Source organism: Lissotriton vulgaris, chromosome 3_1 (genome assembly GCF_964263255.1).
Source record: "Lissotriton vulgaris chromosome 3_1, aLisVul1.2, whole genome shotgun sequence".
Classification (NCBI taxonomy): domain Eukaryota; kingdom Metazoa; phylum Chordata; class Amphibia; order Caudata; family Salamandridae; genus Lissotriton; species Lissotriton vulgaris.
This window is the reverse complement of record NC_141689.1, coordinates 141,412,039-141,484,127: the sequence shown is the minus strand read 5'-3', so window position 1 is coordinate 141,484,127 and position 72,089 is coordinate 141,412,039.

The following is a 72,089-nucleotide window of genomic DNA, read 5'->3' as shown; positions in this document are numbered from 1 at the left end:
TTTTTTTACGAGGCCGCTCCTGTGGGTGGCACAACACGTGCTGCAAGCCCACGAGCGGCATTTGTATTTACAAGCCCCGGCACTCCTGGTGCACTAGACTAGGGACTGATAGTAAACCAAATAAGCCAAACATGGATACAATAGATACGTCAATTTAACATAGGGAGCACTTGCGCTGTGGCACTGATCAGCAGTGACACCGCGCCCAAAGCATATACCAGCAAAACATCGTAAAACAGGAGAGGCAAACAGAAAAAATGGAGGAGAGACTCAAGCCAATGATGTCAGGTCTAACAGCCCTTCTGAGGGGTTCCCCAGTTTTGGAGGGAGGGAGGTTACAATTAGTCCTGAGTCTGTGTCTTGCTACTGTACTGATAGATGTTGGTATCTGACATTGTGTAACTGGTCATTTACCTTTCTTTTCTCTCATACCTGCAGCTCAAGGTACACCAGCGTAAGGCCCTGTTAAGGGCCATTGCAGAAAAGGTGCGAGCCCTGGGGGTTTCCTACAGACGATACACTCACTGTCACAAGAGGTGTGATGACATAGCCGGCTGGCAAAGCAAGTGGCAGAGAGTACCTGGGTGATGCTACCACGCACAGGGTGTTTGGCACGGCGCAGCATGACTCCACTGATGGGCTGCATCTTGGCAGTGACTCATCCAGACCTGGATGCACGTCTGAAGAAGCATCGGCAGCAAGGCAGGGGTGGTGAGTTTCTGGGGTGGGTGACTTTTGCTGAAAGTGGATGCATGTGTACAGGGCCTGTGGCACCGGTGACCCATGTGATGTGCGTGTGTTGCTGTGATGTGCTGTGTAATGTGAGTAGCTGCTGTGATGTGTGGTTGTATCAGGCATTGGCCCACCCTGGAATAAAATACTAGGATGAAACTCCCTGCTGTGTTTTCGCATTGCCAGATGGGTTAGGCTCCACATGGTCATTCATCATTAGTGTGGGGAATCTGTAATGGGGTGAACTGCAGTGTCAATTTTCTGAGTATGACTTCATGTATGCCTACTTTGCATGCACCATGATTGTTGAGGCCCACACATCTGAAAACAATGTGCCCCAGATTACCACATGGTGTTTGCTATAGCCTACTTGGCATTGTGGACTGTGATGTCCAAATAGGTGTGTGTGGTGTCCCCTCCTGTTCCCAGGTCTGTCAGTGGTAATAAGTGTTGTACCCACATCATGTCCCTAGGGCAGGGCAAGTTGGGGGGGGGGGCACTCCATCTATGGGCAGGGTGTAGTGCTGTGTGGCAACGACATGGCTCATTCATGGCAGTTATTCTGTTTTACAGGCACTGTTGTGGTCTATGTAGTGTGTTGCTGCACAGTGATTGCAGGGTTTGGTGGTTACCATGTTGGTTTGGGGCTCTCCTGTACTGCATTTATTAGAAATCATGTGACCAGATGATGACACTTACACAACCCTGTATCTCTCCCTAATACAGATTCGCAAGTGACCATGGAGGAACATGAGCCAGAAACCAGTGGTGTTGAGAGGTGTACTACAGCTGCAGCGGAGGCTAGTGACACAGAGCCCACCAGCACATCTGAGGGGGACAGAAGTATGCAGGAGGAATCCGTGGCTGAGACACAGAGTACCACATCATCTGATGCCAGCAGGGATGCATCCATGTTGGCAGGCACAGGGGATAGGGAGTCTGCATCATCATCTACCACCCAGCGGCCAGTGCCCAGCCTCCCATCCACTTCCTCTGGTGCTGCCAGTATCTGTGTCACTAAGAGGGGACGAGTCACATTCACACCTGGCACCGCTGCCCCTATCCCCCCTGCTGCTCTACAGTGCAGAGTGTGTAGAGCTCCTGGGCCAGCTTTGTGTGGGCCAGACCGCTCTGCTCAATGCCTTCAGTGACCTTGACAAGAAATTAGGCCAGGTGATTGCATACATTGAGGGCATACACTCTGACGATGGTGGGCTACACCGTACAGTCCAGGCGTTGTCATCCACAGTCACGTCAGCCCTTCAACAGGCACATGCTCCCGTTGCTGCTTAGGTGCCTTTGTCCACCCCTCAGTCAGTGGCCACATCAGATGACAGTGTGCACGGTTCGCCTGCGTCAACGAAAAGGTACAGCACAAAAGCACACAACAGACACAACCCAAACACTCCCGCCCACAGACACCATCCACACTGAAGAGCATGGCCACCCCAGAATGCACAGACAGGAGCCAGTCAGGGAAGAGCAAGGCCAGAAGAGCAATCAGGCAGACATCAGGCTCACATGCCGCAGAGACATCACCAGAAAAGGACTCTCCTGTCACTAAAACATCACAAAAACCTACCCATGCAGTGTCAGTGCCCACTGAGGAGGTGTTGCATATCAGGGGTACACCTAGGAAGAGCACAGGGACACATCCACCCACTACATCTACCCCAATTCCACAACCATTGATGCAGGTGGAGGAGGGAAATGTAGAGACCACCCCTGGCAAGAAGGCAAAGGAGGGCACTGTAGAGACCACCCCTGGCAAGAAGGCAAAGGTGGGCACTGTAGAGACCACCCCTGGCAAGAAGGCAAAGGAGAGCACTGTAGAGGCCATCCCTGGCAAGAAGGAAAAGGTGGGCACTGTAGAGATCACCCCTGGCAAGAAGGAAAAGGAGGGCACTGTAGAGACAACCCCAGGCAAGAAGTCAAAGGAGGGCACTGTAGGGGGTACACCTGGCAAAGTGGGGAAGGTGGTCCAGAGACATAGCCAGACCAAGCGTTACGCGGGATCCAGCACATCTCCAGAGGTAGTGCCAGTGTCTGCACCTGATGTGGGACAGTTGGGGTGTGTGCCTGTTGTGTCATCACCACTTTTGATCAACCCCAAGACAGGGAAGCCATTTCATATTCCCAAAAAGTCGAAGGGCACTCCTCCAACCTCTCCCACCCACACTGTGTCAGAGGTCTGCATGACTCCACCTCCACGTGCCACTATGCCACCTGGTCCACACAGCCCTCCAGCTTGCCAAGACACTGTTAGCCCCACATCACCTGGGGCTCTGTCACCACAGTCAAGTGGGCCTGCTGTCCCCGACACACAGCCAGGTACAAGTCCGCATGACAGCCAGGAGCGAGTTGACATCACCCTCATACGCCTGTGCCTCATACAGGTGTGCTAGTCCTGAACATTAATTAGAACATGGGTGTGTTGCTGGCCCTGTTGCTCTTCTGTGCTGTACTCTCCCCTGTGCAGCCTCTCATGTACTTGCTGGCTCATCTGCCATGGACACTGACCCTGTTGCTCTGCTGGCCTCTCAGTTGCCTTGGACCCTGGCCCTGTTGCTCTGCTGTGCTGTACTCTCCCCTGTGCAGCCTCTCATGTACTTGTTGCCCCACCTGCCATTGACACTGGCCTTGTTGCTCCGCTGTGCTGCACTCTCCCCTGTGCAGCCTCTCATGTACTTGCTGTCTCACCTGCCATGGACACTGGCCCTGTTGCTCTGCTGTGTTGGCCTCTCACCTGCCATGGACACTGGCCATGTTGCTCTGCTGTGTTGGCCTCTCACCTGCCATGGATACTGGCCCTGTTGCTCTGCTGTGCTGTACTCTCCCATGTGCAGCCTCACATGTACTTGCTGTCTCACCTGTGCTATGTACACTGTCCCTGTTGCTCTGCTGTTTTGGCCTCTCACCTGCCATGGACACTGGCCCTGTTGCTCTGCTGTTCTCTACTCTCCCCTGTGCAGCCTCTCATGTACTTGCTGTCTCACCTGCCATGGACACTGGCCCTGTTGCTCTGCTGTGCTGTACTCTCAACTGCCATGGACTCTGGCCCTGTTGCTCTGCTGTGCTGTACTCTCATCTGCCATGGACACTGACCCTGTTGCTCTGCTGGCCTCTCAGTTGCCTTGGACACTGGCCCTGTTGCTCTGCTGTGCTGTACTCTCCCCTGTGCAGCCTCTCATGTACTTACTGCCTCACCTGCCATGGACACTGGCCCTGTTGCTCTGCTGTGCTGCACTCTCCCCTGTGCAGCCTCTCATGTACTTGTTGCCCCACCTGCCATGGACACTGGCCTTGTTGCTCTGCTGTGCTGCACATTCCCCTGTGCAGCCTCTCATGTACTTGCTGTCTCACCTGCCATGGACACTGGCCCTGTTGCTCTGCTGTGTTGGCCTCACACCTGACATGGACACTGGCTCTGTTTCTCTGCTGTGCTGTATTCTCCCCTGTGCAGCCTCTCATGTACTTGCTGTCTCACCTCCCATGGACACTGGCCCTGTTGCTCTGCTGTGTTGGCCTCTCACCTGCCATGGACACTGGCCCTGTTGCTCTGCTGTGCTGTACTCTCCCCTGTGCAGACTCTCATTTACTTGCTGTCTCACCTGATATGGACACTGGCCCTGTTGCTCTGCTTTGTTGGCCTCACACCTGACATGGACACTGGCCCTGTTGCTCTGCTGTGCTGTACTCTCCCCTGTGCAGCCTCTCATGTACTTGCTGTCTCACTTGCCATGGACACTGGCCCAGTTGTTCTGCTGTGTTGGCCTCTCACCTGTGCTATGGACACTGGCCTTCCTGTTTGTGTTTCACCTGTGCATAGTATCTTGCATTTGTACATAATTTTGTGCCTTGCTGTTGTCTACTATTTTTATACTGCTACATCTGTGCAATATGTGAATACATACAGTTACTTCTGTTGTGTGTTTTGTCAGTGTCCTTGCTGATTAAAGTTCTTTTTCTGTTTGCATTTGATTGCCTGTGCCCCATGCTCTATGTATCACCTCAACATTGCAAGGCTCTTTGCAGGCATCAGATTTTTAGACAGGGGTGACAGGGTCTTCAGTCCATTCTGACCCTGATACTAGTATAATCTGTGATGGCTATTTTACCTGCCATGCAGTTATCTTCTTAGTGATTTGCTATTGTTGGCTACACTGTTCACATGTCAGGTTGGGGGACACTGCCAGCACAAGGTGTGATGCTGTGCAAAGGTTTTGAAGCGGGCTGGGATACATCATGATGTATGTGTGTGGATTCCTTTATGTGTGCCCAGCTGTGTATGTTTATGGTCATTTTGTGTTGGCTCTTAGTCCTGGTACCATGGCCTACATGAGATGTGTGGTCTTGGGTGTAGCAGAGGTGTGCAGTGTGAAGGGTGTAAGTTTGTAGTGGATCTATGAGTTCCCCTGTATTGTGAGAGACACACATGTGTCACCCAGGAGTTGTATGCCTGTTTTTTGTTTTGTCTTGCCCTGTGTAGAAGAGTGTATGCACTTGTGTGAGCTGTTTGTAGTGCACTGTGCTCTGTGTTGGTGTATCCATGCTGTTGTGTGTGACTCCTCCTTGTTGTGTTGGTAAGTTTGAAGTGTGCAAAGTGTGTGAGTTGCACATCAGTGTTGTGTTTGATTGATCCTCAATGTTTCTTGGGTGTGTTTGTGTAGACTGTGTGGCCCTGCTGCTCCACACTGAAATTGTGTTTGTGTTTGTCATGCATTTCAGCAACATGGTGGTTTTCCTCCTCCTGTATGGCATGGTGTGTGTGGTGTTAGGCCATCCCCTATGTGTGCCACTTGTGCCTTGCCATTGTGGGTCTTCCCTCCATCTATTTGTGTGTGGTACACCCATTACATGTCTGCTACTGACATGCAGGCTATTTCACTTTGATGTCAGCTGTCCCCTTGGTTTCCATGTGTGTGTGCATCCCCATCACTTCATTTGTGAGCTTGTGCTTTGTGGTGCAGTTTTTGGGCCATAAGGGTTGTTCCACTCTGGATATTGCCACAATGGTTTATGTGTGCTGTCCCTGTGCTATTAGTCATTCTGTAGTGGTCATGTGCACTTAAGACGTGTGTGCTGCCTAGAGCTCTGGTGTAGATGGCTTGGCTCTTGTATCCCAGAGTAGTACATATGTAGTTCTTGGGTTAGGTTTGTGGGTGTTGGCTGTGGTATTGCTTCAGTTCCAGGGTGTGCTGTTGTATTTGTGCAATGCTGATTTGTGGTGTGTGTGATGAGGTTGTCTCAATCATGTGTGTGTGTGGCTGTTGTGCATGCAGTGCTGTTTGTATGTGGCCTTGGCATTTCCTGATGTCTATCCCTGATGCCTTGTGGTGTTTGTTGATTAGGGTTTCATGTGCATCTGTGGTCGGTTTGATGTGGCAGTGTGTGTTTGTCCAGATGTACTTCTTGTGTGATTTCTGTTATGGTGTGTGTGTTTTGGTCCTGAGTGATGATGCTGTGTACTCCTGTTGTGTCTGTGCTCCCATTGGTTTTCCCCAGTTTGGCTGACAGGGCATGTCTGTTTCTGTTGGAGTTCAGTATGTGTTTCGGTAGGGTTTGTGTGTTGTTCTTGTGCAGGCATTTGTTGAGGCATCCCTGTGTGTGTGATGTGTTTGTGGCTACACCCAGGGTGTGTGTTTGTTTGTGTGTGTATGTGCTGGCAAGGATTGTGAGCCTTCAGAGTGTGTGGCACTGGTGTTGTGTGTTCCTTGTCAGCCACTCCTGCAGTGGCTTTCTCCCTGGTTGTGTGGTGCAGAGAGTGTGTATTGTGCTTGTTGTTGCAGTGCTTGTTGGTGTGCATGGGGGTGCACAGGATGGGCACCTGGTGTTGAGAATATCCTGTGAGACTCTTCTGACGTTTCCTCTTGAGCTGCAAACTCCCCTCAAGGATCAACCAACCCAATCAGGAATTAAACACTGACTGAGCTAACTTCTCCCTAAGGGAAAGGGGAAGTGGACAGAGAGACTATCAACAAATAAACTTAGCAAGATCTTCATTTGTTGGTCACTCAAAAAAAGTGTTCCAGGCTGCTGACCTATATCTTATAAGATGCACAACACTTGACCCATGCTACTCATAAGTTTAGCTGGCCCTTGATCACACTTTAACTAAGGTTTTGCACTGACTCAGTCTCTTGACACCTGAGACTTCTATTATTCTTCTGTTCAGGAATTTCTGCAGTTGGAAGACAAGAAATAGCGGCCTATAACTAGAACAACATTGCTATCAGTTTATATACATTCCTAACTGTCTTACAAGAAGAATAAACCTTCTTAACATAACTTTATACAAGCTCCTTATTTACACAGGTTTAAATGCATTGTGAGGATTACCCCCAAAAAGCCTTTTGCTTTTGTCAAGGCTTGTTTTATCTCTAACAGTTTAGTCTATGAGCACCAAGCCTTAAACTTCGAAGGGGCTTAAATACCCTTAGAGAGTGTCTTCAGCCAAAAGTCATTTGTCTCTACCAAGGCTTGTTTAAACATACACTGTTTTGTCTAAGCGCTTAAGCCTCTTACTATGTTAACATTAAATTCTATTTTAAAGTCTTTGTCCTTGAAGCGCTACGCTAATCGTTCAGTTGCAGCAGTAATTTGAAAATCTTACTGTCCTTTTCAAATCACGTTGCGCCCAACAGGAGTCTCGAACTGCCGACTGAGAGGAGTTTCTCAATCAAACCTACCAGCAGTCATGAAGAGGAAATGTAATCCGATACTGCGTCTTCGGCGAAGCTCATAACACTGCAGATGCTGTCAACTGAGGAGTTAGGGACTCGACTGTGGGTTTGGTAATAGTTGATTTTTAAAAGGGGAAATATTCTGAAAGGGCAAGGAAACGGAATATGCTGAGGACCGAGGAAACCTCCAGCGCAGGATCAGAAGCTCTCGTCAGGCTCTACGAGAGACGAAGCGTCGAGCCGTTGACAGAGGCATCTATTTATAGCTTCTGCCACGAGAGTCAGCGCGAGCCCCTTTCTAGGGATGACATTGGACTCGTGGGCTGGCGCGAGCCTGTCTCTTAAAGAGCTCACACTCTAAACAGTTAATCCTTTCTTTTCAGATAGACAACAAACAAGCATTGCTAAAGGCAAATTCATTAGAACATAACTAAAAAGATTAACCTTGTAAAATTACACATATACACAATTCCTAAAATACCAACTAACCAAAATTGACTTTAAAGAATCACCAGAGGTAAACAGAATCTGTTTTAAAATCTGAATTTCAACAAGACGACCGGTAGCACCCCTAACAGTTCCTCCCCCCAAAGGTCGTCTTACAGGTCGAGGTTTGTCAGGATGCAAAGCATGAAAGGACCTAACAAGTCTAGGGGCATGAACATTTCTATCAGGTTCCCAAGATTGCTCAGAAGAATCATAACCCTTCCAATCAACCAAATAAAACAAGGTACCCCGAACTCTTTGTGAATCTAAAATAGATTTAACCTCATATTCAATATGATCCCCAATAACTGCAGGCGGAGGAAGATTATCAGGCCGAGTGGTAGGTTCAAAAGGTTTCAAAAGGGATACATGAAAAACTGGATGAATGTTATACTCATCAGGCAAAACTAATTTTACAGAAACAGGATTCAGAATTTTCTCAATTTGAAAAGGACCCAAATACCTAGGTTTCCGCTTCCTAGGACCCTCTAATTGAATGTTTGTAGTAGACAGTAAAACTAATTGACCTTCCTTGTACAGAGGGGAAGATTTACGATGAGAATCAGCAGTACGTTTCATAGTTAACTTACTTTTAATCCACTGCTTCCTAGCCCGCTCCTGAATATTCATCAAGGATGACAACCTATCAGACACAGCAGGCATAGACTGTTGTTCCTCAGGTAAAAGAACGGGAAGTGATCTAGGATGTTGACCAGTGAGGAAGTAAAAAGGAGAACAACCTAAGGCTGAATGCGTGGTGTTATTGTAAGAGAACTCCGCCCAGGGTAAAACTTCATCCCAATGACCCAAAGAAGTAGTTAACAAACATCGTAAACCCTGTTCAACATGTTGATTAACCCTTTCAGTTTGCCCATCAGTCTGAGGATGAAAAGAAGAAGACAAGGCTAACTCAATTCCAAGTTGTTTACTAAGCTGTGACCAGAATTTAGATATAAACTGAGGACCTCTATCTGAAATAATCTTTGAGGGAAGCCCATGACGTTTGACAATATTTGATAAAAACACAGTACTAAATTATGCTGCAGTTGGAATTTTGTGTAATGGAATAAAATGTCCCATCTTAGAAAGTAAATCAACCACCACAAGAACCGTAGTGTAGCCATTAGAATTAGGAAGATCAGTAATGAAATCTAAACTAATTGGTGCCAAGGTTGAGGAGGAATTGTCATTGGATGAAGTAAACCCATAGGAACTGCATGTAAAGCCTATTGTCGTGAACAAACTGGACAAGCCTTCACAAATTGCTGAATTGCAGAAATCATTTTTCCCACCAAAAATGACGTTGACATAAGTCCAAAGTTTTATTAATGCCAGGATGAGCAGCAATAGCCAAATCATGATTCCACTGCATTACCTTATCCTGTAAACTTTTTGTGGGAATAAACAACTTACTATTGTGATAAAACAGACCCTCTCTGACTGAATTCCCTTTCTTGGACAAGCACTCAAGAATATTAATTTTTTTTAATTCATCCTTAATAGAATCCAAGAAAATTTCAGAATGAATCTCTGCAGCTATTTTCTCCTTAGGCAAAACACTAGGTGGCTCTTTTACCGAAATTAAATCTTTTTCACAAACTAATCGTGAAAGTGTATCAGATAACAATTGCTTATTTCCAGGCCGATACGTAATTAAGAAATCAAATTCACTAAAAAACTGTAACCATCTCATCTGTCTGGGAGTAAAAGCCTTAACCGTGGAATAAAATTGTAAATTTTTATCATCAGAAAATACTGTGATAGTATGTTTAGCCCCCAAAAGATGATGTCGCCATTCTTGAAAAACATCCTTAATTGCTAAAAGTTCCCGTTCAGCAATAGTATAATTCTGCTCTGCCAACAAAAGCTTCCTAGAAAAAAAAAACAACTGAATGTAAATGACCAGTATTTGAATCCTTTTGAAGCAACACACCACCAATAGCAGTCTGAGAAGCATCCGCCTCAACAAAAAATGGCCTGTCAGGATCTGGATGAACTAAAATTGGAGCAGAAGTAAAGGCTTTCTTTAATAAAGAAAAAGCTTGATCCGCTTCTTCAGTCCAAGAAAAAAACTTTCCCCTTTTTTAGCAATTGAGTAATGGGAGTAACAATTTCAGAAAATTTGGAAATGAAACGCCTATAAAAATTGGCAAATCCTAAAATTCTCTGAGTGTCCTTAATAGAACTAGGAATTGGCCAAGTTAGAATTGCTTCAACCTTTTTAGGATCCATGTGAATTCCCTCAGGTGATAAGCAATAGCCAAGAAATTCTACCTTAGAGGAATTAAATACACATTTTTCCAATTTTGCAAATAAAGAATGATCCCTTAACCTCGACAAAACTGCCTGAACATGTTGTAAATGCTCCTCAGAATTTTTAGAATAAATCAAGATGTCATCAATATAAACTATACTACAGACATCTAACAAATCATGCAAGACCTCGTTGATAAAATATTGAAATGCTGCCGGAGCATTACAAAGACCAAATGGCATAACAGTATATTCAAAAAGACCAAATTTTGTACGAAAAGCGGTCTTCCACTCATCACCTTCCTTGACTCGAATCAAATGATATGCTCCTCTAAGATCCAGTTTGGTATAGATACTGGAGCCCTTAATTTGATTAAGAAGTACAAGAATTAAAGGTAACGGATATCTGTTTTTAATTGTTGCTTTGTTTACAGCTCTATAATCAATACAAGCTCTCAAATCTCCAGACTTCTTCGCAACAAAGAAAAGTGGAGACGAAACTGGGGAAGTGGAGTGATGGATGAATCCAAGTTCCAAAAGTTCATCCAAATATTTCCTCAAATAATCATTTTCAGGTTCTGTTAAGGCATAAATTCTGCTGCACGGAAGAACAGCTCTAGGGACCAAATCAATTCTACAATCATAAATTCTATGAGGTGGTAGTTAAGTTGCTTCAACGGGATCAAATACTTTCGAAAAATTCTGATACTCAACAGGAAGCCTATTTACCTCTGAGTTCAAAGTAGCTAAAAAAAGAGGCATTACTGGATCTCTTGTCTCTTGATAACAATGCAGTTTACAAAAAGAAGATTCCAAGGTAACTGTTCTTTTAATCCAATCAATTCTAGGATTATGTAACTCCAACCAGGGAATACCCAAAATTACTCCAAAAGTTGGAGCATAAATCAGATCAAAAATCACCTTTTCAGTATGCCCATGGTCAGCCACTAAGGTCAAGGGCTCCGTGTTAAAACGAATCTTTCCGTAAGACAATACTCAACCATCCACAGCTCTCACAGGCTCAGGTTCCTTCTTGGCCACAAACTTCAAATTTAATTTATGAGCAAACTCAATATCGAAAAAATTCCCTGTGGTCCCTGAATCCAAAAGTACTGGAATACTATGTCTTTGTAATGAGGTTAAAATAAAAAACATCCGAATTGTGAAATGTTTGGGAATAAGTGTTGCTACGTTAGTGACAAACTGAGAGATCTTAGAAGAAGATTTACTCGAAGACACGATCTCAACTTTCTTCGAGATTTCTAGTTTTCTGACTGAGTTGATGAAGGAGTCTCGACCACCAAGACTTTCTTTTTAGTAGGCTTAACTGTACAATCCTTAGCAAAATGCCCTGGCTTGCCACAATATAAACACAAGTTACCCTTACGTCTTCGTTCCTTTTCCTCAGGAGTCAAGGGTCCCTTAAACCCTCCCAACTGAACTGGCTCAACCAAAGAATTCTTAACATCAGACTCCTTTTTCTCAACTTTAAATTGCGAACTTCTATGGTCACTCCTTGTTTTCTCATTTCTACGTTCACTTAACCTATGTTCAAGTTTAACCACAAGATCCTGAAATTCCTTAAAATCCTCAGGCAGATTAACAATGTGTGCAAGAGAATCTTTTAAGTCATCTTTTAGACCTCTATAAAACAAAGAAATTATTTTCTCTTCGGGCCAATGTGTCTCGGTCAAAAGTCTGTTAAAGATAGTCATGTATGAAATAAGATCTTTAGATCCCTGACGAAGGTTCAATACCTCATTATCCGAAGCCTGAACTAAAGTATGTTTCGCAAATAATTTCGACATGGCCAATTTAAAATTCTGTAGGTTATGAAGCAATGGGTCATTATTATCAACTAAAGGCATTGCCCAGTTAGCAGCCACCCCTCCAAGATAAGAAATTATTAAAGCTACTTTAGCAGAATCAGAAGAAAAAAATTGAGGTTTGCACATGAAATGCAACTGGCATTGACTGAGAAAAGTGGCATATCTACCACTTTCTCCAGTAAATCTTTCAGGATTTGCCAAAGGGACAGGAGCTGGAGTAACTACCGTGACTTGAACTGGTTGAGCTGCTGGCTGTTCTCCAGAAGAATGAACATCAGAACCGAATCTAGTTGGTGTTAAAACTGGTTTCCTTTCTGTAGTAGGATCCCTCCAAACTGTAAACCCGCCCTAGTTTCGTCTAACTGCTGACGAAGGGATTGATTCTCCATACGCAAATTCTCCATCTCCATATTCATTTTCTGTACCAACTGAGAAACATCCATGAGGGTGAGTTTACAAGCTCAAGAGGAAACGATTTTTTAAAAAACTGGCTTTGTCTACTGTTGAGAATATCCTGTGAGACTCTTCTGACGTTTCCTCTTGAGCTGCAAACTCCCAACTCCCTCAAGGATCAACCAACCCAATCAGGAATTAAACACTGACTGAGCTAACTTCTCCCTAAGGGAAAGGGGAAGTGGACAGAGAGACTAACAACAAATAAACTTAGCAAGATCTTAAGTTGTTGGTCACTCAAGAAAGTGTTCCAGGCCGCTGACCTTTATCTTATAAGATGCACAACACTTGACCCATGCTACTCATAAGTTTAGCTGGCCCTTGATCACACTTTAACTAAGGTTTTGCACTGACTCAGTCTCTTGACACCTGAGACTTCTAATATTCTTCTGTTCAGGAATTTCTGCAGTTGGAAGACAAGAAATAGCAGCCTATAACTAGAACAACATTGCTATCAGTTTATATACATTCCTAACTGTCTTACAAGAAGAATAAACCTTCTTAACATAACTCTATACAAGCTCCTTATTTACACAGGTATAAATGCATTGTGAGGATTACCCCCAAAAAGCCTTTTGCTTTTGTCAAGGCTTGTTTTTATCTCTAACAGTTTAGTTTATGAGCACCAAGCCTTAAACTTCGAAGGGGCTTAAATACCCTTAGAGAGTGTCTTCAGCCAAAAGTCATTTGTCCCTACCAAGGCTTGTTTAAACATACACTGTTTTGTCTAAGCGCTTAAGCCTCTTACTATGTTAACATTAAATTCTATTTTAAAGTCTTTGTCCTTGAAGCGCTACGCTAATCGTTCAGTTGCAGCAGTAATTTGAAAATCTTACTGTCCTTTTCTAATCACGTTGCGCCCAACAGGAGTCTCGAACTGCTGACTGAGAGGAGTTTATCAATCAAACCTCCCGGCAATCACGAAGAGGAAATGTAATCCGATACTGCGTCTTCGGCGAAGCTCATAACACTGCAGATGCTGTCAACTGAGGAGTTAGGGACTCGACTGTGGGTTTGGTAATAGTTGATTTTTAAAAGGGGAAATATTCTGAAAGGGCAAGGAAACGGAATATGCTGAGGACCGAGGAAATCTCCAGCACAGGATCAGAAGCTCTCGTCAGGCTCTACGAGAGACGAAGCGTCGAGCCGTTGACAGAGGCATCTATTTATAGCTTCTGCCACGAGAGTCAGCGCGAGCCCCTTTCTAGAGATGACATTGGACTCGTGGGTTGGGGCGAGCCTGTCTCTTAAAGAGCTCACACTCTAAACAGTTAATCCTTTCTTTTCAGATAGACAACAAACAAGCATTGCTAAAGGCAAATTCATTAGAACATAACTAAAAAGATTAACCTTGTAAAATTACACATATACACAATTCCTAAAATACCAACTAACCAAAATTGACTTTAAAGATTCACCAGAGGTAAACAGAATCTGTTTTAAAATCTGAATTTAAACAAGACGACCGGTATCACCCCTAAAACCTGGCCTGTCACTTGATGGGGTGTGTTGATGTGTGGTTGGGGGTGGTGTGTTCCTTTGGTGTTTATGCCCTTCCCATGCCTTGGAGTGGCCCTGCCTTTTACATAGTGCACATGTGTTGACCGCAGTGATGACATGACCAGGACCAGGACGTTGCTGCTGGTTGGCGGACGATGTGTGTCCCGGATGATGAGTGGTGCCTTGTTGTCAGGTGGGTCATGTGTGGGTACCCTTGTGGATGTGTTGTGACCCCCAGTGGTGATTGAACCCTGTGTCGGCCTGTGTGTGTTATGTGTTGTATTTGTGCTGTTGCGAAGGAGCCAATCTACTCTTGAAGGATAGCAATGTCCTTGGGGACGAATGGTAGCGGGATGGTGTTAAAAAGAAAGGTTATTTTTGGGAGGATGGTCATGTTCACGAGATTCACTCTCCCATATAAATTCAGTGGCAGACTTCCCCAACTTATTAACAGTTTGGAGACTTCCTTCACTACTATCTGCCAAATTACTTTGGGGATATCAGTCAATTTAACTAGTTTGTTGAAAAACACTTTTTACAGTCTGGTAGTGTCAAATATATAAATCTTTCAGGGTCTATGTTAGTGCTAGATGTAAACATACAATTTTCAAATTAATTTCCCCATTTATAACGAAGGCCAAAAGATTTTCAATGTCTATTCCTTCATTTTCCAATACTGCAAGCATATACAGTAGACATTCCTGAGTATATTGTTGAATATACTGCGTAAATTGTGTAGAACCAGAACAGATATCCAAACGATTACGAATAATTTTCAGGAACTATATTTTCATTTGGCAATAAGTTTGTAAGTAGTCGACTTTGCAAAGCTTGTTTGCCATGTTCTGTCAAAACCCCAATTCTTATATCTTGAAGAATAGTGCCATAATCAGCATCATTTGCCAGCTTCATATTTTTTATGAGTTATTTTTATTTAAAATATGACCAAATGTTAACATTTAGAACACTTCCCAAAGACTGTTTGGTGTCTTCATGTACAAGTGTTTTAAATACTGGTTGTCCTTTTACAGAAGTAAGTTGCAATAGATCTCCGAAAACTATCACGTTTTCCTCCAAATAAGATCTCATACTCTGCGTTAGTAATTTGCTGCATTCTTAAATGCACAAAAGCAAACATTAATTTGAGACCATGCTTACCTCATGAATAACGATTCAGAAAAGGGGGTGGTGATGAACAGAGTGTCTGAATTAAGCAGACCACTCTTACCCAGTCCAAAGATCAGGGCTTGATCCATCACCATTATTTATCTCACTGCACCATCCCAGTTCAGAACCTGGCTATATGCAAATCAGTCTGTCCCTGGCCCAGTGCATCATGGGAACAGGGCAGACTAAACTACCAAGCCAATTCTTCACCAGAAAGGAGACAAGCTACCGGGGACCGGTTTCTGGCATTTCAGCCGTCTTCGGCCCGGCTTGCTTGAATCCTGATGGTGCAGTGAGAAAGGGACTCATGTCTGAGTATACCCTGCCACACCTATAGTGGCCAAAAACGATTCAGAAAAGGGGGTGGTGATGAATAAGCATGGGCGAATTTTGCGAATCTCGCGTTCGCGAATTTTGCGGATTTGTGAATTCGCAATCCGCAAAATCCGCGAATTCTCGCAAATTTGCGGATTTTTTTTTTGTGTTCGCAAGTGTTTCTGCCAGTTCGCGAGGATTTGGTACTAGTTCACAATTGCGAACTTACTTGTCGGCTCGCAACGGTCGCGACTATGTTGTTTCTACGTCTGGTTCATCATCACAGCCTCCCAGCACCCTCTGTTTCACCACTGGCACCCTCTCTTTGACCCATGCCACCCTCTGTTACATCAATGCCACCCTCTGGTTCATCATCACTGTAGAAGATGGGGGGGAAAAGCAAGCCCACCTGCCCTGCTTGAACTGACATGAATTAATTTGGGGTTAGTTTATTAACAACACCTGCCCTGCCCCAACTGACAATAATGAATTAGGGGCTAATTAATGTGTCACTGAAAGAATTTGAAGTTCCAGCCTGGCACCTGCTTGTCTGCTCCTTTAGCTGTAAATCAGGACCTTTGTGGCATACAGTTAAGGTCAGAGCAGGGTCACACAATAGTTGCAAGCAGGCAACCGAATTCTGGAGGGCCCCCTCAGGAAGCACTACAGGGAATCGTTACAAATCATGAGGTTGACCTTTTGCACCTGCTCATTGCTTTTGCTTTTGCTAAAATCGTTTTTCGGTTTTTTTCGCGCTATTCGCGGGGCGCGGCGTCGTGCGAAACCGACCGCGGAAGCCGCCAATTCGTGCGAATGAGCTTTTTATTTTTTTGCGGCTTGTTGTTTCGTGAGTTTTTTTGCAATATTCGCGAGCCGCTTGCAGCGCAACACACGAATTTACCCCAAGGTCGAGTACGGGCGCAGCCATTTTGTTTGCGTGACGTATTTCCGTTTCCGCCCGCTATGTATAATCTCGCGCAGTAAGCGCATTGCGAGTAGAGGTTCGCACGAGACCGCGCGGGAAATCTAGAGGTTCGCACGAGATCGCGAGGGAAATCTCGCGCGAACTTACTTTCGCGCTGTTGAACGGGCGCCGGCCATCTTGTTTTTCAATCATTTCCTGTGTCTGGGCCTGGTGTTTAATCCTCTTGGTATCTTTGCCATCCTTTGCTTGTTTTCAGTTTTTTTTTTTTTACGATTTTGCTTCTTATCTATCCCTCTCTTTTCCTAGCTGTATATTTTTATCTTTTCTGCTATTTTTCTTTACTTTTAAACTACTTTTTTAAACTCTTTTCTTTTCTTCTTCCCTATCCGATTCTTTCTTAATTTTCTACTTCTTCCTACCTTACCTGCCCAGACCATGGTCAAGCCAGGCGCCGTGAAGCTGCCCAGGCACTTGAGGGCCGCAGCGGCGGCGGGGAGTAGTGCTGGACCCAGTGCCAGGACAGCATGCGGGAGATTGAGGGGGGAGCAGGTGACGCAACGGGAGATATTCAGCCCGGAGGAAGAGGGCGCGCTGGTCTACTTCGTCCAGCGCCGCCTTCCCAGGACCATCGCGGGAGGCGGCAGGATCGCGGCCGACGGCTAGAACATGCGGGAGCGCCGGAAGCGGTGGGAGAAGGTGTGCTGGGCCATATCCCACCTCTACGGGGTTCAGCGCACCTACAGCCAGGTCACCCATCGCTGGACGGACCTCCTGGACCGCGAGCGCGACCTGCTGGACCAGCTCGGCTTGGAGATCCCCGGGCTTGGTGAGTAGTAGTAGCCATTTAATCACTCACTACTATGATGTTTTCTCCTGCTCTGTGTTGTTGTATTGCAAATATTTGTTTTTTACATGGAGCAAGCCAATAATGCCGCTGATGACGATTACATTGTAGTTAAATTATATTTCAAAATCTTCTGTGCATTTCAGGTGCACTGCTCTCCTTCTCAGTGGCGTTGCTACTATGCTTATTTGTTTTCTATTTCGTGGTCTCATTGGCCTGAGTAATTATTATGTATGAGTGTACTTTACAGAACTGCGTAATACTAGACACTAGGGGGCAGATTACATTTACAAGCCCATTGCGCCACGTTTACGTTGCCTTGCGTGACGAAACAGCGGCGTAAACGTGCAGCATCCCTGCGAGTCATTTACAGCATGACGCATCTAGGGAGATGCGTCACGTTATAAAGCCATGGGCATGCACCACAATGGGTGCGTTCCTAGTACGCAGGGTGGGCGGTCCGGCGGCTGTGCGCCTCGCAAAATTGCCTGCGTGAAATCTACAAGATTTAACGCAGGCACTTTTGCGACGCTGCTACGTCAATTCAATTCCTTATGTCTGCTTGAAGCAGGCGAAAGGACTGACACAGCATGTTAAGTATTGGGTGGCCCTGAGCATTACTGGAGTTGCATTGCGTTGGCGACGTGACTCCAGCGATGCGCCGCTCTTACGTGACGAGATGCGTCACGCAAGTGCCTACCCTTGCGCCAGGGCGCGCCGCATTGTAAATGAGGCGCATCTGCCGTGTCGCAAGGGTAGTTTTGCGTGAAGCATTTGATCTGGCGCATCTCTGGAGATGCGCCAGAACGCGTAAGTAAGTATGCCCCTAAGGGGCAGAATTGCAATTACCGTCGCATCCCTGCAAAGTAGAAGGGATGCGCCATTAATTGTGCGGCCCGCTACCACCACCAAACATGGTGCGCCGTATTTGCAATGCGGCGCACCATGGGCCCAAAACGTCACCGAAGCTTTACTGCTGGAGTTGCGTCGCAACGATGGCGCAGCTCCAGCAATGCTCTGGGGCACCCTATCTCCCCAATGCTGGGTCAAGCCGTACGTCTGCTTCAAGTAGGTGCAGGGTTTGTGTGACGCATCATTGTCCTAAAGGTGACTGATTGAAATTTTGTAGATTTCCCTCAGCAACTTTTAGGATGTGTTCCAGTGCAGGAATGCCCTCCCTTGCGCCGGAACGCCCCCTGATGGTGCAGGGCTTTATAACGGGATGCATCTCCCAAATGTGTCACGTTGTTATAATATTATACGCCGCACCATGGCGCCCTTTTTTGTTTAGCTGCTGCGTCACAAAAGTCACGCAAGAACGGCGCAAAAGAGCCGCAAGGGGCTTAAATCTGCCCCTTCCTTTGTACCCCTGTCAATAAGAAAAATAGTGGCGGTGGATTGATAGTTTGACTATTTAAATGACTGGTAATGTAGCAGGCAACTGTTAGTGTTGTCACTGATCTGACTGAAATCACAATGGAGTTTGTCTGTCACTTTGCGTCTTGCCTGCGGACTGCTGCCTGTCAGTCCTAGGTGAACCTTTCAGTACTTTGTTTAGTGAGTTACATGACTTTCGAAGTCACAGGTCCGCAAATAAATGAAAAATAACCCTAATCAATATAATTTTGCGGAAATATTTTGTTATTGTTCTTTTGAAATGTTTGATTTGGTTGACATTGACAAGCAACAATCATCCATGTTTTCTGTTCTTTCTTTCATGTTGTACGTCAGCTCCCCCCAGGGGCGAGAGGAGGACACAGGAGCAGCAGGCGGCGGATGCTGTTCAACAGGGCCAGGATCGGGCAGGCGAGGGCTCCTTTGCTGGCCCCAGTAAGTTTTCATTTTAGACTAGTACCTATTTTTCCTATCGTTCCTCATTTGACTTTTTTCAAAATTGTCTTTGATCTTCTTGTAGACTGTATCTAAATTCTTATCCTGCCTCTACTATGACTCCCTGTGGTATTACTAGATTATTCTTATTAGTCTGTTTGTGTAGCTAACTAAGATTGCACGGTTGGCGAAACTCCCATGATTCTAGTCAGCAATAGCTCTATCAACTTAGTGCATTCCTCTGGGATTGTCCATAATGTCTTTTGAAGTGTTCTATCTGGACTCATGCTTGCAAAAATTGCAAAACCTTTCGCTCAGTCACTCTAGTCTGGACCAAAAAACACAGATTGTATTTAAGTTTAAAAGCTTTATTAAAAGTAAACACATTTATTAAAATGAAGTCATAATAAAACTAAACGTTTAACTGATAATGGAAAAGTGGTTAGTGCTGACGATTAATTGAAGACATTTCTTGTGGTCGAGCCGAGCTCTCACCTGGTTTCAACTTGATCTTGTTGTTAGAAGTCCATCTTCTGTCTGTGTGGAGAAAAATGGTGCGTGTTAAAAAAACAGCCTTCATCAGTTGTGCCAAAAAGTGCAGCAAGACAACCTTCCCTGGAAAAAGGGACATTTTTTTTAACTTTAAAGTAGACAGTCACAAATTACATTGTTTTCACATGTCTTCATTCCTAGACCAAAGACTAGTGAGTGCTTTATTCTAACATTCTGAAATGTACTTTGTAGGTGGAACATCTGGTGGCGGGGCCAGCGTGGAGGTGGTGGTGCTCGACACGGAGGTGGAGGGCGATTCTTCAGGGGAGGAGGCGGCGGCTGTGAGAGTTGAGACGGTGGTGGTGGTGGCCAGAGGTAGGCTCTTATATATTCCTTACTTATTGAGATTGAAGACTAGCTGGGAAGGCAAGAATATGAGATGCATGGCTGGGTGAATGATGAAGCAATGATGGGTGGAAGGACAACAGCCTGGGTGGGTGACACAGAAACTGTATGTGTCCATATACCTGGATCATGCTACTATCTGACTCTTAGATAGCATATGTGTATCTAGAGCAGGGGTACTCATAGTACGGCCCGCGGGCCGGTGGTGGCCCGGCAAGCCTTCCTTGGCGGTGCGCAGACCTTGCAGACAATCACTGCTCCCCCGGCCCCCACAGAGCAGAGGCTTTTTTGTATTTCACCTGTTAGTGCCCCTGCATCTCCACTCTGACAATCACTGCTCCCCCGGCCCCCACAGAGCAGAGTGGAGATGCAAGGCCACAAAGAGGTGAAATAGAACAAAGCCTCTGCTCTGTGGGGCCGGGCAAGCAGTGATTGTCAGGGTGGAGATGCAGGGGTGCTACAACAAACAAAGCCTCAATAATATGTTAATGGTCTTTTAAAGACCTGTTAAGTACTCTGGTGTTGTTGTCTGTGTGTGCGCGTTGAGGAAGCGGTCTCAACCCGGGCTGAAGGCTGACACAGATAGACACACACACAGTGAGATGACAGAGGGGGAGGGAGAGGGAGGGCAGGAGGGAGAGAGAGATGGAGAGGGAGGGCAGGAGGGAGAGCAGGAGGGAGAGAGATGTATGTAAATGCTGGGTCTGGTGGCTCAGTGGATGAGGGCATCTGCTGCAGGGACCTGTGTGCAACCTCATGGTCACAAGTTTTTGTTTTGCTTTAGCCCCGCCCCCTCTGACTCCGCCCCCACCAGTGCGGCCCTCGGCCACAAACTACACTGTAAATTTAGCCCCTGAGAGAAAGTTTGTGAGTACCCATGATCTAGAGAGAATAGACGGTCAGTGGATGAACTAAGTGTAACTTTGAAGAGCATGTAACACTGCACCCGCACGTCCGTTCCAATGTAGGAAAGGCAAGGAAAAGAAGTTTTAATTTTGTCCAAATACTACCATCAATAGTAGCAGTAGTTTGTATTGCAAGCACAGCATAGATCCGGTTATTACGGTGGCCACTCCCTACCTCTCTTAATAAGTTTAGTAGTACTCAGTCATTCATGTGTGGATGTATCACTGGTCACTCAATAAAAAGCAAAGCACCTAAAGTCATCCCATATATAAGCAAAAACATCCCATGTGAAGTGATAGATAATCAGATTATTTATCTTCTTCAATTTTCCATTTCTAGTACTCATTTCCACTGTAGGGTGAAAGTTAAATTAATTAAGCAGTAGCCCTTGAGTTGTAACAGAGTATTCTCAGTGCCACCCGTAATAGAAAAATAAGAGCTTCACCACCTGCATGTACTGGACGGGTACAGTAACGCAACGCAAGTCTAGGTCACTCCTCATGGCGTGCGTCTCTTTTTCTCGGGTGCAAGTTTACTGCGCTGGCATTATGCCGGCTTGCAGAAGATAACGTACCAATTTTCCTAAACAAGAGACAAGAAGAAGGATAAGACTGGTGTACTTTCATAGTCGACTCCAATGGAAGTCCATAGTGCTCGTAGAATTTGTTCCTTAAACACCCACTAATGTTAGAGCAAGGATGAAGAAGTGTGAGGTTAGATAGATACTGGCCTCAATAGTTATGTAATGCGCTTGCAAGTTGCTAGTTGTAGTGCAACATAAATTTCTGCTGAATGATTGAGTTAATCTTAAAGAGCATTGGTTACAGACTATGTCTTTCTTTCTTCATATAGGTTCTCCTTCCAAACGAACAAGGAGGAAGGAGCTGGCTAGAGCGGCCCGGCAACGGAGGATCGATGCCACTGTGGCCGAATATCGGCGGCTGGTGGCCCTGGAGGACGAACAAAGTGTGCAGTCGACCACAACAACTACGTCGTCTGCATCGGCCTCCGTGCCCCCACGGGCTGCCAGTGCCACCCAGCACAGTGGTCCACCCAGACTGAGCCGGGCTGCCAAAGCCAAACGCCACCGCCGAGTAGCAAGGACAACAGCTTCCTCTCACAGCCGGTGCACCTGCAAGGCATTGAAGGCACGCCTGCGCCGCAGTACCCTGATGGTGTCCCGCCTCCAGCAGGAGCTCCACCACTTTTCAAAGGAGTTGGAGGGGCTCCGCGTAGAGCACGCCTTGCTCCGCCAGGAGCATGATGCCCTGGCCCAAAAAGTTGACAGCATCCACCCATAGTGTCCCTTGCCCCTTTTTTAGAGACTTTTGGGGGGTGGGAATTGGGAGTTGGGTTTTTGGGGACTTTTGAAGGACAATCGTTGGGGTTAGGGAGGGTCTTGCGGGAGATTATTTTGTTAGGGATATAAATATACTTTTTCAAACTTTATCTGAGCATACCCGTTTCTTACTGCTTGCCTGGTGGGTGGGGGGTTTAACAGTGACTTTGTTTTCCTGAAAGTTTAGTTCCATTTTCTTCCTTTAAGTGTAAATGCCCAAATGTTTTCAACACTAAGTGCCTCTCACAGAGTAAGTGAAGTGAATCCAAGAGTCCTAGAACTTTAGTAGTACTACCTTCAGTCTCTCGTCTCTCCTACTAATACTCCATTATACCCCCAAACCACCAAACGCTTATCTTACCTGTAATTTGTGTTTGAAAGTAGGGCTAGACCCAGGGCTGGCTCCACGGGAAACAGCGAATAAGGTTGGCAATCTTGGTCGGATAACATTTCCTCATAGCGGTAGTACTAGTGGTGTGACACAGTGGCAGTTGCATGCCTATGAAAAAAAAGAAAATGAAATCTGGTTTGTCCTCCTGAGCAATTCAACGGTACAACTGAGAATATAGCAGGTGACAGAAGTACACTAGAACAGTGCCACATTGTAGCCTAACAAATGGTAAAGTATAACTACTAATTCGGTTGAAGTTCTTTGACATTAGCCATGGTTCTTTGTCAAGCAGAGTAAGAATATATCCTCGGATTTCTTCACCAGCCTGTTGCTATCACCTTATCCTCCCCAGCAAGTGTGTGGATTTATTGCTGTAATTTAGTCACACATCAATCAAAACCACACAGCCCGGGGGAAGAGGGTTAGGGTTTGAAAAATGGATGGGTACGGGGGTTTTTGGGAAAGGATTTGGGAGACAAGAAAAAATAGCACAGCATAGACAAACAATTGTGAACATAAACAAATCTTTGGGTACAAACCTATCCATCAATCTTTGAAAGTGCATGCACTACTGCATGCATGTCAGTGAAAAGTAAGTAGTACTTTCGACAACTGTGGAAGAAAGAATGCGACAGTACAGGGCCTGTGTGGAATTATTGATAACGATATTCAACATAAGGTCTCTGTAGCCAGATACCCGAGAGCCTTGCTGGTCACTATAAATCCATTCACAACAATACTCAGTGGGGTTGGTCTGGAAGGTATAGTAGATAGAAAAGGAGAAATTGCTTTTTGTCTAGGTGTCCCCTCACTCATCAGGGTTGCCCCTTGGTGACATGCTTCATCATTGGGGCCATCCCAGTCCTCTACGGCCTGGGGCGTGCTGCGACTTGCGAATTACGTAGGAGCACTTACAAATGACTATGTGTGGTGCAGATGTGATAGTGGAGTGGACTAAGTGATGTGTTAAGGGATCAATTTAGAAGCAGAGAGAGATACAAGAAATGCAGTCACAGTCAGAGAAAAAGGCAAGGGATACTGTATCTATGTGGTTGTAGTGGTCCTGTTGGAAGTGGTAAGTAAGTTGCCTGCAGAAAAAAAATCCTCTTATTAGCGGCACTCCTCCATTGCAGCCGACACTTCGTCCATCGATGTTGGTGACCAGAAGACAACCTGTAAAAAAAGCACAGCATAGACAAACAATTGAACATAAACAATTCTTTGGGTACAAACCTATCCATCAATCTTTGAAAGTGCACGCACTACTGCATGCATGTCAGTGAAAAGTAAGTAGTACTTTCGACAACTGTGGAAGAAAGAATGCGACAGTACAGGGCCTGTGTGGAATTATTGATAACGATATTCAACATAAGGTCTCTGTAGCCAGATACCCGAGAGCCTTGCTGGTCACTATAAATCCATTCACAACAACACTCAGTGGGGTTGGTCTGGAAGGTATAGTAGATAGAAAAGGAGAAATTGCTTTTTTTCTATGTGTCCCCTCACTCACCAGGGTTGCCCCTTGGTGACATGCTTCATCATTGGGGCCATCCCAGTCCTCTACGGCCTGGGGCGTGCTGCGACTTGCGAATTACGTAGGAGCACTTACAAATGACTATGTGTGGTGCAGATGTGAAAGTGGAGTGGACTAAGTGATGTGTTAAGGGATCAATTTAGAAGCAGAGAGAGATCCAAGAAATGCAGTCACAGTCAGAGAAAAAGGCAAGAGATACTGTATCTATGTGGTTGTAGTGGTCCTGTTGGAAGTGGTAAGTAAGTTGCCTGCAGAAAAAAATCCTCTTATTAGCGGCACTCCTCCATTGCAGCCGACGCTTCGTCCATCGATGTTGGTGACCAGAAGACAACCTGTAAAAAAAGCACAGCATAGACAAACAATTGAACATAAACAATTCTTTGGGTACAAACCTATCCATCAATCTTTGAAAGTGCATGCACTACTGCATGCATGTCAGTGAAAAGTAAGTAGTACTTTCGACAACTGTGGAAGAAAGAATGCGACAGTACAGGGCCTGTGTGGAATTATTGATAACGATATTCAACATAAGGTCTCTGTAGCCAGATACCCGAGAGCCTTGCTGGTCACTATAAATCCATTCACAACAACACTCAGTGGGGTTGGTCTGGAAGGTATAGTAGATAGAAAAGGAGAAATTGCTTTTTTTCTAGGTGTCCCCTCACTCACCAGGGTTGCCCCTTGGTGACATGCTTCATCATTGGGGCCATCCCAGTCCTCTACGGCTACGGTCAGAGAAAAAGGCAAGGGATACTGTATCTATGTGGTTGTAGTGGTCCTGTTGGAAGTGATAAGTAAGTTGCCTGCAGAAAAAAAATCCTCTTATTAGCGGCACTCCTCCATTGCAGCCGACGCTTCGTCCATCGATGTTGGTCATCAGAAGACACCCTGTCCACTGCCTGCCTGATGCTGAATTGTGGCTCGCTACTGTGAAGCCTGACTCCATCCTTTTTTCCCCATTGCAGAGACTGAAACCCGGCCTGTAATTATTCAACGAAAAACAGGAAGTGATATAATATTACAACACCACTGATAAATAAATATAAGGTATGTAGGCTGTGGAGTGCAAAAAGTCCCAATTTGATTTTCCTAGTAGACAGTACAATATTTTTGAAAGTGCGTACTCTGAGTCACCTTTTGAAGGATAAATAAGTATGGGCAAATTAATGTAGCGGATCTTTCCCCTCAAGCTAGGTGTACTGTAAACTGTGTTTTAGAACAAAATTAGATCTTCCTAGCAGTGCTCCCACCCAGACCCTTACTAAAGCCAGTCGCAAAAATGTAGAAGACCCCCAATCAAATCTCAAAAAACGAGGCCTAGCAGAAAACTGGTGACAAAACTTACTTTGAAAGTAAAAGTAGGCCAAAGTACCCCCTTCCTAATTACCCCTTACCCACCGTGGATTGCATTCAAACCACTTGCAAGCAACCAAGCAAAAGTAGCCATAGCCAGCATCGCTCCAAGACTCGAAATCCCCCCCACTCAAACACATGCAATAGAAATACTGCTAACCCTAACGAACCCTAAGTTAAGAATAGTGGCAAAGGCTTTCTTTAACTATGCCAAATCCCCCCTTTCCCACCATGGATTTTCTTCAAATGACTTGCAACCAAAATTACACATTCTCACGAGTGCTCTAAGACCCCAGAACTCAGTTGCAAAAATCTAGAACACCCCGAAACACATGCAATCCTGCTGCTAGGGCTAACCCTAATGAACCCTAAGTTACAAAAAGTGCCAAAAGGCTTTTCCGCGAGGATTTTGTCCCAACCACTTCTACCCGGTATTAGACCTTCCCAGGAATGCCCCAAGACCCGCTAACCCACCCGCCAAGAAGCATAACACCCCCAAACAGGCCAAAAGCAAAATCTCATACTTGCAATATTTCTCGGCCTTCGGTCCAAACGCGCTGCGTAGCTAGGCCATAAGTCGGGGTTGCCACGACGGATTTCCTGAAAAGCAAATGCAATCAAGATTAGAGTGTCCCAGCAGTGCTCCCAGACCACGAAACTCACCCACAAACACCAGGAAGCCCCCCAAACAGGCCCCCGAAAACGCTACATTGAGCAAAATGTCAGAAATAGCCAAAAAAAATCGGCCTGGATTTTGTCCCAACCACTTCTACCCGGTATTAGACCTTCCCAGGAATGCCCCAAGACCCGCCAACCCACCCGCCAAGAAGCATAACACCCCCAAACAGGCCAAAAGCAAAATCTCATACTTGCAATATTTCTCGGCCTTCGGTCCAAACGCGCTGCGTAGCTAGGCCATAAGTCGGGGTTGCCACGACGGATTTCCTGAAAAGCAAATGCAATCAAGATTAGAGTGTCCCAGCAATGCTCCCAGACCACGAAACTCACCCACAAACAGACGGAACCTTCCCTTAGAGCACCTAAAAGGCAAGCAAGTCATCAAAAACACAAAAAAAATTCTTCCTGGGATTTGGTCCAAACCACTTTTATCCGGTATTAGAGCTTCCCAACAATGGTCCCAGAGCCGTCAACTCACCTGCAAAGAGGTACAACAACACCCCCACAAGTGCTGAGTCTTTCTTCATTGGGCGTAAACCAGCCCTCTGGTTTGATGGAAATAGGAGTCTGGAGGAGGAGGATAGAGGAGCATGTTCTTCTGAACTTGTGAACCTGAGGAATGCAGACTGCGGCAACTTCAAATCAATTAGCAAACCAGTGAAGACAGTTCTGTTGATGGGCTTGATTTTGTGATTATCTGATTAAAGTTTGAAATATATTAACTGTGCACAACAAAGAAAGACAGACAGACAGGAATAAAAGTGAATAGGGACGAAAAAGAAAGTTATTGATTCGTTGTCTCATTTTCAGGGCTCGGTATCACGGTCCAGGAATAAGAATAAGGCTTGGTCATCATACTCTGCGAATTCAGGCAGGGTGAGCTCAGTGTCACCTGACAGAGTAGAAATTCCCTCATCTATGTTGCTGGCCACCTCCTCTTCATCCGGCACGCTTTCTCGTACTCTGAAATCTGGTGGTATGAGGTGCTGATTCATCTTGATCATTTTTAACCTCTCCACATTTTTGGGCGAGAGGCGGCTCCGTTTGGGAGTTACAATGCCACCAGCAGCACTGAAAACCCATTCAGAAGACACGCTTGCGAGTGGGCAAGACAAGTAGTTTAAAGCCAGGTTGGTGAGCTGTGGCCACAATTTTTTTTTCCCATGCCAATACGCCAATGGGTCAGAATTAACATAGACCTCTGTTGAGTCATTCAGATAGTCCTTCACCATCGACTCAAGGTCCTCTTCCAAGGTTCCTCCACTTTGCTTAGCTCTTGCTGTGCCTCTGACCTTTTGAGAACCAAACCCACGCAGAGCTAGCCAATCCTCTTCAGCCTCCAATGTTTCTGTTGTGTCTTGTGCAGATGATCTGGTTCCCGGTGTCTTTAACGGCTGAGAGGTCACTTGTGCCACAGCCACAGGTGCAGAAGTGGATTGTTTTGACTGGGGATGGCCTGCTGATGTACTGCCATTTACTTCAATTTCCAGCCGTCCTCTTTCAAACCTCTTGGCTGACAAGGCTAGCCAACGTTTGTACTTTGGAACATGTTGATCATCAAAAGGAAAGAATGCTTGGCCTGCCAGCGCCTTTTTGTAGCGTGGATCCAGAATAGTAGCACAAATGTAATGCTCTTCTGAGTGGATCTTTTTAATACGTTCATCACCTTGTAGGAGCTCTAATAATTGCTCAGCCAGAAGCAAAGAGTCTTGGTTTTTGTCATCTTTTTCAAACACAGAACACACCTCCTTCAGTTGGTCCTCCAGCATGTACAACAATGGGATAGCTTTTCCCAAATTAGAGTCCTCCTTGCTGACTGCACGCGTGAAGAACTCAAAAGGACGAAGCATGCGTGTCAGGCTTTGAACTATGTTCCATTGCGGCCCACCCATCCTCAGCTCCTCTGTACCCTCTGTAAGGAAATATTGATAGAGTTCCGTATACTGCTCATACAGACGCTCAAGCATGTAGAAGGTTGAGTTCCAACGTGTCACCACCTCCTGGATGAGTGCTTTCACTGGCATTTTACGTTGATATAGCAGGCTCCTCAGCTGCTTCCGGGCCTTAAAAGAATGGCTGAAATGCTTGCACATTTTTCGGCAGGTGTCCAATACACTGTACGCTGCACTGGCTTTATTAGCCAAGCATTTTTGGACAACCAGGTTTATACAGTGCGCCAAACACGGCACTCTGAAATAGTAACCGTCCCTCATGGCCTTAACTATATTGGCGCCATTGTCCGTGGAAACATAACCAACCCGGCGTTTTAGTGGGGACAGCTAGTTAAGGACCTTTGTGTTAAAGACATCCAAAATGTTTTCTGCTGTGTGACGTTTCTCCAAACCAAACATGGCTAGTGTTGCATGTTTCCGAGCAGCTTTAAAAACAATGTCCGTGTCAACACCTGCGTTTAGCTTTGCTTTAGCCCCTGAAAAAGCGACCCAGTGTGCAGTGATGCACATGTAATCAGTGCCTGCGCCACTGGTCCACATGTCTGTTGTCAGATGTATAGTGTGAACAGCACTCTTCTGCAAAGCTGCCCCAATCTCCTTCAGAACATCTTCATGTAGTGCTGGAACCGCAACTCGGGCAAAATAGAACCCGCTAGGAACCTTCCATTTAGGGCAGAGCGCTGCTACTAATTCTAGAAAACCAACCCCTTCTACAAAAGAAAAAGGGAGAAGGTCCAGAGCTAGCATTTTAGCCAGCTTAGTGTTATACAGACGCGTCATTGGGTGGTTGCGTTCATGTTGCGCTTCTGTAAACAACATCTTTTTAATGTTGCCCTGGACCAAGGATTTACGGGATGATGATGATATCTTCGACCCAGTTACGCTCGCTGATGAACTTTTCCGCATTGATGTCTCACTCTCTCCCACACTCTTAGCGTGGCTCACATGGGGTGTGCTGCTGACAGGGGTACTGGGTGTAAGTGAAGTGTTTGAATCGTCTTCTTCCTCCTCGTCATCATCAGATGAAAAATCAACGTTTTCATTCCGTGCAATTCTGGCTTGCATAAACGCCTCTAGGTGCGGAAACCATTGGACAGGGTGCGCTCTCTTAAGATGACCTCTCTGGCCTCCGGTACCATAGTTAGAACCAAGCTTACCACGACCAACTCGAACCTTACAAAGGCTACAAGTGGCTACGTTTTCCATTTTTGGGCAAACACAAAAGAAGTCCCAAACTCGAGACTTGAAATGTCTTTGGGGGCCGGAGGAGGCGGCGATACTGGTGGTGGTGGTCCTGCTGCTAATGCCAGATGAAGTGGAGGATGTGGATTGCCGAACTTCAGTACGTTTTGCACTTTCATCACCACGAATTGAGGTCGAGGTGGGTACCTTCTTGCGAGGAAGAAATATGGAAGCGGTAGGTTTTGGTGTACTACTTAACTCCAAATCTAATGATTGTTGTGTTTCCATTTCCATTGCCTCCTCGTCGAGATCATCATCACGCTCAGCAGCTTCTCGGGATAGGGTCAAAATGTCTCTTTGCTGCATGCCCGGTGGGGCTGCAGTGACCTTTGTGATGACTGGCTCGTCGTCATCGTGAGAGGCTTCATCACCAGCAGTATCTGTCACTTCTTGTTGAGCCTCATCACACTCCATAGGTATGAGTTTTTCGACGACCTTCCTTTTACGCTTAGGTACCTTTGTCAGATCATGGTGTGCCTCATCCTCAGACCGCAGTGGTGGTTCCCAAGCTGGATCCGTATCATCAGAAGGAGGTGGGCTTGAAGAAGATGTAGACACCCCCTTGATCTTTTCCTTGCTAGGGATGTGGAAGACAATGAATGATCATCAGGAGGAGTGGCTTCCAATGATACCTCGGCTTCATTGTCGATTTCCTGATGTGCCCCTACTTCGGGAGGAACAACTATTGTGGGCACTTGTGAACCTCCATGCACCTTTGCTTGCGCACCTCCTTTTGCTGCCTCTCCTTCCACATGTACTTGGGCGTGTACTTGCACATGGTGTTGTTGTTGCGGCTGTGGTTGTTCAACACTTGTCAGATGAGTTACAACAACCTGTGTTGATTCAGGGACATTGCTGCTACTTTCTTGCGATGAGCCAACATCACTGGTCGATGGTGATTGGAGAAGTACACTGACTGCCTCTGAAGCACTCAAGGGCTTTGACTTAAGTTGGCGTGGTGGTGGAGGCACTGAACCCAATGGAGCAGGGGTGCTGCTCCCAGCTTGGTCCCCAGCAGATCCTGCTGCTGCAGGCGTACTTTTTTTTTTGCTTCCAAAAACAGTGGAGGGTGGCACACCAGCCTCCTTGGTAACTTTCTTCTTCTGCTCCTTACTAGCAACTCTCTTGCTAGAGGAGCTACGGAGACCTTTTTTTGGGGCCATCTTCTTCAGAGCAGGTCAGACAGCAGGCCGCAGTTGCACGAATTGTAGAGTTGTCTGAGGCCAGACGTGACGTCGCGTGACGTTATGCTGCACACACACACCGCTGCAGGACTTCTTCCTGGCACTGGTGGTTCTCTTGAGTCTTGTGCACCTAAAAACAATGGAAGACAGAGGAACATCAGTTCAGTTATACAGCAAAAACAAAATCGAAAAACACTGCAAAATCAGCACAATCCCATTCCATCCATGCCCTCCATGATGTTTAAGTTCAAGACAGCCCACAGAAAGACTAGGCCCATGCTAGACTCAAATACCCCTGGTGAAAAGGCCACAAGTACAGCCCCAAAAAACGAAAATCACTGAAAAATCAGCACAATCCCAATCCATCCATGCCCTCCATGATGTTTAAATTCAAGACAACCTACAGAAAGACTAGGCCCATGCTAGACTCAAATACCCCTGGTGAAAAGGCCACAAGTACAGCCTCAAAAAACGAAAATCACTGAAAAATCAGCACAATCCCAATCCATCCATGCCCTCCATGATGTTTAAATTCAAGACAACCTACAGAAAGACTAGGCCCATGCTAGACTCAAATACCCCTGGTGAAAAGGCCACAAGTACAGGCCCAAAAAACTAAAATCACTGAAAAATCAGCACAATCCCAATCCATCCATGCCCTCTATGATGTTTACATTCAAGACAACCCACAGAAAGACTAGGCCCATGCTAGACTCAAATACCCCTGGTGAAAAGGCCACAAGTACAGCCCCAAAAAACGAACATCACTGAAAAATCAGCACAATCCCAATCCATCCATGCCCTCCATGATGTTTAAATTCAAGACAACCTACAGAAAGACTAGGCCCATGCTAGACTCAAATACCCCTGGTGAAAAGGCCACAAGTACAGGCCCAAAAAACGAAAATCACTGAAAAATCAGCACAATCCCAATCCATCCATGCCCTCCATGATGTGTAAATTCAAGACAACCCACAGAAAGACTAGGCCCATGGAAGACTCACTACCCCTGGGCATAAATAAAGGTTGAAAAGTAGGCAAAATGGTTGCAGGCCTAACAACAAAGCCTGCATTCAAAATGGCCACTTGCCTGCCAGCACATGGCCAGTGCCAGTAGCTGCACTCAAAATGGCCACCAGCCACATGGCCTGTCCCTCCCCATGAACAGCCCCAAAAATCGAAAAACACTGCAAAATCAGCACAATCCCAATCCATCCATGCCCTCCATGATGTTTAAATTCAAGACAACCCACAGAAAGACTAGGCCCATGCTAGACTCAAATACACCTGGTGAAAAGGCCACAAGTACAGGCCCAAAAAACGAAAATCACTGAAAAATCAGCACAATCCCAATCCATCCATGCCCTCCATGATGTTTAAATTCAAGACAACCTACAGAAAGACTAGGCCCATGCTAGACTCAAATACCCCTGGTGAAAAGGCCACAAGTACAGGCCCAAAAAACGAAAATCACTGAAAAATCAGCACAATCCCAATCCATCCATGCCCTCCATGATGTTTAAATTCAAGACAACCCACAGAAAGACTAGGCCCATGCAAGACTCACTACCCCTGGGCATAAATAAAGGTTGAAAAGTAGGCAAAATGGTTGCAGGCCTAACAACAAAGCCTGCATTCAAAATGGCCACTTGCCTGCCAGCACATGGCCAGTGCCTGTAGCGGCACTCAAAATGGCCACCAGCCACATGGCCTGTCCCTCCCCATGAACACCCCCAAAAATCGAAAAACACTGCAAAATCAGCACAATCCCAATCCATCCATGCCCTCCATGATGTTTAAATTCTAGACAACCCACAGAAAGACTAGGCCCATGCAAGACTCACTACCCCTGGGCATAAATAAAGGTTGAAAAGTAGGCAAAATGGTTGGAGGCCTAACAACAAAGCCTGCATTCAAAATGGCCACTTGCCTGCCAGCACATGGCCAGTGCCTGTTAGGCATGAGCGGATTTTGCGGATTGGCAATCCGCGAATTTGCGGATTTGCGAACTCGCAATCCGCAAAATCCGCGAATTCCCGCGAATTTGCGGATTTTTTTTTTTTTTGTGTTCGCCCGTGTTTCTGCCAGTTCGCGAGGGTTTTTACAATTTCGCAATTTGCGAACTTACCTGTCGGGTCGCAAGTTTTGCGAACTTGTTGTTTCTACGTGTCCAACCTGTTTGGGACACTCTTCTTCATCACTGCCACTCTCTGTCACCACTGCCACTCTCTGACTACTCATGCCACCCTCTGGCCCACCCATGCCACCCTCTGTTTCATCACCACACCCTCTGGTTGTCCAGTGTACATTATTTTCGGCAAAGCAAAGCACACCTTCCCTGCCTCAAGTGACCTGAATTAATTTGGGGCTGATTAATGTGTCACAGAATATTTTTTTAGCTGGCACCTGCTTCCTTAGTGCGCCCTGATTAGTGATCTTTTGCACTTGCTAAGTGCTTTCATTGTTGCAAAATTAGTTACAACACCTGCCCTGCCCCAACTGACAATAATGAATTAGGGGCTGATTAATGGATTTTAACTTCCAGCCTGGCTCCTGCTTGTCTCCCTTAGCTGTAATTCATGACCTTTGTGGCATATGTGTAACTATTCTGAGGTTCAGAGCAGGGTCACATAATAGTTTCAACTGGCAACTGAACTCTGGAGGGGCCCCTCAGGAAGCACTACAGGAAATGGCTACTAATGATGTGCCTGAACTTTTGAACCTGGTAAGTAGTTACTTTCAGTTTTGCTTAGATCGTATTTCTGCAATTTCGCACTTATTCGCGGGGCGCGAACTCACGCGAACAGTGCGAGCAGTGCGAGCAAAATCCGCTGCTCGCGGATTTGCGGATTTTGCAGGAAATTCGCAAATCTCGCGGATTGCGGATTTCCCGAAAATCCGCAAAATCCGCGAGCGGAACGGATTTTCCGCCCATGCCTAGTGCCTGTAGCTGCACTCAAAATGGCCACCAGCCACATGGTCTGTCCCTCCCCATGAACAGCCCCAAAAATCGAAAAACACTGCAAAATCAGCACAATCCCAATCCATCCATGCCCTCCATGATGTTTAAATTCAAGACAACCCACAGAAAGACTAGGCCCATGCAAGACTCACTACCCCTGGGCATAAATAAAGGTTGAAAAGTAGGCAAAATGGTTGCAGGCCTAACAACAAAGCCTGCATTCAAAATGGCCACTTGCCTGCCAGCACATGGCCAGTGCCTGTAGCTGCACTCAAAATGGCCACCAGCCACATGGCCTGTCCCTCCCCATGAACACCCCCAAAAATCGAAAAACACTGCAAAATCAGCACAATCCCATTCCATCCATGCCCTCCATGATGTTTAAGTTCAAGACAGCCCACAGAAAGACTAGGCCCATGCTAGACTCAAATACCCCTGGTGAAAAGGCCACAAGTACAGCCCCAAAAAACGAAAATCACTGAAAAATCAGCACAATCCCAATCCATCCATGCCCTCCATGATGTTTAAGTTCAAGACAGCCCACAGAAAGACTAGGCCCATGCTAGACTCAAATACCCCTGGTGAAAAGGCCACAAGTACAGGCCCAAAAACGAAAATCACTGAAAAATCAGCACAATCCCAATCCATCCATGCCCTCCATGATGTTTAAGTTCAAGACAACCCACAGAAAGACTCAGTCCACCCACCACTGAGTACCCCTGGGCAAAAGGCCGCAAAACAGCCCAAAAATCGAAAATTCCAAAATTTTTGTTGGAGCAACTGTAATGCCCCAAACTAACTTACTTGTAAAATTTCTAATCCAACAATGATAGAAAAAAAGTCAAAAAGGCCTCAAATCCAAATATCCAGCAGCATCCACAAAAAGTAATCCTTCCAGCTCCAGATCCAAATGAAAAGTGACCAGGAGATGGACAAAGCACTGGGAGGAGCCTGCTGGACAGGAACAGGAAGTTGAAGACTGTGGGGCACTTCCTTCCTCCCACCCCCCTCCCCCCTCCCCAAAATGGACTCCTCGCTAAAAAAGTGCAGGCAAATGTCAACCTAAGGAGTTATTCAGATAAAAATCACTATTTCAAGAAGGTTTATGCTGCTTGCTGGTGGATTTCTTGTGTAGAATTGCAAATTTTATATTTTCGTTTGTGCGAGATTCTTGCTGCTCGCCGCATCTCAAATCTCGCAATTGCGAAGTACCACGAGACGTGATCTCGCCGTACTCGCGTTGACAAACTCTCGCTCGCGAGCCGCGATGACGTAATCGCGCTCGCCAATTCCCGCGGGATCACACAGCAAGATCCAAAATGGCGCAGCACTCGCAAACTATCAAGAAAAACAACCCGGCAAACGATGATAAACGCCGCGCGCCGCAAAAATTGTATCACCAACGCCGCGCGCCGCAAAAAAAATCCGCTGCGTGCGAATTTGCGGATTTTGCGAGAAATTCGCAAATCTCGCGGATTGCGAATTTCCCAAAAATCCGCAAAATCCGCGAGCGTAACGGATTTTCCGCCCATGCTTAGTGATGAACAGAGTGTCTGAATTAAGCAGACCACTCTTACCCAGTCCATAGATCAGGGCTTGATCCATCACCGTTATTTATCTCACTGCACCATCCCAGTTCAGAACCTGGCTATATGCAAATCAGTCTGTCCCTGGCCCAGTGCATCATGGGAACAGGGCAGACTAAACTACCAAGCCAATTCTTCACCAGAAAGGAGACAAGCTACCGGGGGCCGGTTTCTGGCATTTCAGCCGTCTTCGGCCCAGCTTGCTTGAATCCTGATGGTGCAGTGAGAAAGAGACTCATGTCTGAGTATACCCTGCCACACCTATAGTGGCCAAAAACGATTCAGAAAAGGGGGTGGTGATGAACAGAGTGTCTGAATTAAGCAGACCACTCTTACCCAGTCCAAAGATCAGGGCTTGATCCATCACCGTTATTTATCTCACTGCACCATCCCAGTTCAGAACCTAGCTATATGCAAATCAGTCTGTCCCTGGCCCAGTGCATCATGGGAACAGGGCAGACTAAACTACCAAGCCAATTCTTCACCAGAAAGGAGACATGCTACCGGGGACCAGTTTCTGGCATTTCAGCCATCTTCGGCCCGGCTTGCTTGAATCCTGATGGTGCAGTGAGAAAGGGACTCATGGCTGAGTATACCCTGCCACACCTATAGTGGCCAAAAACGATTCAGAAAAGGGGGTGGTGATGAACAGAGTGTCTGAATTAAGCAGACCACTCTTACCCAGTCCAAAGATCAGGGCTTGATCCATCACCGTTATTTATCTCACTGCACCATCCCAGGTCAGAACCTGGCTATATGCAAATCAGTCTGTCCCTGGCCCAGTGCATCCTGGGAACAGGGCAGACTAAACTACCAAGCCAATTCTTCACCAGAAAGGAGACAAGCTACCGGGGACCGGTTTCTGGCATTTCAGCCGTCTTTGGCCCAGCTTGCTTGAATCCTGATGGTGCAGTGAGAAAGGGACTCATGTCTGAGTATACCCTGCCACACCTATAGTGGCCAAAAACGATTCAGAAAAGGGGGTGGTGATGAACAGAGTGTCTGAATTAAGCAGACCACTCTTACCCAGTCCAAAGATCAGAGCTTGATCCATCACCGTTATTTATCTCACTGCACCATCCCAGTTCAGAACCTGGCTATAAGCAAATCAGTCTGTCCCTGGCCCAGTGCATCATGGGAACAGGGCAGACTAAACTACCAAGCCAATTCTTCACCAGAAATGAGACAAGCTATCGGGGACCGGTTTCTGGCATTTCAGCCGTCTTCGGCCCAGCTTGCTTGAATCCTGATGGTGCAGTGAGAAAGGGAATCATGTCTGAGTATACCCTGCCACACCTATAGTGGCCAAAAACGATTCGGAAAAGGGGGTGGTGATGAACAGAGTGTCTGAATTAAGCAGACCACTCTTACCCAGTCCAAAGATCAGGGCTTGATCCATCACTGTTATTTATCTCACTGCACCATCCCAGTTCAGAACCTGGCTATATGCAAATCAGTATGTCCCTGTCCCAGTGCATCATGGGAACAGGGCAGACTAAACTACCAAGCCAATTCTTCACCAGAAAGGAGACAAGCTACCGGGGACCGGTTTCTGGCATTTCAGCCGTCTTCGGCCCGGCTTGCTTGAATCCTGATGGTGCAGTGAGAAAGGGACTCATGTCTGAGTATACCCTGCCACACCTATAGTGGCCAAAAACGATTCAGAAAAGGGGGTGGTGATGAACAGAGTGTCTGAATTAAGCAGACCACTCTTACCCAGTCCAAAGATCAGGGCTTGATCCATCACCGTTATTTATCTCACTGCACCATCCCAGTTCAGAACCTGGCTATATGCAAATCAGTCTGTCCCTGGCCCAGTGCATCATGGGAACAGGGCAGACTAAACTACCAAGCCATTTCTTCACCAGAAAGGAGACAAGCTACCGGGGACCGGTTTCTGGCATTTCAGCCGTCTTCGGCCCGGCTTGCTTGAATCCTGATGGTGCAGTGAGAAAGGGACTCATGTCTGAGTATACCCTGCAACACCTATAGTGGCCAAAAACGATTCAGAAAAGGGGGTGGTGATGAACAGAGTGTCTGAATTAAGCAGACCACTCTTACCCAGTCCAAAGATCAGGGCTTGATCCATCACCGTAATTTATCTCACTGCACCATCCCAGTTCAGAACCTGGCTATATGCAAATCAGTCTGTCCCTGGCCCAGTGCATCCTGGGAACAGGGCAGACTAAACTACCAAGCTAATTCTTCACCAGAAAGGAGACAAGCTACCGGGGACCGGTTTCCGGCATTTCAGCCGTCTTCGGCCCAGCTTGCTTGAATCCTGATGGTGCAGTGAGAAAGGGACTCATGTCTGAGTATACCCTGCCACACCTATAGTGGCCAAAAACGATTCAGAAAAGGGGGTGGTGATGAACAGAGTGTCTGAATTAAGCAGACCACTCTTACCCAGTCCAAGGATCAGGGCTTGATCCATCACCGTTATTTATCTCACTTCACCATCCCAGTTCAGAACCTGGCTATATGCAAATCAGTCTGTCCCTGGCCCAGTGCATCATGGGAACAGGGCAGACTAAACTACCAAGCCAATTCTTCACCAGAAATGAGACAAGCTATCGGGGACCGGTTTCTGGCATTTCAGCCGTCTTCGGCCCAGCTTGCTTGAATCCTGATGGTGCAGTGAGAAAGGGAATCATGTCTGAGTATACCCTGCCACACCTATAGTGGCCAAAAACGATTCGGAAAAGGGGGTGGTGATGAACAGAGTGTCTGAATTAAGCAGACCACTCTTACCCAGTCCAAAGATCAGGGCTTGATCCATCACTGTTATTTATCTCACTGCACCATCCCAGTTCAGAACCTGGCTATATGCAAATCAGTATGTCCCTGTCCCAGTGCATCATGGGAACAGGGCAGACTAAACTACCAAGCCAATTCTTCACCAGAAAGGAGACAAGCTACCGGGGACCGGTTTCTGGCATTTCAGCCGTCTTCGGCCCGGCTTGCTTGAATCCTGATGGTGCAGTGAGAAAGGGACTCATGTCTGAGTATACCCTGCCACACCTATAGTGGCCAAAAACGATTCAGAAAAGGGGGTGGTGATGAACAGAGTGTCTGAATTAAGCAGACCACTCTTACCCAGTCCAAAGATCAGGGCTTGATCCATCACCGTTATTTATCTCACTGCACCATCCCAGTTCAGAACCTGGCTATATGCAAATCAGTCTGTCCCTGGCCCAGTGCATCATGGGAACAGGGCAGACTAAACTACCAAGCCATTTCTTCACCAGAAAGGAGACAAGCTACCGGGGACCGGTTTCTGGCATTTCAGCCGTCTTCGGCCCGGCTTGCTTGAATCCTGATGGTGCAGTGAGAAAGGGACTCATGTCTGAGTATACCCTGCAACACCTATAGTGGCCAAAAACGATTCAGAAAAGGGGGTGGTGATGAACAGAGTGTCTGAATTAAGCAGACCACTCTTACCCAGTCCAAAGATCAGGGCTTGATCCATCACCGTAATTTATCTCACTGCACCATCCCAGTTCAGAACCTGGCTATATGCAAATCAGTCTGTCCCTGGCCCAGTGCATCCTGGGAACAGGGCAGACTAAACTACCAAGCCAATTCTTCACCAGAAAGGAGACAAGCTACCGGGGACCGGTTTCTGGCATTTCAGCCGTCTTCGGCCCAGCTTGCTTGAATCCTGATGGTGCAGTGAGAAAGGGACTCATGTCTGAGTATACCCTGCCACACCTATAGTGGCCAAAAACGATTCAGAAAAGGGGGTGCTGATGAACAGAGTGTCTGAATTAAGCAGACCACTCTTACCCAGTCCAAGGATCAGGGCTTGATCCATCACCGTTATTTATCTCACTTCACCATCCCAGTTCAGAACCTGGCTATATGCAAATCAGTCTGTCCCTGGCCCAGTGCATCATGGGAACAGGGCAGACTAAACTACCAAGCCAATTCTTCACCAGAAAGGAGACAAGCTACCGAGGACTGGTTTCTGGCATTTCAGCCGTCTTCGGCCCAGCTTGCTTGAATCCTGATGGTGCAGTGAGAAAGGGACTCATGTCTGAGTATACCCTGCCACACCTATAGTGGCCAAAAACGATTCAGAATAGGGGGTGGTGATGAACAGAGTGTCTGAAATGAGCAGACCACCCTTACCCAGTCCAAAGATCAGGGCTTGATCCATCACTGTTATTTATCTCACTGCACCATCCCAGTTCAGAACCTGGCTATATGCAAATCAGTCTGTCCCTGGCCCAGTGCATCATGGGAAAAGGGCAGACTAAACTACCAAGCCAATTCTTCACCAGAAAGGAGACAAGCTACCGGGGACCGGTTTCTGGCATTTCAGCCGTCTTCGGCCCAGCTTGCTTGAATCCTGATGGTGCAGTGAGAAAGGGACTCATGTCTGAGTATACCCTGCCACACCTATAGTGGCCAAAAACGATTCAGAAAAGGGGGTGGTGATGAACAGAGTGTCTGAATTAAGCAGACCACTCTTACCCAGTCCAAAGATCAGGGCTTGATCCATCACCGTCATTTATCTCACTACACCATCCCAGTTCAGAACCTGGCTATATGCAAATCAGTCTGTCCCTGGCCCAGTGCATCCTGGGAACAGGGCAGACTAAACTACCAAGCCAATTCTTCACCAGAAAGGAGACAAGCTACCGGGGACCGGTTTCTGGCATTTCAGCCGTCTTCGGCCCGGCTTGCTTGAATCCTGATGGTGCAGTGAGAAAGGGACTCATGTCTGAGTATACCCTGCCACACCTATAGTGGCCAAAAACGATTCAGAAAAGGGGGTGGTGATGAACAGAGTGTCTGAATTAAGCAGACCACTCTTACCCAGTCCAAAGATCAGGGCTTGATCCATCACCGTTATTTATCTCACTGCACCATCCCAGTTCAGAACCTGGCTATATGCAAATCAGTCTGTCCCTGGCCCAGTGCATCATGGGAACAGGGCAGACTAAACTACCAAGCCATTTCTTCACCAGAAAGGAGACAAGCTACCGGGGACCGGTTTCTGGCATTTCAGCCGTCTTCGGCCCGGCTTGCTTGAATCCTGATGGTGCAGTGAGAAAGGGACTCATGTCTGAGTATACCCTGCAACACCTATAGTGGCCAAAAACGATTCAGAAAAGGGGGTGGTGATGAACAGAGTGTCTGAATTAAGCAGACCACTCTTACCCAGTCCAAAGATCAGGGCTTGATCCATCACCGTAATTTATCTCACTGCACCATCCCAGTTCAGAACCTGGCTATATGCAAATCAGTCTGTCCCTGGCCCAGTGCATCCTGGGAACAGGGCAGACTAAACTACCAAGCCAATTCTTCACCAGAAAGGAGACAAGCTACCGGGGACCGGTTTCTGGCATTTCAGCCGTCTTCGGCCCAGCTTGCTTGAATCCTGATGGTGCAGTGAGAAAGGGACTCATGTCTGAGTATACCCTGCCACACCTATAGTGGCCAAAAACGATTCAGAAAAGGGGGTGCTGATGAACAGAGTGTCTGAATTAAGCAGACCACTCTTACCCAGTCCAAGGATCAGGGCTTGATCCATCACCGTTATTTATCTCACTTCACCATCCCAGTTCAGAACCTGGCTATATGCAAATCAGTCTGTCCCTGGCCCAGTGCATCATGGGAACAGGGCAGACTAAACTACCAAGCCAATTCTTCACCAGAAAGGAGACAAGCTACCGAGGACTGGTTTCTGGCATTTCAGCCGTCTTCGGCCCAGCTTGCTTGAATCCTGATGGTGCAGTGAGAAAGGGACTCATGTCTGAGTATACCCTGCCACACCTATAGTGGCCAAAAACGATTCAGAATAGGGGGTGGTGATGAACAGAGTGTCTGAAATGAGCAGACCACCCTTACCCAGTCCAAAGATCAGGGCTTGATCCATCACTGTTATTTATCTCACTGCACCATCCCAGTTCAGAACCTGGCTATATGCAAATCAGTCTGTCCCTGGCCCAGTGCATCATGGGAAAAGGGCAGACTAAACTACCAAGCCAATTCTTCACCAGAAAGGAGACAAGCTACCGGGGACCGGTTTCTGGCATTTCAGCCGTCTTCGGCCCAGCTTGCTTGAATCCTGATGGTGCAGTGAGAAAGGGACTCATGTCTGAGTATACCCTGCCACACCTATAGTGGCCAAAAACGATTCAGAAAAGGGGGTGGTGATGAACAGAGTGTCTGAATTAAGCAGACCACTCTTACCCAGTCCAAAGATCAGGGCTTGATCCATCACCGTCATTTATCTCACTACACCATCCCAGTTCAGAACCTGGCTATATGCAAATCAGTCTGTCCCTGGCCCAGTGCATCCTGGGAACAGGGCAGACTAAACTACCAAGCCAATTCTTCACCAGAAAGGAGACAAGCTACCGGGGACCGGTTTCTGGCATTTCAGCCGTCTTCGGCCCGGCTTGCTTGAATCCTGATGGTGCAGTGAGAAAGGGACTCATGTCTGAGTATACCCTGCCACACCTATAGTGGCCAAAAACGATTCAGAAAAGGGGGTGGTGATGAACAGAGTGTCTGAACTAAGCAGACCACTCTTACCCAGTCCAAAGATCAGGGCTTGATCCATCACCGTTATTTATCTCACTTCACCATCCCAGTTCAGAACCTGGCTATATGCAAATCAGTCTGTCCCTGGCCCAGTGCATCATGGGAACAGGGCAGACTAAACTACCAAGCCAATTCTTCACCAGAAAGGAGACAAGCTACCGGGGACCGGTTTCTGGCATTTCAGCCGTCTTCGGCCCGGCTTGCTTGAATCCTGATGGTGCAGTGAGAAAGGGACTCATGTCTGAGTATACCCTGCCACACCTATAGTGGCCAAAAACGATTTAGAAAAGGGGGTGGTGATGAACAGAGTGTCTGAATTAAGCAGACCACTCTTACCCAGTCCAAAGATCAGGGCTTGATCCATCACTGTTATTTATCTCACTGCACCATCCCAGTTCAGAACCTGGCTATATGCAAATCAGTCTGTCCCTGGCCCAGTGCATCATGGGAAAAGGGCAGACTAAACTACCAAGCCAATTCTTCACCAGAAAGGAGACAAGCTACCGGGGACCGGTTTCTGGCATTTCAGCCGTCTTCGGCCCGGCTTGCTTGAATCCTGATGGTGCACTGAGAAAGGGACTCATTTCTGAGTATACCCTGCCACACCTATAATTGCCAAAAACGATTCAGAAAAGGGGGTGGTGATGAACAGAGTGTCTGAATTAAGCAGACCACTCTTACCCAGTCCAAAGATCAGGGCTTGATCCATCACCGTTATTTATCTCACTGCACCATCCCAGTTCAGAACCTGGCTATATGCAAATCAGTCTGTCCCTGGCCCAGTGCATCATGGGAAAAGAGCAGACTAAACTACCAAGCCAATTCTTCACCAGAAAGGAGACAAGCAACCGAGGACCGGTTTCTGGCATTTCAGCCGTCTTCGGCCCGGCTTGCTTGAATCCTGATGGTGCAGTGAGAAAGGGACTCATGTCTGAGTATACCCTGCCACACCTATAGTGGCCAAAAACGATTCAGAAAAGGGAGTGGTGATGAACAGAGTGTCTGAATTAGGCAGACCACTCTTACCCAGTCCAAAGATCAGGGCTTGATCCATCACCGTTATTTATCTCACTGCACCATCCCAGTTCAGAACCTGGCTATATGCAAATCAGTCTGTCCCTGGCCCAGTGCATCATGGGAACAGGGCAGACTAAACTACCAAGCCAATTCTTCACCAGAAAGGAGACAAGCTACCGGGGACCGGTTTCTGGCATTTCAGCCGTCTTCGGCCCGGATTGCTTGAATCCTGATGGTGCAGTGAGAAAGGGACTCATGTCTGAGTATACCCTGCCACGCCTATAGTGGCCAAAAACGATTCAGAAAAGGGGGTGGTGATGAACAGAGTGTCTGAATTAAGCAGACCACTCTTACCCAGTCCAAAGATCAGGGCTTGATCCATCACCGTTATTTATCTCACTGCACCATCCCAGTTCAGAACCTGGCTATATGCAAATCAGTCTGTCCCTGGCCCAGTGCATCATGGGAACAGGGCAGACTAAACTACCAAGCCAATTCTTCACCAGAAAGGAGACAAGCTACCGGGGACGGGTTTCTGGCATTTCAGCCGTCTTCGGCCCAGCTTGCTTGAATCCTGATGGTGCAGTGAGAAAGGGACTCATGTCTGAGTATACCCTGCCACACCTATAGTGGCCAAAACGATTCAGAAAAGGGGGTGGTGATGAACAGAGTGTCTGAATTAAGTAGACCACTCTTACCCAGTCCAAAGATCAGGGCTTGATCCATCACCGTTATTTATCTCACTGCACCATCCCAGTTCAGAACCTCGCTATATGCAAATCAGTCTGTCCCTGGCCCAGTGCATCCTGGGAACAGGGCAGACTAAACTACCAAGCCAATTCTTCACCAGAAAGGACACAAGCTACCGGGGACCGGTTTCTGGCATTTCAGCCGTCTTCGGCCCGGCTTGCTTGAATCCTGATGGTGCAGTGAGAAAGGAACTCATGTCTGAGTATACCCTGCCACACCTATAGTGGCCAAAAACGATTCAGAAAAGGGGGTGGTGATGAACAGAGTGTCTGAATTAAGCAGACCACTCTTACCCAGTCCAAAGATCAGGGCTTGATCCATCACAGTTATTTATCTCACTGCACCATCCCAGTTCAGAACCTGGCTATATGCAAATCAGTCTGTCCCTGGCCCAGTGCATCATGGGAACAGGGCAGACTAAACTACCAAGCCAATTCCTCACCAGAAAGGAGACAAGCTACCGGGGACCGGTTTCTGGCATTTCAGCCGTCTTCGGTCCGGCTTGCTTGAATCCTGATGGTGCAGTCAGAAAGGGACTCATGTCTGAGTATACCCTGCCACACCTATAGTTTCTCAAAAACGATTCAGAAAAGGGGGTGGTGATGAACAGAGTGTCTGAATTAAGCAGACCACTCTTACCCACTCTGTTCATCACCACCCCCTTTTCTGAATCATTTTGTCCACCATAAGCGTGGAAGGGTATACTCAGATGTGAGTCCCTTGCTCATTGCACCATCAGGATTCAAGCAAGCTGGGCCGACGACGGCTGAAATGACAGAAACCGGTCCCCGGAAGCTTGTTTCCTTCCCAGTATAAGAATTGGCTTGGTAGTTTGATTTGCCCTGTTCCCATCACGCACTGGGACAGGAACAGACTAATTTGCATGTAGCCAGGTTCTGAGCTGGGATGGTGCAGTGAGCTAAAAAACGGTGATGGATCAAGCCCTGATCTTTGGACTGGGTAAGAGTGGTCTGCTTAATTCAGACACTCTGTTCATCACCACCCCCTTTTCTGAATCATTTTGCCCACCATAAGCGTGGAAGGGTATACTCAGATGTGAGTCCCTTGCTCATTGCACCATCAGGATTCAAGCAAGCCGGGCCGACGACGGCTGAAATGCCAGAAACCTGTTCCCGGAAGCTTGTTTTCTTCCCAGTATAAGAATTGGCTTGGTAGTTTGGTTTGCCCTGTTCCCATCACGCACTGGGACAGGAACAGACTAATTAGCATGTAGCCAGGTTCTAAGCTGGGATGGTGCAGTGAGCTAAAAAACGGTGATGGATCAAGCCCTGATCTTTGGACTGGGTAAGAGTGGTCTGCTTAATTCAGACACTCTGTTCATCACCACCCCCTTTTCTGAATCATTTTGTCCACCATAAGCGTGGAAGGGTATACTCAGATGTGAGTCCCTTGCTCATTGCACCATCAGGATTCAAGCAAGCCGGACCGACGACGGCTGAACTTCCAGAAACCGGTCCCCGGAAGCTTGTTTCCTTCCCAGTATAAGAATTGGCTTGGTAGTTTGGTTTGCCCTGTTCCCATCACACACTGGGACAGGAACAGACTAATTTGCATGTAGCCAGGTTCTGAGCATGGATGGTGCAGTGAGCTAAAAAACGGTGATGGATCAAGCCCTGATCTTTGGACTAGGTAAGAGTGGTCTGCTTGATTCAGACACTCTGTTCATCACCACCCCCTTTTCTGAATCATTTTGTCCACCAGAAGCGTGGAAGGGTATACTCAGATGTGAGTCCCTTGCTCATTGCACCTTCAGGATTCAAGCAAGCCGGGCCGACGACGGCTGAAATGCCAGAAACCGGTCCCCGGAAGCTTGTTTCCTTCCCAGTATAAGAATTGGCTTGGTAGTTTGGTTTGCCCTGTTCCCATCACGCACTGGGACAGGAACAGACTAATTTGCATGTGCCAGGTTCTGAGCTGGGATGGTGCAGTGAGCTAAAAAACGGTGATGGATCAAGCCCTGATCTTTGGACTGGGTAAGAGTGGTCTGCTTAATTCAGACACTCTGTTCATCACCACCCCCTTTTCTGAATCATTTTGTCCACCATAAGCGTGGAAGGGTATACTCAGATGTGAGTCCCTTGCTCATTGCACCATCAGGATTAAAGCAAGCCGGGCCGACGACGGCTGAAATGCCAGAAACCGGTCCCCGGAAGCTTGTTTTCTTCCCAGTATAAGAATTGGCTTGGTAGTTTGGTTTGCCCTGTTCCCATCACGCACTGGGACAGGAACAGACTAATTTGCATGTAGCCAGGTTCTGAGCTGGGATGGTGCAGTGAGCTAAAAAATGGTGATGGATCAAGCCCTGATCTTTGAACTGGGTAAGAGTGGTCTGCTTAATTCAGACACTCTGTTCATCACCACCCCCTTTTCTGAATCATTACCTCATGAATAATCAGATGTTTCATTTTCTTTAGCACTCTTGAAACTTCATAGAAAGTTTTTCCAGATAGTTTGTTATATTCTAATTTATTTTCATGCTCTACAGGTAGCATAAGTAAACAATGTAATGTCAATCCTTTAATGTTGTGTGCCTCCAACCCAGTTGGAGCCGTTACAACACAAGAAAACATACATTCAGTTATTTTCTGTAGATAACTGGTCAAAACTTTAATTAAGAAACTTTTTCCTGTTCCAGCTTGACCACTGAAATACATTTGGATAGGTTGAAATGAGGTGCATGTGTATACTTTCTTCTCATGAAGAAATCCATGGTCAATCTATTGTCTCACTTGATGATATATTTCTTTCTGTTCAACATTTAGTTGTTCTGCCAAGTTTCCTAAGTCCATAATATCTTCTTGAGCTTGATGCATTGCTGGTTCCACTTCATTCATGGTGATTGCCGCTTCATTTGCAAGAATTAGTTGTCCTAATGGATCTTGACTCAGTGGAGCAGAACTTAGACTGTCTTGAGAACTGTCTCTAGTAATCTCAGCTGCAATAGTAGCTTCTTGATCAATTTAATCTTTCAACATTTTCAGATGAGTTGCAAAAACTGTACATTCTATGCTATCGTTACAAGCATTGATGGAATCTTCATAGCTCTGAAAATCTTCAAGTAATTCCAATTTTGTACGCCACAGTTTGAAGAGTTGCAAAAGTGCTAAATAGTAAATTTCCCTTTTATCAGGAATATCACAACTCAGTTTTCTGTGATTAAATCACATTTCCTTTCCTTTTTTTCACCAAACATCCTTCGGAACCAATGACTGCATATTTTCTTTATTTATGTTTTCTGTAGTATTCCTTTTAAAAGTGTAATATTGCAGCACTTCATAGAGACATATGTTCTCATGATGATGACTTCTATTTGGATAATATGTGCCCAACGGTTGTATGTTTAAACAACTACTGCCGGAACCACGACTTCCTTAACCACGATTGCCTAACCACGATTTATCTTAACCACTACCTTTTTTTAGCACGACTTCCTTAACCACGAAATGTTATATCTCGTTTTTGCCCATTAGATGGCACTATTGTAATTATAATACCTCTTGCGTAAACCTTTCGTTTAAAAAAAACGGATCTAAATGTATTATCTTATTATTCTTTTACTACGCATACCATATCTCTTTTTTTTTTATTTATCATTTTTTGTGGGGGGAGACCCCCCACCCCCCCCCTTTTATCCCTTAATTATTTGGAGTGATTTTTTACAGGTGCAGAGTGTAGTGGAGAGATTCGTGGTTTAGGGAAGTCGTGCTTAATAAAATTTGTGGTTTCTGTAAGTCGTGGTTCCGGCTTCGTTGTTCAGTTAAGTCGTTGTACAATCTTCGTTGTTAAGGATGTTTCCCGTGCCCAACATGTTTGTTTTAACAATATCTGTACTTTCTGGTTCTTTTACTGCTAAATGTTCCATTTCTTGTACAGATTTAAGTACTCGATTTGACGTTGCAGCAAGACCTACACTCACCCAAATGATTCTTCTAGATTTTGAGTATAAATTTGCAGATGATATCCTATCTGAGCATTCATACGCTCCAATTTCTCGATGGGATACCATTTTCAAACTGAAACTTTACAATTTCTCACTAAGACTTTTATGAGAAATTTCTTCCCACATTTCTTTCTTTCTGATTTAGGTATGTATAATGTCACATACTGGGCAATAATGTGAGAGACAACAAGGACCCCCTGATACCTTTAAGTTTCCTGGGTCAGGGCAACATTTCAAGTGTGAGTAAATTACCCAGGCAAATTGAAAAAAACAACTAACACATAAAAAAGTAATCCACTACAGTTTGTACATATATTTGAATACAAATTTAATACTTATTCCAGTTGCATACTGATTGATAAAATTGACATAATTACACACATAAGATATCAAAATTAGTTTGCATTATAACATATGCACGATTACAAAATATTAAACAATTCATAAGTATAAAAAACTCTTGGATGGTTTTAATGTATCCTGTCTACGCATTTCGACACTTTAATGTGCCTTCTTCAGGACTGTACCATCAAGCTGTAAAAAAATGATAATAATAATATATATATATATATATATATATATATTTATACACGATTTTACAATGATATATTTCCATGTACAAACCAGTTAGTCTAATCGCTATTTAATTCATGTGTTAGATTTTGGCTTTCAACAAGGACATTTGATAATACCGCTTGCGTATATCACTACTTTCTATTTTCTGTTTTGGTTGCTATATATTGTTTACCATGTAAGATGAAAACATGGGCACTATTAGTTCCTATTAAACATAGCTAGCACATTCTAGGTATATAACTCAAAGAACATGAGAACATACAATTCAGTTGTACATTGATATATATGAGATGAAGACATGGGCACTTGTGGTACTTATTACACATAGCTAGCAAATTCTTGGTATTTAACTCAAAGAACATGAGAACATATGATTCAGTTATACATTGGTATACATTGGTAACAAATATAAAGTTGTGCCTTATTTATATTATCACAGTGAGAGGTTGTATTGTGCCATTGGATATCATACTAGTTACAAATTATCAGGAGAATAGAAGTAAGAAAGACTTTTAGATTTCAAGGTTACACACCTAAAGATACCCCAGAGTGAGGGGCCTGGTTGAAAGAAAAGATGTATTGTGTGTTTTGGCTCATAAACATCCTACAGTTCTCATCCTACTTAAATGTTCAATTATTGTCTTAATAGTAGCCCTATATATCTACCTATATTGGCTAGGTTACTATTTTACACACAATTCTAGTACAGGAGAACTATTTCCTAGTCTGAACTTTACTTCCTATATATTCATGCCTCATATTGTTATTATGTTTATCTATATACAGGCTCGAATCAGGATAAGCTTCTACGGCCTAAGCAAGGGAGTGCTTGATGCTGCATAGAGTTGAATATTAGAGATGATAAAATTCTGTAGTATAGGAAACATTGATAGCTGATTAGATATTTCAGATTGCCTCTTGAGTAATATAATTGGGTTATACTCTGATCGTTTTACTACCAGTCGGTGTTTCAGTTAGTAAAGACATCTAGATTCCCTAATGCCTATTTATTTACATATATTTTACAGCTCATAGTGATGTTAGCTTACCGTGTTAAAGTAAAAAAATCTTCAGTATTTGTTGTCCATAGGTGCCATATTTAGTTTATTCAGACCACATTAGTAGTACATCATCTTTGAAAAAAGATCGTTTTTACTCCCGATTGTATTTACTCCATATTGGCAAAGATCGTTTTTACCCCTGATTGTATTTACTTCATATTGGCAAAGTTATTTTATTTCAATTTTAAGATCAGATGAGTGACTCCCATATTATCGCTGACATAATTTTCTGCATGTGTGGTCTAAGACGTACAGCCGGTATAGTGCCAGTTTACATTACTTCCCAGAGCGCATTTGATTAAATGTTCCCGTTGTTTAAACTAAAAGACATTCCTCATACTGATTGTTCACGTTACTGCTTTTACCTGTGGTCATATTATTTGCACCGCGAGTATGCTTGAGCTACTGACGTGGGGTATTTGTTATTCACGGCCGCTCGTTTCGCGCTTCATTAAGATAAGATGTCAGCGCAGCTGCAACGGAAAGAAGCGGACATACTGGGCAATAGCAATGAATTATCCACAACATACTGGATATCCATAATAGCATTCCACATTGAGCAAACAACTGCATTATAATCATTGATATACTTTGATTCTTCACTTCTTCTCAAATTGTTTCTTTAAATCTAGAGGTAAATATACAACTTTTCCTTTTTCTCCTCTCTGTAAATCTGTAGGAGGCCTGCAATAGGTGCATACATTGAATCAGAATAGACTCACACATATTTAAATCTATCAGTTCTTGAGGAATAGTTATGAAGTCTAGATTATTATGGACAGCTCTAGCTGGCATTTTATTCCGTCTAATTTGTTATAACAACATTTACAAATACGCTGATCAGAACCCAAATCAAAGCAATTCTCTACTAACAAATACGTTGCAAATTCGTAGTCTGATTTATATAGTGAGTTCGTCGGCAACAAATGCAAGAATAATTTGGCCTCTCACCTCAAATCACCTTAAACTTTGTAATTTGTTCTTCAAAATTTTTGTAGTAGTATGTTCCACGTTTTCCTCAACATCTTCTTCTATTAATGTGTCAGTTTCTGCACTATCTTGTTCAATACCAAAGTTACAATTTCATCACAAACCTTCTTGACATCTGATACTGATCCACGCAAAAGAAAACTGTTCAACTCATTTAACATTAGTGCTGGACTTTTTGCATATTACAATCGTCTGACTAACTTCCGCATTTGGGAATGATGTGCTGCTAACATTCTGAAATGATGAAAAACACTTTGACATACTTTCCTATAAATACAAGCCAGAGAATGACCTTGCAAACCAATATGTTTTCTCACTCTGCAAGGACCTAGTCCTTGCACCATCTTAATCTTTTGTTTAACACTTTTTTTATAATACTCTCGTAAGAAATTACTTAAAATATCAATAGATTCCTGTTGTATACTACAAATACTACTGCAATCCCAAATATACATTGAGGCTTTAGGACGTCTCCCTAGAACTATAACAGCTATTAGTTCTTCTACATTTCTAGAAACCATCTTTTCTTTCTCAATTGGACAACCATTTCTAACCTCATAAGCTCAACCACTGGTATCAAGTGCAAGCAATAAAGTATTGGTCTGAAAATACCTCTCTTCATTAAAGAAAGGCTCTTACCTTGAACTGTGTTTCCATTCACCAATAAAAATCACAAAAATGAGTTCTGTTAATTACTTTTATCTTCTTACTTTTGGCCTTCATATAATAGATTGGATTATCTAGTGATCAAATTCTTTTTAAAACTAAAATGAATAATTTCCTTTTTAATTCAAAAGCCTTCTCAACAATAATTTCAATTTCTGTTTTCTTTATATAAAATGCTGCTCTTCTTTTATATTTTTTCACATCTTTCAACAAATTAAAGACAACTCTATTGTAAAACATCTTCTTTCTTATTTCTTTACACTGACTCTGCCTCTTTTTACCAAACATTGTGTCTTTTGAATATAATTTCCCTATTTTTTCTTTTTTTTTCTTCGTATTTTTTTTTCTGATTGAGGCATTCTTTGTACTTTCCACAATCTGCACACTGTTTCTAGGCTTTGAACGTTTTTTAATAAATTATGTTGTTCTCTTACCGCAAGACTTATTCTTTTCCCCACATGTTGTTGGTCATCCAATACTTGTAGTTGATTTTTCTTCAAAGAATTGTCCTTTTTCAGTTTTCTTCTCTTTTCGTTTTTTTTAGTCATAATACGTTTATTTTAATGCTGATGAGCAATATCTGTAAAAATAAACATGTATAAAATTATTTTAATATATCTATATAATATACTTTTCTATTACTAAAATAACACATTGGACATAAAAACCATGTAAACACTTCTTTTTGTAATCACAATTAATTTACTGAAGTACACAGGTACTAATTGAATAATTATTAAAATGAATACGTTTTTTACAAATGCATACAGTAAATGAGTACCTAGAGTACTAGTAGTTCACAGCAAAGTGTACTATTGCTTGTGTAAATGAATGACTCATTCTCCAAGTGCATAAATAGTGACTGGATTCTTATATGGCTAGTAGTTGACATCAGGATCAGTTTATAAGCACTTATGTGTCTGCAGAGAGATTAAGTAAGCACATGCTTCTTTCAGGATGGTTAAAGAAGTGGACACAGACTCACAGTATGCTTCCAGACTGGCAAGACTATTCCCCATTGTTTAGCAGGAGAGACTCAGTAGTCTGGAAGTGGTTAAGGGACTGCATACATTCTACAAATTTGACTGTACCACTGCTTGTCTGAATGCCTGACTCATTCTCCAAGTGCATAAACCGTGACTGAGTTCTCATACTGCTAGTAGTTGACATCAGTATAATTTTATAAGCACTTATGTGTCTGCAGAGAGATTAAACAAGCACATGCTTCTGTCAGGACGGTTGTATAAGTGGACACAGACTCACTGTGTGATTCCAGACAGGCAAGACTATTCCCTGGACTTTAGCAGGAGAGACTCAGTAGTCTGGAAGGGGTTAGGGTACCTCATACATTGTGCACATTTGACTGTAACGCTGCTTGTCTGAATACCTGACTCATTCTCCAAGTGCATAGACAGTGACTGGGTTCGCATACTGCTAGTAGTTGACATCAGGATAATTTTTTAAGCACTTATGTGTCTGCAGATAGATTAAAGAAGCACATGCCTCTGTCAGGAGGGTTGTATAAGTGGACACAGACCCAAACTGTGATTCCAAACAAGCAAGACTATTTTCTGGACTTTAGCAGGAGAGACTCAGTAATCTGGAAGGGGTTAGGGGACAGCCTACATTCTACACATTTGACTGTACCACTGCTTGTCTGAATGCCTGACTCATTATCCAAGTGAATAAACAGTGACTGGGTTCTCATACTGCTAAGATTTGACATCAGGATAAGTTTATAAGCACACATGTGTCTGCAGGGAGATTAAACAAGCACATTCTTCTGTCAGGATGGTTTTCAATTGGACACAGACTCACTGTGTGATTCCAGACAGGCAAAACCATTCCCTGGACTTTAGCAGGAGATACTCAGTAGTCTGGAAGGGGTTAGAGTACCACATACATTGTGCACATTTGACTTTACCACTGCTTGTCTTAATGTCTGACTCATTCTCCAAGTGCATAAACAGTGACTGGGTCTCATACTGCTAGTAGTTGACATCAGGATAAGGTTATAAGCATGTATGTGTCTGCAGAGAGATTACCAAAGTACATACTTCTTTCAGGATATTTATAGAAGTAGACACTGACTCATAGTGTGATTCCAGACTGGCATGACTATTCCCTGGACTTCAGCAGGATAGACTCAGTAGTCTTGGAGGGTGTAGGGACTGCATACATTGTGCACATTTGACTGTACCACTGCTTGTCTGAATGCCTGACTCCTTCTCCAAGTGCATAAACAGTGACTGGATTCTCATAATGCTAGTAGTTAACATCAGGATAAGTTTATAAACACTTTTGTGTCTGCAGATAGATTTAATAGGCACATGTTTCTGTCAGGATCATTTTAGAAGTGGACACAGACTCACATTGTGATTTCAGACAGGCAAGACTATTCCCTGGACTTTAGCAGAAGAGACTCAGTAATCTGGAAGGGGTTAAGGGCCCGCATACATTCTAGACATGTGACTATACCACTTCTTCTGTGAATGCCTGACTCATTCTCCAAGTGCATAAACAGTGACTGGATTATCATCCTGCAAGTAGTTGACACCAGGATAAGTTTATATGCACTTATCTGTCAGCAAAGAGATTAAATAAGCACATGCTTCTGTTAGGATGATTGTAGCAGTGGACACAGACTCACAGTGTAATTCCAGACAGGCAAGACTATTCCCAGGAAAATTGTGTCACATATTTAAACCATACCTCCTTAGACACTTATAAAAATTACTCTCATCACTAACATCTTAACTCAACATATACATTTCCAATTTCAAATCAACACCAAAAGTATGCACTATAATTCCAAATACATGTGCACACATTAAAACAATCAGTCATAATCAGCAATCCCTATTGCAAAAGACACATAATACTATACAAACTGTATATTAAACTAAATTAAAACACATTACAAAAAACTGTAATAAATATTTCTTCATTAGAAAATATATCACTAACAACTAAAAACATAGACACCACATAGAACACCTTACAAATTAATAACTCACCTTTCAAATTGATTTGTAGATTATGAAGTATCTGAATCACACACCAGATTTTCCTATTTTCTTATGTACACAATGAATGTACTGCACTGCTTTTAGCAAAACCAAAAAATGTCAAACGTTCCGTCTCATTCTGCACACATATACTTGTAAATGTCAAATCACTTTGCTTCCCAGATTAATTCAAAGTGTAACACACATTTCTATTGGTTACACATATCAACCCTTGCCAACTGACCTCTAACTTTAAATACCTATGAGTCTATTCTTATTCAATGTGTGCATCCATTTCAGGCTATTGTTCGTATGGAGCATAAGACAGGGACATTTTTGAAAATTAAATTTATTCAAATTGAAGAAGTACAACAATTTAGTCGTTATTCAGCTTAGTGTTTGCTTCTAAAAGATTTGTATGTTTGCAGGAAACAGTTTCCTGTTTCTTTGGTGTATGCAGTGATCATTCATAAATCTCAAGGTTTAAGTGTAGATAGTGCTTTGGTGAATATTGGAAGTACCTTGTTTAATGAGGGTACGGCATATGTTGCTTTTTCTCGAGTCAGAACTTTATCTGGATTGTACTTCATTAATTTTGATGAGACAAACATTAGTGCAGATGCAAATTGTGTAAAAGATTATAATGGGTTAAGAAGAGAATATGCTCCCAATTTAGGTCAATATCCTGTATTTGAAAAGCGTGTGGTAGGTCAAAAAAGAAGATATGAGAATATCTGTAGTGAAGTTGTAGAGAAAGAAAAAAAACAAGATGAAGTTTTTATTGCAAGCAACAAGAAAAAGGACACTTTTGAAGATATTGTTCGTTATCAGTTTGAAAATAGTTCTGGTGTCAACTGCTATGCTAATGTAGTTGTTAAAAATTATTTTGTTCATTGTTGTATTCTGTTTATGAGAAATGTAGTAGTGATAAAAGTAAAATACAAAGTGTTTCTGATATTTGAAATGTATTGGACAAATGTTCTGGTTGTACTCAATTTACTAAGAATATTCAGCAAGATTGTCAGAAATTTCTAAAGTATATGCTTGTTGTATTGGAAGATGAAGGTATAGATTTTGAAAATCATTTTGGCCTTTCTTATAAGTGACAACATGACTGTGAACATTGTTTATTTACATATAGCACTAACATAGACACTGAAAGATTTATATATTTGACATTACCAGACTGTGAATCAGTATCTTTTAACAACCTAGTTAGAGGAGCAACTCAAAACATGGAGTATAGGCAATGTAAATCACAAATGTCATCCTGGCTATTGACCCATGTGACTGGTCTGACCATCACATCATAACATTCACGATCCCTACAATGACAAAGGGCAGGACCGTGCAACCACGCAAGCTCAAGAAACTGATCCGAGACAGGAAGGAGGCTAACACTGAAATACTGGTTAAAAGGTGTGAGAGAGACCTGAAGCCACCCATCAATAAGCAAAATGTCAATGAGCTGACGGATCACTACATAACCTCAATCGGTAATATCGTCAAGGACACCATGCCCCAAAAAATGAAAAAGGTATCAGAGAAACCAAAAAATCCTTGGTTTAATGAATCATTGAATGAGGATCGGCGCAAACTGAGAATGGCCGAAAGGAGATGGAGACATCATCCCTCCTCCCCTGAGCTGAAAGCACTCAGAAAAACAAGAAGAGAATACAACAAAAAAAATAATCAACTCAAAAAAAGAATTTATCAGAGAAGAGTTGGACAGTGCCAAGAACAGACCACGAAAACTCTTTGAGATTTTAAAACAACAGTCAAATAAACTTGCCAAAACGGTTTTAGAGAATACTAAAACTCCCATAAGCTGCGAGGAATTCTCCTCATTCTTCACGAAAAAATCCAAATTGCTTGAAGATGACCTCACAATTGCAGCAGCTAACCTTAAGGCACTGCCTCCATCCATTAACGAGTCCAATTTCTCACCAGAGAGCCTCCAAACTAAAAATAAAGCAAAATGGGTCACATTTGAACTATACGACCAGGAAAAGATAGCAAGAACACTGGCAGAACTTAGACCGAACAACCACTTTCAAGACCCATTACCAGGAAAGTGTGTAAGAGACATCAGCCACACTCTAGTTCCGATCTGGACCGAGATAATAAACGCCTCACTTGGACAAGGAACCCTCCCTGACTGTCTAAAAACTGGGCAGGTGATGCCCATCCTCAAAAAACCGACAGCTGTTGCTACAGATCCAAACAACTATCGACCAGTGACCAACATCCCGCTACTGGCTAAACTCATTGAGAAATGCGTGCAGGGCCAACTAAGTCAACACATCGCTAAATTCTCGCTACTGGACGATTGCCAATCAGGTTTCAGAACAGGGCACAGCACCGAAACTGCGATCTTACACATTGTTGATGACGCCCTTCAAGCACTGGACCGAAATCAATCTTGCCTACTGATCCTCCTTGACCTATCATCAGCATTTGATACGGTAAAGCACGAAGTGCTTTTGACCAGACTACAAGACAGGATGGGTTTGTCTGGAAACGTGCTGAAATGGTTCAATTCTTTCCTACAGAACAGGACTCAGCGATTCCTGGTTAACCAAGCAATCTCTTCCCCGAGCCCCAACACAATAGGGGTCCCACAAGGCTCTTCGCTGTCCCCAGATTTATTCAACTTATATGTAGAACCTCTCACGGAGATCCTTCAAAAATCACAGGTATCCTATCATATGTATGCGGACGACACGCAATTATACATAAAGATCGCATCCCTTGAGGACATTGACCTAATGAATAAGACACTCAAGAGTACTTTGCGATGGTTAACAATGAACCACCTGAAACTAAACGCCCAGAAAACTGAATTCCTGCTAATCTCAACGACTAGAAACCAATCTGAAGTTATAGAGTGGACTAAATTGGTGACAGCACTAAACTGCACCCCGACCCTAGTTGACTCAGCCAAATCACTAGGAATTACACTAGACAAGAACCTCGACATGAAAAACCATATTAACTCAATGGCCAAGAGCGCCCGCTTCCACCTGAACTATTTAAGAAAATTGAAACCCTTTATCACTGAGGCAGATCTAAAACTGGCTATCCAATCACTAGTCATCTCGAGGATCGAATACGGCTGCACCACATTAGCGGGCCTACCAAAAACGTCCACAGCACCACTGAAAGCCTGCCTCAACGCAGCGGCGAGACTCATTACGGGAACGAAGAAATTCGATCACATATCTCCTCACCTGAAAGCACTAAACTGGCTACCATACGAGGCCAGAATTCAAATGAAGATGGCCTGTATTACGCACAAAGCGCTTCACTACAACACACCTAGATATTTAGCTAAGAAACTTAAGATCTCAGGAGGTAACAGAACAACTAGAAGCGCAAAAGACTTGCTATTACGTCCAGCCTTTTTCCACAAGAAAAAGACCTACAACCGAGCATTCTCTGGAGCTGCCCCCAGAATATGGAACTCACTCCCTCCAAACATCAGGAAGATTCAAAATACAGTAACATTCAAACGAGAACTGAAGAGCCACTTGATGAGTAGATACCCTACTTAGAGAAACCCAAGGATCACTGGGATGATCAAGTACGCTAACTGAGGGCCCCCCTCTCCTTGAAAATGGGAAAATCATTATCGAACAATGATCTGATGCCGTGCCCAAGCCAAGGCTTGACACATCACTACTACCTCTTATAAGTGTGAACTTTTAACGATATCTCACAGTCATACTTTATAACTCTACCTCACTTGATTTATTTATCCCTATATGTGGTACCGTTACTATATGTCACAGTCATTATATATAACTTCTACCTCACTTGATTTATCTATACTTATTCTCCTTGATATGCACTCGATCGCCTTCTAACCCTACCTCAACGAGCATGGTTTGTTACCATGACACTAGCCAAGCCTTGCTCGCCACATAATGCTAATTGCGCAGCCATTATGAATATATTTATATTTAATCTCGTCCATTCAGTATATTGCCTTCTACCTCACTACTCTATTGTTGTTGTTATTGTTTTTATTATCTTTATATGTAATTCCTCCCTTGTTAAGCGCTCTGATACCCACGGGTCTTGTCCGCGCTATATAAAACACTATAAATAAATAAATAAATAATAAATAAACAAGATCATTTATACAAAGATATGGTCAGTATGTAATTTTAATGATGCAACAAAGTACAGCTGATGGAAGAAAATTGGAAACTTTAATACATTTTTTTGTAGCTACTCAAGTATCAATATCAGGAAAAACTTTTGTAGCTTGCAGCAATTATTTTTCATGATGGTCTTTCTACAACATCTGGACATTACACTGCCTATTTAAAATGTGACAAAGGTTGGATACATTGCAATGATAGTCAATTGGTTTTTAAACAATGTTTGCCTAAAGAATTACTAAATTCTTACCTAATATTCTTAAAGCCAAGGTTTTAGGAACAAAACTTGGCCTTTCAGGATAACTGTTGTTAAGGTAGGCTGGTCCGGTGTTGTGGAGTGCTTTGTGAGCGTGGGTGAGGAGCTTGAAGGTGATGCTCTTATTGACGGGGAGCCAGTGTAGGTCTCTCATGTGAGGGGTAATGTGGTTGCGTCGGGGGACGTTGCCGATCAGTCGGGCGGAGACATTTTGGATTTGTTGTAGTCGTCATAGGTGTTTGGCTGTGATTTCTGCGTGGAGTGCGTTGCCGTAGTCCAGTCTGCTGCTGTTGTGGGCCTGTGTCACTGTTCTTCTTCTTTCGGTCGGGATCCACTTGTAGATTCTGCGAAGCATGCGGAGGGTGTTGTAGCAGGAGACGGCTTTGACTTGCTTAGACATGAAGAGGAAGGAGTCGAGGATGAATCCTAGGTTGTGTGCATGGTCGGTGGGTGTTGGTGTTGTTCCCATTGTAGTCGGCCACCAGGAGTCCTCCCAGGCTGAGGGGGTAGGTCCAAGGATGAGTACCTCTGTCTTTTCCGATTTTAGATTCAGACAGCTGCTTGTCACACAGTCGGCGACGGCCTTCATTCCCTTCTGGAGGTTGGTTTTGGCGGTGTGTGGGTCCTTGGTGAGGAAGAGGATAAGCTGGGTGTCGTCAGCGTAGGAGATGATGTTGAGGTCATGATGGTGGGCCACTTGTGCAAGGGGGGCCATGTAGATATGATCAGATTCGGGCTGAGGGATGAGCCCTGGGGACGCCGCATATGATGTTTGTGGTTTCGGATCAGAAGGGTGGGAGGCAGACGCTCAGGATTACTATTGGACAACTGCCAAACAAAGGATTTCATGCATACTATTTGGCCTTGAGGAGAAGAATCTAAAACAATTAAGGACTTTTTGTTGTATATTTTGTCAGCATATATGTCTAAACTATATTATTTACAGTGTATGAAAATAATGTTTCGTTACTTTATCATTGTTTGAGTTGTTTCTATATTTACGTAAAAAATTGCTCTTAGAAAAAAAACTTTTAACTAACCCTGGGCGTAGTACGCGTAGTCGCGCTACTCAAAGCTACGCGAAGACGTTCTTGCACTACGCGAGCTTCGCGAGCGTGCGTAGTAGCTTGCTGGACCCGTTCGCGAGCCGTTTTTCTTGCTCGGAGCGCGTTGTGCGTGTTTGGGGCGGTGTCTGCGTGTTTGGGGGATTGTAGCTTGCGACCTTACCCATGTGGTGGGCTATGGGCGCTGCCATCTTGTTTTTTCAATGTTCCCGCCCGCTCGCGTCCCCTATTTCCTCTTCCAAGCCGCGTATAACGTGTTTGCGTGGTGCATGTCTTGTTCGGGAACACAACTACTTGTTCACGCTGACAAAGTGCTTGTTCGTGTGAAATCACGCGCGAACTTACCCACAAGGTCGCGATGGGCACGGCCATCTTGTTTTTCACACTCTATGCTATGGTTCTGGGCCTAGTTTTCTATCCACCTTTTATCTTTGCAATCTTTACCTATTTTCACAGTTTTTCTTACTTTTTTTACTTATCATCTATCTCTCTCGGTCCCTAAGTTTATATTTTGCATTTTATTTCTACTTTTCCACCTTTTTTAAAACTTTTCTACTGCTTTATTTTACTTCTTTATTTAAGCTCCTACTTCTTCCCCCTAACTTTTTTCCTTTTGTTCTAACTTTTCTTTTCCACCTCCACCTCCACCCCAGAACCATGGCAAAGGGGAGCAGCAGAACCGGCTTGAAGGGCAAGGCGCCTGCGCTCAAGAGCCAGCTGCCTTGCGGCAGAATGTGACCTGCGGGGGTGCAGGCCCGGAATCTTTTTGGGGAGGCGGAGGTGGCTGTCCTGGTTTTTTTCATCCAGCGCCACCTCCCGTTGACCTTGGCAGCAGGCGGCAGGCCAGGCTCCGGTTACCTCCCAGAGGAGTGTCACCGCCAGTGGGCGAAGGTGCGCCGGGCAGTCTACCGTCGCTCGGATAGCCGGCGCACCCACCAGCAGCTGGCCCACTGGTGGGCAGACATTCTGGAAAGGGATCAGGACCTGTTGGAGATGCTTGGTGTCGAGGTCGTGGGGCTTGGTGAGTAGCTAGTAATATTAATAATTTAATATATAATATAGTAGTATTAGTATTGTGTATAATTCTTGGATGAATAAGTAACACGATTACTGGTGCGCTTAGTTACATTGCAGATCAATTCCGTCTCAAAATCTTCTGTTATTGTATGACACAGGTGCTGCTCGCCACTTCTCTTACTGGTTTGTAACTTTGTGCTAGCTTGGGCTGGTGATTATTGATGTTAGAGTTTTTCTTTTTAGAGAACTGAAGTTAGTGAATGCTATTGCTAGAGTCTAGTCCTTACATTGTCCTTTAGTGAAATAGTGGTGGATGGATAGTATTAGTTCATATTTTTTTAACGGTCTGCATGACGCCTCCTCTGTCACTGAATGCTTAGTTAGTTCTTATTTATCCCACCCCTTCATAGAACCGGTTTGAAGCTTGTTTACTGAGTATTAGGCTTAGCAGCAATAGCATGGTTACGTCAGTCAGTAGCAGTTCATATGACGCAAGCAACCAACAATTCCGTGTATGCACAAATGTATGCATGTGTCCTCAATCTCATCTATGCATGTTTGCGGACAAAAATAAAATGGAAATGCCGACTTACTGAACAATTGGCACGTCTGGATTCTGGAATAGGTGGTGTAGGTCAGGTGTTACTGGCTTTGTTAGTATATTCTGCAATCAGAATGTTTATGGAACATTTGATTAGTGTTCTATTAGTAAACGGTCTGTGAATCCTGCAAGACAGTTGTCATTTATAATTCAAATTCAATTTTATTGGAATTGTTGTTTCCTAAAATGTTTGAGAGGATTTTTGAATGATGTCTTTGTTTCACAGCACCTAATGTTTCTCTTTCTTTATTATTTCTTACATGATCATTACCACCCAGGGGCAAGAAGACGGGGTTCGAGTTGGCGGGACAACCACGAGAGGAGCGCTCCTCTACCGAGGATCCTGCTGCAGGCCCCAGTAAGTCCTACAGTGCTTATATTAATAACAATTATATTTCCCTAACGTTTTAACGCACCTTATTTTTTCTAACCTATTAAGCCTCCTTCCTAATTCAATGTTAGCAAAACCTTCTTTGGTCTTCAATTTGTTTTCCAAATTTTGGGTATCCAATGCCATCCCTGACTTTCAGTTCCTTCAAACTGCATCTGCCCTATGACTCTCTGTGCTACTACTATTAGACTGTGTGTAGCTACGCTTGCCCTGTTGGCCACTCTTTAGTTAAGGTATTCTTTTTAATAAAGCTGTGATAGAATAGCTGTAGCCACTGGGTACACTCATGTCTTTTGCGTTGTCCTCTGTAATCTCTAGTCTTTGTCAATTCCCACCAAAAAAATGCGCAACCAGATGTTTGCCTACTAATTTTTGTTCGGTTAGTATACTACTATTACTGTTGTGGTTATTATTCTCTGCACATGCACATACAGAACTATGCACAAGAAAATAGGACGTTGATGTTGGTGATAGGGAGGTTGGACCTTACTTACACCTTACACCCTAGTCACAGAACTCAGTCAGAAGAACCAACAATCCAATGACCGTCTACCTACCTAAGTGTCTCAGTCATAGTCATTTGTCCCACTCCCGACCCCCACACGAAGCTAGTTAGATATATACCCAATGATTTTATTAAACAACCCAGAACAGAAGAACACCCTTTCGCTCATTCACTCATTTCAGTCCACAACACCCCAGACACTCAAAATATACCACAGAGTCTATTTGCAAGTTCAACAACTTTAATTTTTTAATAACAAGCTTTGTATTGTTGTAACTTGTAAGTATTTCCATGAAAAACATCCTGCTCCACCATGCAAAATGAAGAAGATTAAATACTATACATTTTGTACATCTAGTGCACGATAGAGAAATGTGTGAATTGTGGGAGACCTCTCACCGTTTAACCTATACTGGTTACACATGCATCTTTCGAAAGCTCTGCAAATCTCTGGTTCGCAGAAGGCAATCTTCTCATCTGCCTATGAGAAAAATGTTGCACGTTAGACAGTGAATACAACTATGCCAGTTTTTAGCAGTCATGGCAAAAAGTGCAACATTATGGATAAGCAAAAGGGACTAACAATACTGGTTTAGCAACCTCTTTAGTTGTATGCAACACTCATGTGGCCTCAAAGGTGTCTTCTTACTGTGCAACAAGCTGTGAGGTAACATGGGAAAAGCAGTAGACCTGGAACTAAAATGGTTATATGGCTCAGGCAAACTTTCCAAAGACTAGAGTAGGAGTAGAGATTAGATGACCCTAGGGACCATCTAATAAATTAAAACTAAACTCTGTCTAATGTGACTGCTGTACAGTAGGACGCAATTTGGACAAGTTACAACTATTTATGTTGTACGTAACTGTTTTTTCAATCTTCCTTCCTGGTGAAAAAAGTACAACTAGTAAAATAGGGGGAGGTGTGCAGGCATCTAAAAAGGTGTACTTGCTTTTATAGGTGCAAAATCACTACCAACTACCAGTGCCAACGGGGCCAGCGGCAATGCGATTGCCATCTAGGAGGCGACAGTGGCTGCGGCACCTGCAGGAGCATCAATGGGGGAGGAAACTTCAGCGGTGGACAGTGGTAAGTTATATTCATTACTTATTTGCATTACTAGGCGGAAGGGGAACATTTCCCTCACTGTGCTATGAGACTTATTAAGAAAGTATGAATTTGAAGTTGTACTCGACAATATACAATGGTTGAAGAAGACACCCTTTGCAGCATTACCAGTGTGAGTTGAGTAAACAAGGCTTCTTCTATCAGACTCCAACTCAGCTGTGAAAGTTATGGAGAAGAATAAAAGTCAGATCAGATGACCTTGAGGGATGTGTTGAACGAAAAAGGAAAGAAGTGAACTAGGGTGGAAGGAGGAAGGACTAAAGAGATGTAATAATAGGACCACCATAGAAGGATACTTTGGAAGGTTCATGCACATGCCTGATATGAATCCGATGCATGGGTTGTTGAAGGATGGGTAGAACGGGAAGGTGAAAGAAAATGCAGGCCTGGTTGGGCAAAACAATATGGGTACATGGATATAGTGGATGGCAAGAATCATGAGCGGAGTTTGTGTCAATGAAACCCAAGGCAACGAAGGAGTGGATGCATGGGTGGTTGCTGGTGAAAGTGAAACCAGCTAAGGTGATAATAAAGAATGATAGACATTTACTTTTAATGGGTGGATGCCCCCTAAATGTATTGTATTCATCATAGGTGGAGACTGTCACTGGAAGCAGAGTCTTACTTCGAAAATATAAAAGGAGATACAAAAAAGACTGGTGTTCTTCTGTGTACTCAAGTCCACCCATAGTACTAGGGCAAGTATAATGCCGGAAAAAACTTCAACAAATGCTACAGGCAGGGGAAGCAGGAGGATAGATTAGATAGATACTGAAAGTTGACACCAATTGTATGTACTGCGCTTGGTAGTGCTACTATGCCAGAATGTACTGTTGAATTAATTTTGAAGAGTTTCAGTTACAATTCTGTTTCTTTTTTTATAGATACTCATACTCCTTCCCAAAAACCATGAAGGAAGGAGTTGGCAGCCAGGGCCCGGCAAAGGAAACTGCAGGCCATTGTGGAGGAGTACCGCCGGCTGGTGGCTGAGGCCGAGGAGGAGGAGGAAGAGGCGGCGGCAGCAGCTGCTGCCTCTTCCAATGCGTCTGGCCCCAGCAAGGCCCCACCTGCAGGAGTACGGCGCCGCGGCCAGGCAGCTGCTCACCGCCGGCATTTAACATCTGCCACCCCCTCACAGCATGGATGCAAATGTAGGTGCCGTGCATTTCGGCAACAACTTCTCCTCCGGGTGGCCAAGCTGGAGGACCAATTAGAGGAGCACGTCAAGATAATAGTGGACAAACACCTCAAAGCCCGCCAATTGTAATGGACCCTGTTGATTTGCCCCTTTTTTATTACTTATGTTGGTGGGTGGGAATTGGGTGTTGGGGTTATTTTTGTGGGACATTCTTTGAACTTGGACATTGGTTAGGGTTAGGGTGGGGATAGGGGTAGGATAGGACTAGGATATTTTTTTTACATGAATAAATGTTATTTTTTTCAACCTACACATATGATGTTGTTTTTTGGTGGGGTTACTGTTGTACGTCACAAGGTTTATTCTAGATGCAGGGCAGCGGCCTGCAAACAGAAGCTTAGGCGCGGCCACGCGGCCGCTGCTCGTGGGCTCCTCGGCAAAATTACTGTTGGTAGAAGAGGAGGAGGGACGAGAACGAAGGACACTGTACTGCCAGGATCTTTTCCTTCTCTGGCCGGTGAAACGTCGGTGCTGGCTGCGGCGGGGAGGCGGCTGACTCAGACGACTCGGAGGACTCCTTCCCTCCCAGATGTAAGGTGACTGGGCTGACCAGGGTCGGAATCAATGCGGGCGGCAAAAGTAAAGAACTGTTTGCAAAGGACACAAGGAGTAAAACTAGGGAGCGAGGCAAGGGGCGCAGATCAGAGGAAAAAAAACTACAGGTCCCAGGGTGCACCACAGGGTTGGCTCAAATTGCATGTCAGGAGTGCGAACTAAAGTTAAGTGAAGCCAAGGGTGCAGCTATAAAGGAAAAAAGTAAAGGTAAAGGCACTAAGCAAAGAAAGACCAAAAATAAAAACCCGAAGTTCTCTGGTGGTATAACACCATCTCTGCGTTCCTTTTTTAAAGTCTTTCCCTAAGTACTAGATATTTCACAAGGCATGGTAGCCTCCAGGGTAGACGTTTTGCAGCCGGACTTGTCTATCCCCGCTCCTGTTTTGGTCTCCCCTTCTACCCTGTCTTCTGAACCGGTAGCCTCTGGTGAGGTAACAAGGATCCCCTGAAAGGGATACATTTCCTGGGTCAGGGATAAGCAAACATGTGCAAGGGTAAAAGCCTAGGCCAAAAAATACAAAGTCTGACAAAAACAGTAAAAAAGGACACACCATAAGGAGAGAGGGACTCAAAGAAAAATATTATATGATAAAGTAGAAAGTTTAATACATTAATAAAAATTGATATGAACATATACTTTGATACACATGATTAAAACAAGAAGGATAAAAAATTCATTTTTATAAAATAAACTATTACTGCAAAGAATGTACATTGGTCACGGAATTATTGTCAACATAATGATAATGCCCAGAAATTGTTGAGGATGCTGATTCCTGTCGACGCGTTTCGACACACCCTTTTGTGTCTTCCTCAGGACAATATCAGCAAAATTCTAAGGTTTAAGCAAACAAAGAGACACAACATCTCCTTATGTCGGTCACAATAAATGCCTTATTAGTATATACAGTGGTATTACCATCTGTCGTCAGACATAAAAAGAATATATACACACATATATATATATAACATGATACATCGCTAGAAAGACCGTTTAGACACATATTTTCCACATACATATATTTCTATACACATATATACATGTATTTACATAGAATATAGCTAAAACATTAGTGTAAACAAATCGATAACACTGTGGGGGATGCACCTACCTTACAAGATGAGCAGGCAGGCGGAAGGGGACAGGTGGCAACATCACTAGGAAATGAGACAATGGGGGAAGGTGCAGAACGGAGTCAAGGTGGCCTGGGAGTAAGCAATAGACTCGAGGCTCTGGTTAGATCAGATGTGATTTCGCAGTCTCCATTGCCAATCAGAATGATATAAGAGCATCCTGTGAGGTGCTCGAACAAAAGGTGGATGGCCTGTGTGAAAGGACTGAAATATTGGAAAGTTCTGTGGGTCTTCTGACATCAAACTTAGAAACTGCCAGATCTAAAATACAAACATTGCAAAGAGACGGGGAAAGTATGCGGGAGCGGATCGAAGTATTGGAAATTTATTCCAGATGGAATAACATCCGACTCCTGAAGATCCCCGAAGGAAAGGAAGGCGCAATTCTTAAAAACTTCATAAACAAACTATTTAAGGAATCCCTTAACCTCGAGGAAACGGTTGAAGACTTAGATAGGGATATCCAGCGAATACACCGGGATCCTTTTCGCCTGAATCCAGCAAGAAATAAACCTAGAAATGTTTTAATAAACTTCCTGACATACTCACTCAAAGATAAGATCCTGAATCTCGCGCTGAAAGCCAGAACACTAAAGGGCCCAGACTTTTCTTTTGAGGTTCGGTCAGATTTATCCAAAACTACTCTGGATAGACAGTGGGAGTTGGGGCAGCGCATGGACAAGTTTAGGTCATTAGGCGCCACAGTCCAGATGAGATTTCCGGCCTTCTTGCGTATTATGTACAACAATTAAATGCACAACATCCGTTCCCCACTGATGAATTATTAGAGACCATCAGATATCATGCCCAGGCCCAGAGTGCAAGATAACTTAGGTCCAGTTGGAATACCACAGCTATCACTACGTGTAAGACCCCCCAGTTTTTGTAACAATCGATTGAAAACTATTAAGCCTAATAGGGTACAAGGAATAAGTAAGGATTAGGATAAAAATAATAATCTAAAATTAAAAAAAAGGGGGAAAAAAAGAGAAGGTATGAAGGAATACATTTATAAAAGAACAATGGAATAAATGAACAAATAGAAGGGGTATAAAAAAAAAAAGAGGGAAGAAGGGAAAATAATAAAATAACACTATAAAATATAATCACAATGTGGTGTAGCAAACAATGAAACCCCCACCCCCCAAAAAAACCTAAAGATATATATATAACATATATAATATATCGATTGAGGAAGAGAAAAAAGGAAAAGGAAAGAGGGGGAAAAAAAAGTATTTCCTGCACTACATTACACTACATTACACTATAAGGGTATCCCTGGGATATAATCCAAGTTCTTTTCTTTTCTTTGCTTCCATTTCGGTAGGTGATGGTAGCTTTTTCCTTTTGAATATAGCAGCAGTGTGAGGTTGAGGTGCAAGGCTGTTGGCGGGCGTAAATCTGGCTAGACATCAGGCCAGAGTAAGTAGGGGTGGGTTTCCGGGGGGGGGGTGGAATAGGGGTGGGAGATTAAAAATAGCAAAAATTCCTCATGAGTCTGCCTCTTTTTGTTACTTAGCCGGTCCTTTCTTGGTACTTGTTCAAAACCAGTTTCCTAAAATGTTAGACTAGGATTTCGCCAGTGGGGGCTAACAAGTGTGAAGGAGCATTGGCTAGGCACGACACCATGACATCCGTTTATTATATGTCCTGGAACGTCAATGGTCTGCGCGTGAGAAGTAGACGGGATCGTATTTTACAGTACTTGAGAGACTCCCCCACGCAGATCATAGTCCTCCAGGAGTCACATAATCTTAAAGCAGAGGCCGCTGCTATACTTGAAAAACACAGCTGGATTGACAAATTCTGCTCCACAGACCATAATGGGAATATCAGGGGGGTAATATTTATCTTCAAAAAATCTGTAAAGCCCAAATTCTGGATTACAAAGAAGACCACACAGGGGAGTCTCGCTAGACGGTCAATTTCATATCTTGGTGGGCTATTATGGCCCCAACTCAGATGACCCATCACATTTGGATGCCGTTAGGAATCGTCTGGTAACATTCCAGGATCCGGCGATCTGGATGGGGGATTTTAATATCGTGCTCAATCCCAGGCTAGACAAATCCAAAAATTCTAGAGCCTATAGCTCTGCTAAGTCTAGGCAAACCCTTATTGCAATTATGAGCCAGCTTGGCTTGGCAGATTTGTGGAGAGAAAGAGCAGGTAACAAAATGGGGGTGTCCTTCCGGAATAGCCGCTTCAAGCATAAATCTAGAATCGATTATGCCCTTTTTAGCTACTGCTTGAAGGACACTCTGACAGCGATAGATTATCTCCCCTCCCATCTGTTGGACCATTCCGCGCTAGTATGCACTTTGAGATCCGACAGAAAGATTAATTTTCCATCTTGGTTGTTTGACCGGACACTTTTCCTTGAAGACGGAGAAGTTAATTTTTTGGCAGTGCAGCAGAGTCCTCTTTATTTTTTAAATCAAATCTTGATTCCTCAGCCTTAGTTGTAGTCTGGGAGGCATTTAAGTCCTTTTTAAGAGGTCTGATTACTAGTAGAGCCTCCTATCGGCGGAAAAAAATACAGAGAAACGATAGCTAGCCTTGAGCAGGAAATGAAGCTAATAGAGTTAAAAATCGGCTCGTCCTTAGGATCATTAGAGGAGCAGACGAAACTGGCTGAGTTAAAACTACAATTGGAAAATACCTTACAAGAGAGGGTAAATAAAAGGTGGGAAGCGAGCAAGATCTCCCAATTCAAATTTGGAGAAGCCGCAGGGAGGGTACTGGCATGGAAAATAAAGTCTGACCAAGCCCTCAAATACATCAGAAAAATTAGGGTAGACGGGGAGGCTACGTCAAGATCCTCTAATTTAGAGAACAGCAATGCCTTTTTTGAATTTTTTGAGGCGATCTACAGGGAAGATCTTCCCAACGACCAGGTGGCAAGGGATAGATGGTTGGAAGGAATTACGCTCCTGACCCTCTCAATGGTACAGAGCAATAGCCTAGAGATGGAGATAACAGAGGCCGAAGTGAGGAAAGCAATTGGCCAAATAAAAAAAGGAAAAGCGTCAGGCCCAGATGGTCTTCCGGGAGAGATTTATAGATCATTGGATGAAGCCATTGTCACAGTGTTGACGGCTCTTTTCAATGGCATTCTAAGAGAAGGAGATTCACCGCCAAAATCATGGGTTGAGGCCACGATTGTCCTAATCTCGAAACCAGGGAAACCTCTCTCAGAATGTGGGTCCTTTCGACCAATTTTGTTGCTGAACAATGACTATAAAATCTTCACAACCATCATTTCGGCAAGATTGAGCAGTGTAATTGGCACCATAGTCCACCAAGACCAGTAAGGTTTTATTAAAGAGCGACAATTATCAGACCTTACACAGGACTTGGTGGGGTTATAGACATCGCCTCGGCCTTTTCCCTTCCACTGGCCACCCTCACCTTAGACGCAACAAAGGCCTTTGATAGGGTTAATTGGCCCTATCTGAACGATGTATTAAAAAAGTTTAACTTTGGGAAGGGCTTCTGTAGAACCATTGTTCAGTTGTATGAAGCTCCCTCGGCTAGGCTGCTAATTAACGGGGTCTTGACAGAAGCCTTTGACATCACTAGAGGTACGAGGCAGGGCTGCCCGCTTTCCCCTCTCCTTTTCAACTTATACATCGAACCGTTTGCCCAGGTCTTGCGGGCGGAGGCTAATATTCCATCTTTTAAGTTTGGGGAATGGGAAAGACGGGTTGCATTATATACTGATGACATCTTGGTTTTTACCTCTGATCCAGTATTGTCATTTCCCGTTGTCATCCAGTGGGCAGAGGAGTTTGGGCGTATCTCGGGGTACAACATCAATTCAAGTAAAACTGAAATTATGGCATGGAACATACCTAATATACGGGTGGGTGTAAATATTTCAACTTCTATGCGTTACCTCAGGATACGAGTCACTCAAGAAGTGGGCAAGATTGGTCAAACCAACTTGGATAGAATATTTAACGAGTGTAAAAGGCTTATGAAATCCTAGACTCACCTGCCACTTTCTATAATGGGTAGGGTGAATCTGATAAAAATGTGTATCCTTTCTAAGTTCACATTTATTTTTAATGCCATTCCCCTGGCGTTCGAGGCCAAAATGATTGATAAGTGCCTTCGAGAATTCAACTCTTTTATCTGGAATTATAAATCTACCAGACACGCTTGGAAAAAGTTGAGGAGGAGGAGAGAAAAGGGAGGTCTTGCCCTGCCTGACTTATTATACTATGCATGGGATTTCAGTTGTCTCATTCTAGGATGCTTTTAAAAATACCATCTAACCTTCCCAGTGGGTAGATTTATAGAGCCATGTTAACTGGGGCAAATCTACCAGTGGATGGGTTTTTGTTTAAGTTTGGGAGCCAGAAATTCTTTAAAACAATCAAACTTAAAATTTTACAGTCATGGGCTAATGCCTGGTTAACCATCAGAAAAAGATTGGGGCTGTCTTACTATTCTAATTTCGCCCCAATATGGGACTCGCCGGGTCTACCATTATGCTTAAGAGACAGCCTGTCTTCCCCATTAGAGGACGCCGTGATTATAAGATGGGGTGAGCTATTGATGGAAGGATGGGTAATAGCCTGGGATGAGTTACATGACCACATTGGCGCGGGGCTCTCCAGATTTATGTTCGTCCAACTGGACAGTTGGGTGAGAACCCAGTGTCCTAAAGGTGTTCAACTTGGGAAGGCCAGCAAATTGGAGCGGCCGCTAGTGGAACGATCTAGGGGAGGAAAGGAGGTAGCCCTATGGTACTGGCAGCTGTTAGAGGAAATTGATGGGGAGTTTGCCCTTCCAGATGAGCTGTGGAGGGAGGTGACTGGCTTTCCGTGTGAGGAGGTATGGTTAAACTCTTTTGCTCTCCTCTACAAAATTGTGAAACCGTCATGGTTAAGAGGAAACCATCTCTTCACAGTTCATCGTGCATATATCACACCGTTGAGACTCTCTAAATTTCTCCCTGACAAAAAATGTAATAAATGCAACCTTACTGCAGCATCGGACATCCACATGTTCATGGAATGCCCTGACATCGGCCGGTTTTGAGAGGAAGTGAAGTCTACCTTAAACTCCATTCTAAACACATCACTGTCAATTACTTTGCCACTCATCATCTTCGGATTGGAAGACAGTATCACTGGCAAGGCTAGGTCCCTCCATTTCTACGCTATTTTGTTGGCCAGAAGGCAAATTTGTTTACATTGGGTAGAGAAAACTGTCCCATCACATTCTGGATGGCTCATGTCCCTTTACGAAACATCGAAGGTTGACCTGACTAGATCATGCAGTAAACATAATCTGGCTTTTTGGGACTTGCTGACCAAGTGGAGATAGTATCCCGGGTTTCTTTTTTTTTGATTTTTTTCCCCCGGGTCCTATGATTATGCCATCAACACTCCTTGGACAGGGTCAAGCCTCATTACGATATTGGTCCTACAGGTTGAAATATACCTAGATGGAGTCAGCACAAGCCCCTCTTCCCTCTGGGACTTCTCTGCCACCATTATATTACACTTGTGTTCTGGCGCAGGAGACGGGTAACATTTATTTTGCTCCGCCCCTAAGTGAAGGACTGGAAAGGGGCGACCACTCGGTCCCCCCGAACGTATGGATGAGTGCCTCGATCCCCCCGGGAAGCCATTTTTGGGCGGGAGGCGCGTCTCGGCTGGTATGCCCGAAGCGGCGTAGCCGGGGCGCGCTTTTTTCCCGCCCTAGAGTGGGCTGGCCTAGACACCGACGCAGCCAGCCACGCCCTCGGGGCAGGCAGGGGCGGGTTTTCGCCCGCCCTGAAGACGGATAAAAGAAGGCGCAAGACCAGAAGACGTCCTCTTGTTCTTGTGCTCCGAAGCTGCACCTCCTCGCTACACGTGAGCTCGGGACGGAACGAAGAGCCAATTTTGAGCGTTTTGATCCTTTTCTTTGTCTTCCAGATACTTCCTCGGAGAGATGCCCAAGAAAGGCGCAAAGAGAATGACGACCGACCAGATGGTGCGGGCCCTTTGCAAAGAGGTGTCCGACATAAAGAAACGGTTGGCGGAGCGAGATGGGGAGGAGGGTTCGGGCCCTGCGCCGGCTGGAGGGAGACCTAAGAGGCCGAGAAGGGTTCCAGCCGGTGGAGACGCCCCGGTTCCCTCTGCCCCGCTCGAGGCGCCGACCCCAGTACCGGTTGAGGGGAATCCAATCCCCGTTGTCGTCACCCCGACACCCAAGGAAGACATGCCCCCCGAGCTGGCAGCACAGCTAGCAGCATGGTTGGGGGATAGCAGTGATGGCGCCACGGCTGCCGAGGCACAGGCGCTGATAAAAGGTCTTCGTGAGAAGAAAGAGGCAGCTAGAGTGGCTGCACCGTTGGCGGGGATAGACAAGCCGCAAGCGGCAGAAGCTGCGTCCGGTTCAGGTAAGCGGCCATTGCCGATTGCACGGGACGAGTCAGCACCCTCTCGTAGAG